Source organism: Lactuca sativa, chromosome 3, assembly GCF_002870075.4.
Source record: "Lactuca sativa cultivar Salinas chromosome 3, Lsat_Salinas_v11, whole genome shotgun sequence".
Taxonomy (NCBI): Eukaryota; Viridiplantae; Streptophyta; class Magnoliopsida; order Asterales; family Asteraceae; genus Lactuca; species Lactuca sativa.
The window spans coordinates 300296623-300368711 of NC_056625.2; positions in this window are offsets into that span (position 1 = coordinate 300296623).

Consider the following 72089-nt stretch of genomic DNA (forward strand, 5'->3'; position numbering starts at 1 on the left):
TTGAAACTTTTACAATGATTCAGAATTACACTTAATCTTGTAAGAATAACCATATTTACTAAAATTTTATTAAATCATGACGAATGGTCTTATCATTCTTTGGGTTGGACTTGACCAGTGCACAAAAATGTGTACTAGATCCCCTAGTCCTTCACTTGACTCACATCTATATGTGAACAAGGAATTAGTCTTGACTTCCCAAAGATGAAGGTTCTCATTCATCATACAATGCAATTCGCATGATTCCAAGTTTCTGTCCAATTGAAACTTGGGTGATGAGAATCTTTCCTTATTTGGTAAATTTCTGACACTACCACAAATAACATAACTAAGAATCACATCCACTTCCAATATTGCTAAAAATACAAACATCAACTTTCACAAATGCCATTGCAAAGAAATATAAAATAAAACAAATCAAAGTTTTTTTTCTTTATTTATAAAAGTTTAGAAAAACTAGTCCTTACAATGCAATTACAAATGAAAACTATGTTACTAATATTCCTAAGCAATCTATCATAACTCCTAAGTAACAGCTCAAAATCTGATCATCGAACCATGCGATCGAAATCCATCTCTCCGCGATCAGACTCAGCTCACTCTTCCTTTAAGCTTCCTTTCTCTTCTTCGATCCTACAAAACATCAAAATGCAATCTTATTACATCATGTATTAAGAATCTACAAATAGGAACTTAATAGAGTTAGATAGTGGACTTACCTGAAGCAAAGTCATACACCTTGACTTTTCCATCCCTGCGATCTTTCAGGTAAATATGGCAGCTTCGTATCCAATGCCCCTGCTCTTGGCAATAGAAACAAACATAATCTTTTGGAATGGTACATGGGAGAATCTAAAATTTAGCCTTTCTCTTTACCATCCGGTCAAACGGTTTGACCTCGGCCGTTCCCTTTCCATTGGGAAGAGAAAAATTTTCTGGACTTCTAATGTTGTCATTGTCAATGTCCATGGCAGTTTGGGATGCAGATCTTCCATTCAAATTTGCTTTACCAGTGTGCCAAATCATTGCCGACTCAATAGCAATTAGAAAATATGTAAGTTCGATAAGGGTCACATCGCGGTTTGTCATATAGTAATCTTTAATGAAATCACTATATTACTCAGGAAGCGATTGAAGAACCAAGTCAACAGCCAACTTCCTTGAGACATCGACACCCAACATTCCCAACTTATCAATATGCAACTTCATCTCCAAGACGTGAGCACATATAGATTTTCCATCTTTGTGTTTGCTTGCCAATAGGGCTTGAGTGACCTTGAGCTTTTCAAGTCGACGAACACGTGGATCAGGGAGAATAATTGGAGGAGGTGTAGGATGTGAAAATTGATTTCCATTTCCATGATCTAATCGTGGAACATCATCTTCACGTGGAAAGCTTTTTCCAAAAGATTCGGGAAGACCATAGTTGTTAGAATTAGACATCTACAAAAGCGAGAAATTCAAGTTAGTTGATTCAATCCTTAATATAACGCCCAAATGAAATATTAAGGCTAGGACCCAACACAATATTTTACAATTCGGAAGAGGGATGTCGTAATCCAATTGCAAAATATTTGAAGCTAGGTAAATGATTATTTACCAATTTCCACCATGAAAAACAAAAATGAATGTTAGGTTTTAAATGAATTGGAATTCCTAGATCTTTTGAGATTCATAGAACTTTTCAATGGCATGTTTAATCTCGATTATGTCGTTCAAGTTTGTGACTAGGATACCGAGGATCACAAACTAGGTGTGAATAACCACGCAAATTAGCTTGGTTGTAACATCCGGATTCCCAGGTATTTATTTTATTGTATTTATATTGAATTTTAGAGAGGGACTCGACGAGTGGGCGCTGAGACTCGTCGAGTAGGATCGCGCATGTTCTGGTCTGGTTTAATGAAGGAATCGGCGAGTCCATATGTGGACTCGGCGAGTCCATGCTGTTTAACAAAACCCTAATTTCTCAGGTCTGGGACCTATTTAAGGACCCTTATAGCCACCATTTGCGGCTACCAGATCCTTGAGAGAAACCCTAAGAGTGCTTGAGCGTTTGTGAGAGAGAAGAAGCCCTTATTTGACCTTTGTGGGTTGGTTTTGTAAGAAGAAGTTGATTCCAGCTTAGAGGAGGCCAAGGAGGTTGCATATTTGTGGATTTCAAGCAGAGGGCATCATCCTTGAGGTAGCATATCGATCCTTTTTCTGTTTTGTTAAAGAATCCATGGATCTAGGGTTTTCTATACCCTTTATTGGGTTGATTTGTTGGGAATATGGTCCCTTATCATGTTTAGATATCAGATCTGGATCCATGGTGGTCCAGAGAACTCATTCCATCTTGCTTTATGAGGAGTTATGGAAGAAATGGACTTAGGATGCTATATTTGGGGCTAAATCATCAAGTAGTGTCATTCGGACGTTGCAAGAGTATCAAGTTCGAACCTTTGCGTGTTTATTGAGCTTAGGAAGGTTAGATCTATGGATTAGAGGAATAGATCTGACCTCAGAAGGTCATTTGAGAGTGAGCATGGAATGAACTCGCCGAGTCCATGAGCAGAGTCGACGAGTCGAGTCGGGGTTTCCCCGCGATTCGTGACAGGTGTAACTCGTCAAGTGGAAGAAAGACTCGACGAGCCAAGAGAGTCTAAAAGGATTCAGAGGACCCGCTTGGACTCGCCGAGTCACCTTTGTGCACTCGACAAGTCAGGTCAAAGTTGACCGTTGAGTTTCATTGACTTTAGGGTTCTGGTCAAGACTGATTCAGGAGAGTTCAAGGAAGGGTAGAATGGCCTTCTACCCAGTCTGTAGAGATGAGATCATGGGAGAGTATTGATTGGGAATGTTATTTGAATAATAGGAGGAGGCTAGGTCGGGACGTTGAGCACGAGAGTTTATCCGACTTCATTGAGGTGAGTCTTCTCACTATACTGTACCTGGAAGGGTACCTATATGTGACTGGAAGGTCTTGTATGATATGATGTATGTGCTATATACGGTTATGTGATATGTATGTGCTATGTATTTTATATATGATAAGGACCGGAAGGTTAAGATGATATTTATGAATGTGCTATGTATGTTACGTATGGTAAGGACCGGAAGGTCAAGATGATATGGACCGAAAGGTCAAGAGGGTACGGAACAGAAGGTCGATGTGGGTAGGACCGGAAGGTCTACCGGGACTTGGGATGGAAGTCCTCTGAGACACATGGATTGGAATATTCCTACAAAGTTATGGCCTGGAAAGGCGTATGTGGGGTATGTGGTATTTTGGGGAACTCACTAAGCATTTATGCTTACAGTTTTTATGTTATGTGTTTCAGGTACGAGTGAGGATCGCGGGAAGGCACCGGCATGATCCGTACACACTTATAGAGTTTATGATATTGAGATCTTGGGACATGTTTTGTTATGTTACAGTGGACACATTATGTTTTTATGATTATCGTGTGAATGAAAGTATGTTTAAAAATGAAAAATTGTTTTGAAAAATTATGTCGTTACAAGTTGGTATCAGAGCCATGGTTTGAGGGATTCGGGTGCATCTTTGGATGAATCTGAACTCAAACTGAGGATTTGAGAAAGTTTTTCATAAGATAAACAATTTTTCTACGAAAGTAAAAGATTTTGAGAAAAGCAGAAGGAAGCAGTGTGTACGATCAGCCAGTGCCCGAACGGTGATTTCCCAAAATACCCTTACATTATGTGTTATGAGATATGATATGATATGCATGCTAGAGTTGGCTAGGTATTCATATTAGGACTAGAGTGGCCTGATTTAGTGATGCCTTAACCTAGGAAGGATTTTGCTGCTATGTGATGCTTGAGAGTGAGTAGGTAGCAGTGAGGAGCTGATAAGAGATCTACCGAAGGGTAGCCTATGCCAGTGAGATGTAGAGTACTTGTGATCTGGGATCCAAGGAGGAGGACTTAGGGTGAATACTGATGCGGTGTGGACGGTAGTATAGGGCCCGTACTACTGAAGACACCGGAGCAGTGCGCACTCTAAGTAAGAATCCTTTGGGTACTAAGGAATAAGTAGTGCTCGAGCGAGTCTCTGATATTTTTATGACATATTACAGAGACATCATGGTTGGGACACGCCACAGACCTGAGTCGATCGGCGTGAGTGACGAGGAGCTTTGTCAGATGATCCACGATGAGGTGGTGGCGGCGATCAGGGTCGAGATTCCGGAGATGTTTGGGTCTATCAAGACCACACTGACTGAGACTTTCGATGAGCGGTACGCTATGGTGACTGAGGTTGTTGCTGCTATAGCTACTGCAGCTGTGGCTGCTGCCAGAACTCAGGGAGGTGACTCGTCGTTGTTTTGGGAGTTTAGCAACACGAAGCCACCCGAGTTTGATGGGACGCAGGATCCAATCACAGCGATGAGATGGATTGCTGATATTGAGGGATGCTTCTACACGTGCTCATGTCCGGAGCATCTGAGGGTACGGTTCGCGCTGAACCCGCTTCGCTTGGGAGCGACAGACTGGTGGAAGTTCGTGACAGCGAGCTTCACGGTTGCAGAGATTTCAGAGGTGACCTGGGAGTGGTTCACCACCATGTTCAGAGACGAGTATGTTCCCCCGGTGGAGAGGGAACGGTTGGTTCAAGAGTTCTTGACCCTCAAGCAGGGTATTAATTCGGTTATTGTGGTTACCAGGAAGTTTCATGAGAGGGTGATGTTCTGCCCTGAGCAGGTGTCTTCTGAGCAGGCACGCATGAGCCAGTATATGGGCGTTTTGAGGAGGGACATTCGGGAGTTCGTGTCAAACTCGACTCACCAGAAATTTGCTGAGCTCCAGGAAAATGCCCGGAAGAGAGAGATTGAGTTAGAGACTCAGGCCAGGGAGGACGCCGAGTCTCAGAGGATAGATCGGCGGCCGGCACAGTCTCAGCCGGCAGCCAAGCGGGCCAAGTTCGCTGATACAAGATCTGGAGGCCAGAAGGGCCGCACTTGCGGAAAGTGCGGCAAGGGACATGATGGGGTCTGTCGATCGGGTGCTTGCTACAAATGTGGCAAGGAGGGGCATATCGCCAAGGATTGCCCCAAGGTATTTATGGTTTGCTTTCATTGAAACCAGACTGGCCATCGGAAGGCCGAGTGCACGCAGTTACATCAGGGATCAGTACTATAACGTCCCAAAATTCAAGACTAAAAATTTCTTTTAACAAATCATTACTTAAAGCAAAATCATCAATTCAAAACATAATCAGAGTATTAATTTCCAAAACACATGTTCGTTATCAGAGTAAACATTCCCAGGCTGTCTAATCTATGGTGTGTGCCATGCGATCACCCCGAGCTTTTCCCTCCGCTACCGGAAGTACCTGAAACCAAAACTGAAAACCGTAAGAACGAAGCTTAGTGAGTTCCCCACCCTACCACATACCATGCGTAACCACATACTACACATACTGGGTCACGCTCGCTATCCTGGGCCTCGCCCCCTACCTCGGGCCTCCCCCGCTACCTCGGGCCTCGCCCGATACAACGGCCCCACCGCTCCAGGCCCCGCCTGGCTTCGAGCCCCGCTCGGATACATATCTGTTTCACTTAGGCCTCTCATGTCACAGGGCCTTGCCCGCTAACATATAATAGCACATAATCATACTGCAAAACATAAGCTAAACATATACAATGGATCATGCCCTAAGGCCTCGCCTATCCTGGGCCTCGCCCTTGTCTTGCTACTGATGAGACATGGAACCCCGTCCATGCTCCTACTGATAGTGAGATACGGGCCCAACCCACACTCACTCCTTCCCTAACTTGGGCCTCGCCCCTGTTCTGCTACTAATGAGATGTGGAACACCATCCACACTCTGCTATTGGTGAGATACGGGACCTCACCCACACTCACCTCCCTACCAAGCACATACATGTATCACACCGACAACAAGTATAAACTATCATATAAACCAATCCTTGGGCACCCGTCCGCTATCATTGGACCTCGTCCTGAATATCATACTAGCATACTGTACCTAGGGCTAACCCCCGATTCTTCTACTCATAACTACATGGGCTGGCATTGTGGCCTTAGACCCATTCACACAAAGGGAAACTCACCTGCACTGGCTAAACTTGCTGATGATCTCACTAGGTGCTGCCTGGCAACTCTCTAAACTCCTGCTCCACTCGCTCCCTGAGCTACCAATATCAATGCAACACTGAGTCTAACCGACCCCCGAAAGACAACCAAGTCAACTCTGGACACAGTCAAAATCCTAGTCAAAGTCAACCTTCCAGGTCAACCCTACTCGCCGAGTCACCCTGCTGACTCGCCGAGTTCATATGTTTAGAGTCCTACCATTCGCGACTCGACTCGCCGAGTCTACCCGTTTCCGAGTCCTGACCTATCCAACTCACCGAGTCCCCACTCGACTCACTGATTCGAGTCCAAGACAATCTTCATCAGACTCGTCGAGTTGTTCTTCCAACTCGCCAAGTTCCTGCCCAACTTCATCTGACTCGATGAGCTGTTCATCCCACTCGTCGAGTTCCTCCAAATCTTCATGCTACTCGCCGAGTCCACTCAAAGGACTCGCCGAGTCCATTCAGATCTCCATACATGCAGAGGACTTTTGAGTCATGCATGGACTCCAAACTGTAGATCTACCCTTCCCAAGCCTATTCCTCACGTAAAGTTGCAAACTTTACGTGTAGAGAAGGGGATCTAGGCAAAATACACCATAAACTAGGGTTTAAGGCAAAGAGGCTCCATAATCAACTCAAGGGCGGATACTTTATGCTTCTCAAGACCATAATAAGCTTAGATCCGAAGTAGCAACTTCAGATCTGGCTTCTAACTCAAATGGATGCCATTATGGCTAAAAAGCCCCAAAACTCACACATAGATCTAGGTGCAAAAGAGTCCAAGAACTAGTTTGTTACCTCCAAATGCTCCGAAATATCTTCCCGATCCCAGATCTATAGTCCCTTCTTGCACCTCCAATATCATTTTTCCTTCTCCAAGCTTTAATGCACTCTTCAACGCAACAATTGGCTCAATCAATGGTTATGGCGGCTAGGGTTTGGTGTTCTGGGTTAGAGAGGCAGTAAAGGAACCCTAGGGAAGAGAACGAGGCGCTTAAATAGGCTCCAAGTCCCGAATTTAGGGTTTTCCTTGCACAGACCAGACTCGCCGAGTCGGTCACTTACTCCTCGACCCGGATCCTGCTCGGACTCACCGAGTTCCTCCTTGGACTCGCCGAGTCGTCCTTAAAATTAAGGTTTCCTTTCCTTTCTTGGCCTTCCAGATTTTGGGTGTTACAAGTACAGGGATCTGCACCTGCTGCTAGGGTTACCGAGGTTCGGCCGGTGAAGGCCGAGGCACCGAAGGCTCGCGGGAGAGCTTTCCAGTTGACAGCGGAGGAGGTCCGTGTAGCGCCCGATGTTGTGGCTGGTATGTATCCCTTATTTATTTATGTTGAGTTGAGATATTGTGCTTATATGATGATATACATAGGTACTTTTCTTGTGAGTTCTGTACCTACCTTAGTGTTATTTGACTCGGGTGCGAGTCGATCGTTTGTGTCGATAGCGTTTAGTCGGCACATCAGTAGCAGACGAGAGGCGTTGAGTCGACCTCTGCAAGTTTCCATAGCTGATGAGCGATTATTGTATGCTATGGAGGTGATACGAGTATGTGTACTCGAGATCTTCGGTGTTGAGTTCCCGATAGATCTGGTCCCAATAGCGATAGGAGACGTGTGTGTCATAGTGGGCATGGAATTGTTGAGCCGATTTGGGGTTGTGATAGACTGCGAGCGACAGTTGGTGACAATACGAGACCCCAGTGGGGGAGTACTTACGGTGTACGGCAAGGGTACCCGATGTGGCTCAGCATTCTGTTCGGCTGCCAGAGCGAGACAGAGTTTATATCAGGGCTGCAGCGGGTTTGTAGCCTACGTGATGGACGCACGAGAGGCCGCTGGGAGGCCAAGTTCAGTGGATGACGTTGCGATAGTGCGTGAGTTCATAGATGTTTTTCCCGAGGAGTTCCCGGGTGTGCCTCCCGAGAGGCAGGTAGAGTTCCGCATTGATTTGGTTCCGGGAGCAGCGCCTATCGCCTTGCGCCACCAGAGATGCAGGAGTTATCCTCGCAGCTTCAGGAGTTGCTGGGGAAAGGGTTTATTCAACCGAGTAGCTCACCTTGGGGAGCGTCGATCCTTTTTGTTAAGAAAAAGGATGGTTCACACCGGATGTGTATTGATTACCGGGAGTTGAACAAGTTGACGGTCAAGAACCGTTATCCATTACCGAGGATTGACGATTTGTTCGATCAGTTGCAAAGAGCGTCATGGTTCTCCAAGATCGATCTAAGGTCTGGATATCATCAGATGAGAGTGCGTGATGAAGATATCTAGAAGACGGCGTTCAGGACTCGTTATGTGCATTACGAGTTCGTGGTGATGCCTTTCGGGCTCACCAATGCACCAGCAGAGTTCATGGATCTCATGAACAGGGTGTGTAGACCGATGTTGGATCGTTCGGTGATCGTGTTCATCGATGATATACTGGTGTATTCGAGATCTAGAGAGCAGCACGAGGAGCATCTGAGAGAGATTCTCGGGGTATTGAGGACGGAGAGGCTTTACGCCAAATTCTCCAAGTGTGATTTCTAGTTACGAGAGGTCCAGTTCCTAGGACACCTCATGAGACGAGATATCCCACCCATGATCTGGAGTTGGGGGCAGTGGTGTTCGCCCTCAAGATCTGGCGTCACTATTTGTATAGGGTTCGGTGTACCTCATACACAGACCATAAGAGTTTGAAGTATCTAATGGATCAGCCCAACCTGAATATGCAACAGAGGAGATGGTTGGATGTGGTAAAGGATTACAATTGTGATATCCTGTACCACCCAGGCAAAGCTAATGTTGTAGCTGATGCGCTGAGCCGAAGGGCGGAGGGTGCCCCGATTCCAAGCACTTTTATGAGATTGACAGTGATAACTCCGATGTTGGACACCATTCAGGAGGCCCAGGCTGAGGCCGTGAGACTGGAGAACCGCAAGAGGGAGCGGGTGATTGGACACGTACCTGGGTTTGTTACCAATAGTAGAGGGCTGATAAACTTTCAAGGTCGGATCTAGGTGCCGTATACAGGCGGGGCATGTACCAATTTGATAGAGGAGGCACATAGATCGAGGTTCTCGATCCATCCCGGGGCCACTAAGATGTATTTGGACCTAAAGAAGATTATTGGTGGCCCTGTATGAAGAGGGATGCCATGTGGTTTGTCGAGAGGTGCTTGACCTGTCGCAAGGTTAAGGCCGAGCACCAGCGTCCGCATGGCAAGTTGCAGCCGCTCGAGGTTCCCCAGTGTAAGTGGGAACAAATTTCCATGGATTTCATCACCAAATTGCCGAGGACCGCAAGGGGTGTCGATGCAATTTGGGTGATCGTCGACCGGCTGACGAAGAGTGCGCATTTTCTTCCTATCAGTGAGAACTCTTCTGCCAAGAGGTTGGCATAGTTGTATGTGAGGGAGGTGGTATCGCATCATGGATTACCGATCTCGATTGTGTCAGATCGAGATGTACGTTTCACTTCCAGATTCTGGAGAAGTTCCACGAGGAGTTGGGTACGAGGTTGCATTTCAGTACCGCCTACCACCCCCAGTCAGACGGACAGAGTGAGCTGATGATTCAGACGCTCAAGGACATGCTTCGAGCATGTGTGTTGGACTTCAGAGGAATTTGGGACACTTATCTGCCGTTGGCTGAGTTTTCGTACAACAACAGCCACCATTCTAGTATTGGCATGCCTCCCTTCGAGTTGTTGTACGGGAGGAGGTATCGGACTCCCATTTGCTGGGGAGAGGTAGGGCAACGTGTGATGGGTAGCACTGAGATAGTAGTTCAAACGGCATAGCAGATACAACAGGTTAGACAGAGGTTACTGACAGCTTAGAGTCGTCAGAAGAGTTATGCGGATCGGAGACGATTCGAGCTGGAGTTCCAGGTTGGGGACTTCATACTCCTGAAAGTATCTCCTTGGAAAGGAGTGATCCGATTCAGGAAGAGGGGCAAGTTGGGGCCCTGGTACATCGGTCCTTTCAGGGTGACCGCGAGGGTGGGCAAGGTAGCATATCGGTTTGAACTACCTGCGGAGTTGAGCCAGATTCATGATACCTTCCACGTGTCGCAGTTGAGGAAATGTATAGCCGACGAGTTGGCGGTGGTACCTTTGGAGGATAATCAGATGGATGCGAGTCTGAATTATGCGGAGAGGACAATCACGATCCATGATTGGAAGATCAAGGTTCTAAGGAACTAGGAGGTGTCACTGGTGCAGGTTTAGTGGCAACATCGGAAAGGATCCGAGCTAAACTGGGAGCCGGAGTTGGAGATGCGGGAGCAGCATCCAGAATTGTTTGCCGAGCAGGACTTCGAGGGCAAAGTCTGATTCTAGTGGGGAAGAATTGTAACATCCGGATTTCCAGGTATCTTATTTTATTGTATTTATATTGAATTTTGGAGAGGGACTCAGCGAGTGGGCGCTAAGACTCGCCAAGTGGGATCGCGCATGTTCTGGGCTAGTTTAATGAAGGACTCGGCGAGTACATACGTGAACTCGGCGAGTCCATGCTGTTTAATGAAACCCTAATTTCTCGGGTCTGGGACCTATTTAAGGATCATTATAGCCACCATTTGCGGCTACCAGACCCTTGAGAGAAACCCTAAGAGTGCTTGAGCGTTTTTGAGAGAGAATAAGCCATTATTTGACCTTTGTGGGTTGGTTTTGCAAGAAGAAGTTGATTCCAGCTTAGAGGAGGCCAAGGAGGTTGCATATTTGTGGATTTCAAGTAGAGGGCATCATCCTTGAGGTAGCATATCGATCCTTTTTCTGTTTTGTTAAAGAATCCATGGATCTAGGGTTTTCTGTACCCTTTATTGGGTTGATTTGTTGGGAATATGGTCCCTTATCATGTTTAGATATCAGATATGGATCCATGGTGGTCCAGAGAACTCATTCCATCTTGCTTTATGAGGAGTTATGGAAGAGATGGACTTAGGATGTTGTATTTGGGGCTAAATCATCAAGTAGTGTCATTTGGACGTTGCATGAGTATCAAGTTCGAACCTTTGCGTGTTTATTGACCTTGGGAAGGTTAGATCTATGCATTAGAGGAATAGATCTAACCTCAGAAGGTCATTTGAGTGTGAGCATGGAATGAACTCGCCGAGTCCATGAGCGGACTCGACAAATCGAGTCGGGGTTGACCGTGATTCGTGACAGGCGTAACTCGTCGAGTGGAAGAAAGACTCGACGAGCCAAGAGAGTCTGGAAGGATTCAGAGGACCCGCTTGGACTCGCCGAGTCACCTTTTTGCACTTGACGAGTTGGGTCAAAGTTGACCGTTGACTTTCATTGACTTTAGGGTTCTAGTCAAGACTGATTCAGGAGGGTTCAGGGAAGGGTAGAATGGCCTTCTACCCAGTCTGTAGAGATGAGATCATGGGAGAGTATTGATCAGGAATGTTATTTAAATAATAGGAGGAGGCTAGGTCGGGACGTTGAGCACGAGAGTTTATCCGACTTCATTGAGGTGAGTCTTCTCAATATACAGTACCTGGAAGGGTACCTAGGTGTGACTGGAAGGCTTGTATGATATGATGTATGTGCTATATGAGGTTATGTGATATGTATGTGCTATGTATGTTATGTATGATAAGGACCGGAAGGTTAAGATGATATTTATGAATGTGCTATGTATGTTACGTATAGTAAGGACTGGAAGGTCAAGATGATATGGACCGGAAGGTCAAGAGGGTACGAACTGAAAGGTCGATATGGGTAGGACCGGAAGGTCTACCGGGACTTGGGACGGAAGTCCCCCGAGACACATGGATCGGAAGATCCTACAGAGTTATGGCCTGGAAAGGCGTATGTGGGGTATGTGGTATTTTGGGGAACTCATTAAGCATTCATGCTTACAGTTGTTATGTTATGTGTTTCAGGTACGAGTGAGGATCACGGGAAGGCGCCGACATGATTCGTACACACTTATAGAGTTTATGATATTGAGATCTTGGGACATGTTTTGTGATGTTACAGTGGACACATTATGTTTTTATGATTATTGTGTGAATGAAAGTATGTTTAAAAATGAAAATTTGTTTTGAAAAATTACGTCGTTACATTGGTACTCTCGAAGAAGTTTATCACCTAATCAATGTTCCGATTAACCACACACGCTCCATTGGTCTATGATAATCTACGAGCTACCCATTGTCATCCTTCATTAGTACCATATTAGTGTGTCACACGCTCCACTAACGACCAACAGGGTGCACTGCGTAATTTCATGGATTAGCACCAAATTCACATTTTTCCTAAAGTAACTAAGATTTTGGAAACTTTTAAAAACTTTCTAGATCAAATTTAAAATAATGTAATCAATCAAATAATTTGTCATTATCTAAATTTGACCTAATTCAATTTATGGCAAGATAATTCACATCAAATAATACAAATAATTATCTTTATCATATAAGCTAATAATTATCTTATAGTTTGACAATTATCTTCTAATTGGATTAAGATAGGCATTACCATAACAGATCAAATGAATTTTTATTAGAAAAGCAATTTATGGTAATCATCCAAATCCAATCATAGCCAAAATCTCGAAAATTTTCTTTAGAACCCATTCCATCTCGTGGAAGGCTATTCCACGTCATGGAACCAAATAGAATAAAAAAAACAAAAATATTCAGCTTTGAAAAATTAAGCATAACATCAAATACAATAGAAAAATGACCTAGGCTTTAATACCACGGTTGGGTTTTTAGCATAACAACATTCCTATGGTGTACGTGCAACCCTAAATGCTTTGGATCTAGGCATTCTCTAATTGTATATGCAATAACAATCATCCAAAGCTATAACCCTATGGACTAGCATACAAAATTCGAAATTGACATGTAAACTAGGGTTAGAAGCTTACCTTTCTTGTTCTATAGCAATAACAAGTGTAATTCTTCTTGATCTCGAATTTGAAAGCCTAGTGCCACAAGTGTTGCACCTCTAATGGAGTCACAAACACTATTGTGAAGGAAGACTTAGGAGAGAGGATGAAATCGGACCTCTAGGGTTTCTTGATGCATATATCCAATTTTCACAAGGCAAGGGGTCTATTTATACGTATGGCTGCTAGGGTTTTAGGGGGAAACCCTAATATGACTGCTTAAGCCTTAAGCCGCCCATGGTCACCTTCTAGAATACTCCGTGGACGAATTCTTTATGGGCTTCCCATAGAATTCCTCTAACCTTTATTCCAAGGTGATCCATCAGCCCAATTATAACTAACAGTGATTTTCAATATCAGTCCCCTTAACTTAATCAGTCTGTTTTGATCACCAAATTAATTCTAAATTAATTTCTGATTAATACTAATTAAATAATATGATTTCCAAATAATATATTAAACTTATAATATATTAATAAAACCATTTTTAGTACCAATTTATTATTCATATAATAAATCCTACTCTGTTTCCTCTTGTCATCCTATCAAGTTGCATGAGTGAAGGCAACCCAAAAGGATCATGCTCATAATCAAATCAAGTACATACCAAAATAGTTATGGGCTTAGACACCTTATCCAACACCAGCCTCGCCTTATTTCTGACATAGTTTTTATTTTTTTGCATATAGCTTTCAAACGGATACATCCACCTCATATATATTTGGCCTCTACAAAATGCTTCATCGGGTAAATGCAAAAGTAAATGAACAATAATATCAAAAAAAGTTGGAGGATAGATCAATTCTAACTTGAACAAGATGGTAATAATGATAGCCTTCACTTTCCTCATATCCTTAATCTTTAGTGTTTTGGAGCAAAGTTGCTTCAAAAATATACAAAGCTCTACTATTGGCGTGTAATTATTTTTGGTCAAAAACACTATAAATCCAATTGCTATCAATTGTTTAATAAGTATGTGATAGTCATGATCTTTGAGGCCAATAATGTTTGTATTTTCATCTGCCACTTTTTTGCCAATGTTTGATCTAAATCCTTCCGACAATTTAACACCTTTTATAAATTGACAAAATAGTTTTCGATCAAGGAGCATGAATGAGTACTTTGCACGGGGTTTATAAAACTTGTTACCCTTCTCTCACAGCCATTGCGGTCTTTAAATTTTAAGTATCTTTTCCAAGTCGTCTCGTGCATTTGATGTTTCTTTAGACTTTTTTTTCAATAGAAAAGTACCCAAGAAACTCTCGTCAAGATTGTTCTTGACATGAATAACATCTATGTTGTGGTTCAATTGTAGAGAAGACCAATACCCGAGTTTGAAGAATATGCTTCATTTAGACCAGTTCAGCTTGAACCTCGCCTGTTGTATCATATTACCGCTGAATGAAAGATATTTTCCCAGTAAACGACTCAGTAGACAATCATGTTGACCTTGTATGTCTTCTTCACTAGAATTTTTTGGAGCGGATCTTGTCTCGTGTCGTCCGTTAAAGTCAAAAATCTTTATCCATAAATGTTTTTCATCTAGCAAGTGGTGATGCCCGACATATTGAAGTTCGTTTGAATCGAGTAATATGAATGAAATCAAGAATTGAATATGAAAATCACAAAGATGTAAATAGAATTTGTTTGGCTCTAGATTATGTCTTAAAGAATACAAAGAATACAACGAGAGTAAAGTGCTATGACTTACGAGAGTTCACAAAGGTTACCCTCAATCTCTATACCTACCCCAATTTATAGGGAGTAACAGACAAATACAAAAAAAACATAAGGACTAGAAATGTAAGCTTCAACCTTCTAACTATGCCTTATGTAATACATACATTTTAATTACAACATACAACTTCGAAACTAACCAGGCCTGATGGTACTTCGACACCTCACTACATAATTCGAACTCTACAATCTCCCCTTTAGTGAGAAGTGTCGAATCTATGTCATCATCAATTTTACGGCCTGGTGAAGTACTCTGTGAATCTCAATATACCATATGATAGTCTTTTGAATTTCACATTTTTTTAAGCAAAATTCTTCTTGCAATTTCCAAGACGAGCCATGAGACTTTTACACTAAGAGTTTGTATACCTCTCCACATCACACACTTGGAATAGAAATTTCGTCATCTTATTGTTTTTTTCTTCCAAAGAAAGACTACTCCCAAAGGCTTGTGAACTATCTCCCTATCATCATAATCTTCAAGGCCTCCTTGTCATATTAGCATCGACTATGGAACCTTCGAAGTTCTGTTTACTGCCATAGCAAGCTCGATCTCAGTCACTGCTAAGCAATCAAAATAATTGTCTATGAAAACCTTGATATGTGTGAATCCAATCAGAAAATCATCCTTGTTGCTATCTAGTAGTTTCAACACATCGATAGAGATAAGAAAATTTGTAACAGTGATTAAATCGTCGAGATTCATCAGAGGGAAATCCGCCACTGAAAAATTACAAGCAACGTTGTTTGCCCTGACCGCATGATATAGAAAATTCAATAGCAAACCCTCGAATAAGTTTTCTCTATAAATGTTCAACACTTTAACAATCTTCACAGGATACCAAACTTCTTCTTCAGGTTTTCCCAGAACTACATGAAACCTTAACTTCAATCTCTTGTACTCATCTTTATCTTCGAATTTATCAATCAACTGATACTGAGAAGAGATGGACATCATGTGGTTAATCGGAAAATCAAGCTGATTGAAATAAGTATTTTTGACCTCCTAGCTTCTCTTCGGAATCTTTCTGAAATCATTCATCTTCCCTGAAGAAACTACTTGCTTGATCGTCTCATAGAACTAGTGTTTTCTTGGATCACCTTTGTTTAGCCCAAGTGGATCGGTTTACCTTTTTCTCAAAATGCTATTAATTTTCCTTTTATCTATCCATCTCATTTTCTATGTTTTTTCTTCTTTTCCTACTCATAAATCACCTTATCAATAGTTTTCCCTTTTATCACCTTCATCGAATTTGGAAGGTAGAGTCTTTGAACTAGACTTCAAACCGCCAGCATATTCTCCAATAACAATACCTAAGGTTATTGGTCTCAAAGTAGTTGTTGTAGAAGTGGTTGATAGAGAAACAGGAAGTGAAGTCGAGATTTGAGTTGAAATCACCTTCCCAACCACTTTTCTTTGATCCAGATCCTTCGAAGACCCAACCCCTTATCTCCTCCTTGCACCACTTGTTTTACAGATGGGGAAATTCTTGGCATCAGCGTAACCAGCTTAAGTAAAGGAGCAAGTTCAGCCTTGAGATTCGATTCAAGAGAGGAAATCATCTTCGATATCGAATCTGGAGAGACAACAGTTTGTGTAGACAGATCAAGTTTCGACAAGGACTCTTTTAAGCTCCCCAAGAAGTCTTCTAGCTTGTCAAACACTTTCGAATATGTTTCTGTCTTGGCTTATAATTTGGTTGAGAACAAAGAATTATACCCCACAAGCTTCTTAATTGTCTCAGCGAGAACATCAACTTTTCTATGAAGGATCGAACAGTTTAGTTCGATCTTCTCCACCTCCTTTGACATCTTGAACTTAAGATCCTCCATTTTGAGCTTAATAGACTCATCCACGCTTTTAACTTCTTCAATAAATAAAACATGACGTTCTTTGGCAACGTCTCGGATTTTGGTCACCTCATACTAAAAATTCTCAACATGAAGCTTTAAACGTTATTCATGCTTTTTCTCTATCTGCCGTGGCCATATTTAAACGATGCTCTTGTCATTTAAGCATCACATCCACCTCCAGCCAAGACACCGAACTTTACCCCCCTAAATTTGCAACAAGGAATTCAGCTTATCATTAAGAATTTTAAATTGTTTCCCGAACATAAGCATATGATCTAGAATGTTATCTTCTTCTAGATCAAACTGAATTTCTACAAATGAGACCATCACATTATCATCATCTTGATCATCTTCTGGGACTGACTTGTCCCCTTAGTGGATTGGAAATAAAAAGTGATGTAATTAGTTGATGGATGATGTTTGAGAAAGTGAGTGAAATGGTAGATGAAGGTAATGAAGATGGAATAGGTGAAGAGAATGGTGGTAAATAAGTTGAAGTGTCGATGAGGGTAGTCTTGATGGTTGAGGATAAAACAAGGGTAGTAGGAACAGAAGTAGTTTCTGTTGGGTTTTGAGCATTCTAACACTTCCTAAGTGTACATGCAACCCTAAATACCTTGGATCTATGTTTTCTCTATTATACATGCAAATAAGAACTTCCAAGGTATTATCCTAATCTAGCATACAAAACAATGACTATAGCAAGATAGAATACATACCTCTTTGATGTAGAAAGTCTTCATGAAGCTTGAGTGCCTAGTGCCCCAAGTGTGACACCTCAAATGGAATCACAATCATCAAAACACTTGGAATGATTTGAGAGAATTCTACACTCTTCAAAATCGGCTAGCCCTTTCTTCACTATCTCTAGTGGCCGATTTTTCCTCAATAATAAGATGCTTATATAGTTACACAATTAGGGTAAACTCTTAATTGTCATGGCTTTCCATTTCCTTGGATCCATGGGTACAAATACACCATGGAGCATCCATGGACCATCCTATGGGTTTTAGCCCAACTTGATTATCCATGGAGCATTAGCCCACTATACAAGTATGGATGATTTACACAATCAACCCATATATTTAATTAGTCTTCTTTTGATCACTTAATTAATCCTAGATTAATTCTTGATCAATACTAATTAAATAATCTTATTATTCTTATTATTAATATACTAGAACTTATAATATATTAATAACCATAAGTGTCTTATTTCTCTCATTCAAGTGCATGATGGTATGCAACCCAAATGGACCATGCCGGGTCGGGTCAAGTCTTACCAAATATAGTTATGGACTTAGACATTAATCCAACAGTCTCCCACTTGGATAAGTCTAAAACTATTATTGCGTATGACTTCAGGAACCAACCGGCAATCGTAGCTCTCAAAAGCTTCTGTCGAACTCTGACCTTGTCGATGAACTCTGACCTTTGTCAGTGACTTGTCCAATAGATAAGGGATCATATATTCCTCCATTCTAGATATCATATGGACTGAGACATGGATTATAATCATTCTCTCTGTCCATTTGTTGTTTCCCGATTTCCGATTTATGACAACTGACTAATTGAACAAATCAAATCAATCCTGGCCCGGCCGAGCACTTCCATTTGTCATCATCAAATCATCGAGGGGCCCACAGATATCGCTTTTATCCCGAAGGTAAAAGGAACGGATAAACTTCGACTCATATGGCTTGTTCTACTACTTGTTGAATCATACACAAAGGCACGTTTTATAGCAGCGAGTTACCGTATGCATTTTCATGCAATCAATGTACTATCAACTCATAGTAACAACTCATATCTCTAGGTTTGAAGAATATAAGATATTATCGTCTCATGATCACTCGTGATAAAATCCATGAAGTGATTCCAATGAGCGCGGGTTGAATCCAATACTCAGAACTTATGAGCACTCATGATTGTTGTAGCCTTGTCCAACACCTTAGACCTCTACAACCCATCATGACAGTCTTAATTCATATCTACTTCCAACATATGACCGACTGTGGATGGTTTGAATAACTTAGTCATTCCGGAAGAATAACCCAGTTTATTCGGGAAGTCAAAACATGCAAAGTGAAACACAATAATAATTGAATCCAATATGGTATCAACTCTTTGAACATAAATAAAACACCTTTTATTTATCACCATATGATTACACATTATTCATTGTATACTGTTTCAGCTATCAACTTTATTCTTGAATTTAAAACAATAGTTGTCCCATGCTCCAAGCATGTACACTATGTTTTCTTAAACACTAGTCATGCCACACACCAAGTATGCATACTATGTTTGTCTATGATCTTTACTTTGTGAACTAGATCAATTGAACATAACTTCAATGATTCTCTTTTCACACTCCCAAATCCTTACTGCAAATGCAAGAATTCCAAATTCATGCCATTTACTGAAATCTGTTAGATTCTAAACTTATATGCATTGATCCTCTTGTAACGATTATGCACAAAGTCAGAAAGACTTGCCAAAAATCATTACAGAGTATTCCAAAGGAGATCAACTCCTTGGAAACATCCTTCTTGCATTAAGTTTCCTAATCTTAAACAGATTGAAAATTCTAACTTTGAAACATTTCCAGATTCCATTTTGACTATCACTTCTGAACAAGAGTTGCCTCCTTACAGACTATGTCAATATGGTTCTTCCAGAATTATCACTATACTTCCAATTGTCCTTGAGCAACCAATCTTTGGTAAACCTTAGATTGTCCTCGACAATTGTTTAATCCTTTTAGTCATATCCAGTTCTAAACCTTTTCCCTTCTTAATGCCCCAGGCATTTGGAAAATTTTAGAACGGATGAATATAGCACATGTAATCGATCCTATATCCGAAGCATATGGGACACGATTCATGATGTCTCACATAAAGACTAAACCAGTCTTTTGCTATAACATTTCCATTTCTATTTGCCAAGTTCTCATATTTCAGATTATGAAAAGGGATGCCGTAATCATAATCGAATTTAAGAACGCAAATAATGGACTCATATACAGAATTTCCTTATGTTGAGCCATTCCAACATGAAATTCATATATATATCCTTGACTAAATGATTAAAACCTCAGATCTAAACCTTATAGATTTGATATGAAGTATAATTTCCTCTCCCTTAATTATAGCAAAACAACTTTTCCCCAATTGAAATTTTTTGTTTTCTATAATTAACATTGCTAACTTGCAATACTTATCATAATTATCATGCTCCCACTAACATGATGATTATTAGCATAACACTTATGCTCCCACTAGCTTTGACATGTACCCAGAAATCAGCTGGACTTCTAGAAATCAATACTTCATTGACTTTCTTAACAAAGTTCAGATTTCTGATACTAGATTGTTTTGATAAGACTTTATCAAAATCATACACCTTCCCTTAGATAGCACACTTGTGGGTCTAAACAATTATGAAGAGGTATGCCGTAATCATAATGGCTAGACCTTTTTTGCCACTTCTCACAAGTCCATATTAGTGTGCCGGTTAACCACACGCGCTCCACTAACGACTTTGAGAATGCAAATATCACAATTGCTATCTAGCTAAAATCTACTTAGTGAAAGTGTTTCCTCACCATCATTTTCATGAATCAGAGAGAAACCTTATGACACTTAGATTTAATGGTGTATGAGTTCCTACCCATATGAACTGTCAAAATCATAATCATAAGACAAAGATAATGACAAATCCAAAACCATATGGATTGAACTCAATCTTAACTTCTTGCCACCTGGCAGCTCAAGGGCCTACCATTGCTTCCAAGTTGTTGTGCAACAAATTGAGAACTCTAAGAACTCATATGCAAAGCCAACTTTAACTGGAATGGGCACAGATATGTCAACACGATAGGTTATAAACCTCAAGTCGTGTGCTAGTGAAGAACTTCAGGTTTTACTCTTGATTAGTTCTTAAGACTCCCACTGTCCTCTTGACATATAAGACTCCCTTGTCAAACATCCAAGAGATAGTGTGGATTCTAATCAAGAAAAACACTTCACACAATTGGCCTAAGTTGGTCTTTGTTTTATCCAAAACATCACAACTTACCAATTTCAAATGTACAAGAGTAGAAAACTTTTACTCTTACATTTGACAAGTGTTTTAACCTTCTTTTGAGACATGTCACTCAAGTTACAATCTTGGAGTATGACTCTAATACTTGTATTGGAACGAAGTATGACTCATCTTCTTGATTTAACCACTTCAACAATTCAAGTTCCTCTTCTTAGTCATAAGAATGCACTAAGATTTCCTTAGAGAACTAATTGTGATATGGTTTCTTAATCATTAAGATGATCACAAAACTGATACTAAAGTACTCTCCCATCTTTTCAGATTTGAGAAACTTTTATCCTTCTGCCTAATTTGATTCTTCTTATCGATCTTTTGTGGTGGACTTAATCAGTGCACAAGAATGTGTACTCGATCCCTTAGTCCTTTACTTGACTCACACATCCATGTGAACAAGTAATTAGTCTTAATTTTTCCAAAACTTGAAAGTTCTCATTCATCATGCTATACAACTTGCATGATTCCAAGTTCCGGTCCACTTGAAACTTGGGTGATGAGAATCTTTCCTTATTTGGTAAATTTAGACATTACCACAAATGAAAGAATCAATTTCATGTTTCCACTCTTGCTGTTAATGGAATCTTATAAGCAACAATTTTCTTTCCAAATGCCATTGTAAGGATATTTTAAAATAAATAAAATCAAAAATTTTCTTTTTATTTTAAAACTTTGCGGAAAAACTTATCCTTACAATCCATATGAAAACTTGTTGTTATCTATTCCTAAGCAATATCTCATAACTCCTGAGAAGTAGCTCACGAATCCGATTTTTCAAACTATGCGATAGAAATCCATCTACGCGATCAGATTCAGCATATTCTTTCTTTAAGTTTCTTCACTTTTCTTTGATTCTTAAACATCACCATGTGACCCAGTCACATCATGTATCAAGAATCTCAGAATAGAAACTTAACAGAGTTAGATAGTGGACTTTACCTGAAGTAGAGTCAAACTTATTGACTTTAACATCCTTAGGTAAATTTGGCAGCTTCGCAACCAATGCCCCTTCCTTTGGCAATATAAACATATGGACCCTTTGATAATGGTACACGGGACTATCACAGACTTAGCTTTTCTCTTTACCATTTGGTCAACCGAGTTGACTATGGCCGATCCCTATCCACTGGGAAGAGAATGCTTTACTGGATAACCAATGTCATCATTATCAATGTCCATAAAGTTTTAGGAAGTTGATCTTAGCAAATAGATAAGATCATTAAGGGTCTTGTCATAGTCTGTTTCATAGGTGTCCCAAAGGAACTCACTATGTGACTTAGAAAGTGATTGAACCACCAACTTTCTCAAGACTTTGACACCCAACTCTCCCGGCTTGTCAATATGTGACTACATCTCCAAGATGTGATCACACCTAGACCTTGCCTTGCCAATAGGGCTTGAGTGACCTTAAACTTTTCAAGAACTTGTGGGTTAGGGAGAATAATTGGAGGAGGAGAAAGAAGTATGATATCCATGGGACATCATCTTCATTAGGAAACCTTGTTTCAAGAGATTTGGGAAGATCATAGGTGTCTAAACCAGACATCTTTTGGGAGATATTCAAGATAGTTGATTTAAAGTCCTTAATATGACACCCAATATGAAATATTAAGGCTAGGACCCAACAAACTATTTTATAACTTAGAAGAGGTATGCCGTAATCCAAGCTATAAAATATTTGAAGGTAGGTGAATGACGATTCACCAATTTCCACCAAGATAAACGAAATGAATTATTAGGTTTTAATTGGTTTTGAAACTCCTAGATCTTTGAGATTCATTGAACTTTTCAAAGGCATGTTTCAATCTCGAGTGTGCCCTTCAGGTTTTGTGACTGGGATGCCGAGGATCACAAAACAAGGTGTGAAGTAACCATGCAAATCACTTGGTACCCTTAATAAATTACCCCTCAATCGATGTGCCGGTTAACCACACACGCTCCATCGATACTATGATAAATATTAAGTCACCCTTTACCTACCTTGTTAAGTCCAAGTTAGTGTGCCGGTTAACCACACACGCTCCACTAACGACTTAGACAAAGTGTAAAGTGTAATTTCATGGGTTAGCACCTTATTCACATTTTTCCTAAGTAACTAAGATTGGGTATTATTAAGAGTTTAGTTACTTAGTATTATCATTAATACTTTTAATGAATGAGAATTATAGTCTTGTCAAACCCGTTCGGCTAACGACCCTCCACCGGTCAAGCAAGCGGTGGGTGAGAGTGGACACCCATTAAGTTGCCATTTTATAGGCAACAACCTTATACCCACCTTATAGACCGGCTTCGTGAATGAGGCGTACTAGCGGTAAGACTGACTTTACTCTTATACATATATATATTATTAACTTATAATATTATAAAGTATAAGGGTTGAATTTTAACTTTTAAAATTCTAAGGGCTAACTTGGAATTAAAGTATTCATAAGTGAAAACTTTACAAATTCCAAAACTTGAGGGCAAGTTTTGAAACTATTCAAAACTAATTAATTCCATAACTTATGTGTTTAAAGTAGTTTTAATCCAAAAACTCTTCAAGTTCCATAATTTGAGGACAAGTTATGGAAGACTTTAAACTAATAAAAGAATTAACTTTTCTTTATTTTATAACTTATGGAATTAATTAAGGTTACACTTTTTTTTATTTTATTTTATTTATTTATTTATTTTTTTTTATTAAATGAAGAGACTCTTGGTCCTCCATAACTTGAGGACAAGTTATGGAGTCATAAAACCATTTAATTAGAACTAGACTCTTCATTTTTGTAACCTTTGCCAATTTTTATGAGTTTTAAGATTCATAAATGTGACTTATAAGTTACATAAACACATTTTATGAACTTCTTTTAGATTAATTTGGATTAAAACCAACTATCACATAATTTTATTCATTAATCTAAATTCACTCATAAAATAAGGTAACACAAAAAAACTTTTGGTGATCCATAACTTATTCTTAAGTTATGGAATCCTTTAAAACATTAACACCAAATTTTTTGTAACTCCATAAAACTTTGAATCAATTTTTTTAAAAACCTTTTCATATCCATAACTTATGGAGGTTTCAAAAAATAAAACTCTTTAGATCAAACTTTTAAAACTAATAAAATAATCATATTATTTTATCTTTTATTAAATTTGACCTAATTCAACTCATAAAGCAAATTATTCAAATTTTACAAATAATTAGTTTTCCACAAGAACAAGTAATTATCTTAAAATTTGACAAACTTCATGTTTTTTTTCTTTTTTTTTCAACTTTGAAAATAAAATATTTGCATCAATATAACAGAAAACAACCCGTGGCTCTGATACCACTGTTGGGTTTTGAGCATTCTAACACTTCCTAAGTGTACATGCAACCCTAAATACCTTGGATCTATGTTTTCTCTATTATACATGCAAATAAGAACTTCCAAGGTATTATCCTAATCTAGCATACAAAACAATGACTATAGCAAGATAGAATACATACCTCTTTGATGTAGAAAGTCTTCATGAAGCTTGAGTGCCTAGTGCCCCAAGTGTGACACCTCAAATGGAATCACAATCATCAAAACACTTGGAATGATTTGAGAGAATTCTACACTCTTCAAAATCGGCTAGCCCTTTCTTCACTATCTCTAGTGGCCGATTTTTCCTCAATAATAAGATGCTTATATAGTTACACAATTAGGGTAAACTCTTAATTGTCATGGCTTTCCATTTCCTTGGATCCATGGGTACAAATACACCATGGAGCATCCATGGACCATCCTATGGGTTTTAGCCCAACTTGATTATCCATGGAGCATTAGCCCACTATACAAGTATGGATGATTTACACAATCAACCCATATATTTAATTAGTCTTCTTTTGATCACTTAATTAATCCTAGATTAATTCTTGATCAATACTAATTAAATAATCTTATTATTCTTATTATTAATATACTAGAACTTATAATATATTAATAACCATAAGTGTCTTATTTCTCTCATTCAAGTGCATGATGGTATGCAACCCAAATGGACCATGCCGGGTCGGGTCAAGTCTTACCAAATATAGTTATGGACTTAGACATTAATCCAACAGTTTCAACAGAAGATGTACCTTCAGCTTCGCTTTGCTTCACCCCTTCACCCATTGTGACATTCTTGTCCATATTAGATATGTTCATAGTGATGCCTGAAGTTAAAACCTCATTTTTAACAAACTTAGTCATCCAAACTTCGGGTGGTATGACAATTGCGTTCTCATGGATGGTAGGAATTGGAGATTCACCCAAATTAGTGGTTGTATCCGTAATAGATACGTGTATAGAGCCACCAAGACCTCCGGTCTCCTCGAAGGTCGACTTAACTGGTGAATCTTGTTTGTGGTGTCCCGAAGCCCAAACCAGTATCATGACAAAGTCGAGATCTGTCATTTCCACTTTCAAAATCTGTTTCCACAACAACTTCATCAAGAGGATCAACCAACTGCTTCTTCTTCTTCTAAATTTTCTTAACCACCTCATGAGCTTTTCTTTTCTTCAAGGCTGGTGAGATTAGAACTAGAACATCATGAAGTTTTACACCTCGACGGTTAAGCTGAAGTTTTCAAATTTTCCTTATATTCGTAACATAACCCTCTTTTGGTGAAGAAAGAGGTTCATCAAAAATTTCTTGAATAACTAGTGGTTCATGGGAGTGTCGAGGACGATGATCTGGTTTCTTGGTTCTCTTTATAATACCCATCTTCGTCTGAATAACCTCCTTCGAAACTTCTTTTTCAACTTTGCTCAGGAATTGGTTTCGTAACCTCCTTCTCGCTTTGTACTGGAACTGACTTAGGTTGTTCATACTTCTTATGTTTGTTTGAAACTTTAACAAACTTCGATGGGCCTTCTGCTTCTATTGGCAACAAAATCCCAACTTGAACATCTTGTCGTCAAATATTGAACAAGAACAGGAGGAGCAGGATCGACCTTTTGTAACATGGCATATGGGATTCTAGCCACTGTGGGAAACAAAATAGGATCATCTGAAACAACCTTAGGAGGCCGATAGTTAGAAAATTTTGCATTGGCAACATCGAATGGTACCAAAATTCCTTCCTTGTCATATAGTTCCCTGAGAATTAAACTCCAATACCTCGCACATGAAAATCCGTTCATAATATTTGTATGAGAAATACTTGTGCTGAACTCCTCCCACAATTGAGTCACATAATCAACATTAAGATCGTAGTGGAGACCTGCAATCATAGAATAGACCTCCAACTTCGCTTTATCGAGTCCAAAACTTCGACCAGTTAAACATCGAAGTAAAATCCCAAAAAAAATCATAGCTACAAGGTAATGCAGTCTTTCCAAAATGACTAGTTCCTGTGAGTGGGGGTTGATGACCCATCTCATTGAACATATGAACAACTTGTTCAATGGTAACTTCGTAAAACGGACCTATATTTGGGAGTTTAAGGATTTGAGTGTATTGCTTCTCGGTAAGTTTGTAGAGTTTATCATTCGTGAGTTGAATCGTCTCCACCTTAGATGTTTTGTTAAACACAGCTGTTGAAACAGCCAAGATAACCACGTCATCGAAACAAAGAATGAAAAATACATCACTGTAGAAAGAATAGAATGATTGAGAGCAACAATCATCATCTTCAATTGTTTTGGATACTTCGAAACGTTTGGTTGAACATGAAAATTAGAACTTTTAATCTTCAATAATGGTTGAGAGGATGCTTCTTCAGTAGTGTTGGATAGATCTGTGAGAACAAGAATTCAATGCACAAGGACAAGGTTTGAGAATTCAAACCTTGAGTTAATCCTTAAGATCAACGTTTGCTCTTAATTTTGTAGTTCCGGTCAAATCTGGTTACACCAGTTAAGACTTGAATGAGATATTCAACAAACTACACAAGTAATAAATGAAGAGAACTTAGAGTATAATCAATGCGAAATACATTTAAGAAACAAGAAGAATGTTATGAAAGATATTGACTTGAGAGAAAAGTGAAAATGAGACAAAGAGAATATTTTCTATCTTTGGAGTAACAACGTTTATTTTTCATGTCATTCAATCACTACTTTTGTATAACAAGGTGGAACATAGTACAAATCGAGATACATTCCTAGGACTGGTTAATAATCAGTCTTTGATAAACTTGTTGGATATAGTGTCTAAGCCCATAACTATATTTGGTATATACTTGACCCGACCCGGCATGGTCCATTTGGGTTGCACTTCACCCGAACAATTTATGGATAATATTTGAGAATAGTACAAGTTATGATTTATTAATATATTATAAGTTCTAATATATTAATATAAGATCATATTATTTAATTAGTAGTGATCTATAATTAATCTAGGATTAATTTAGTGATCAAAGATATTACTAATTAAATATGGGCTTCTATATTTATATAGTGTGGGCTTATGCTTATTTGGAATGGGCTAGGCTTGGATGGAGAAGTCCATGGATACTCCATGGAGCTTTAACCCATGGATCTCATGGAAATGAAGAGACATGGGTATTAGGGTTTACATGGATGTAACCCTAATCCACCACACTATATAAAGGAGGCTTTGGCTCTTGAAATCACACTAGTTGACACATGTTGAGGTGAGGGCCGATTTCAAAAGAAGTGTGACTATTCTCTCAAAGTTCCAAGTTTGTGGTGATTTGTGACTTTCATTTGAGGCATCCACATTATTGGTGCTAGGCTCTAAAACTCCAAGGAATCAACTACAACTACAAGGTAAGTGTTTCTACTAGCTTTATTTGATTCAAGTTCCCCATGCCATGCTAGTTAGGATATAAGCCTTGGAAAAATAATTATTTTCATGTATCTTAGACAAACATAGATCCAAGGTTTATTAGGGTTGCATGTACACTTAGGAAGTGTTAGAATGCTCAAAACCCATCAGTGGTATCAGAGCCTAGGCTTGTTTGTTTGATACTTGTTGCAATATGCTTGAAAAAGTCGAAATCTTGCTGTCTGACTGATGGACTCGCCGAGTCCATGGGGGGGCTCGCCGAGTCCATGGGGGGACTCGCCGAGTCCACTTGTATCTTCAACCTACTCGCCGAGTAGGTTCATGCACTCGACGAGTAGGGTCGACAGAGTGCAGTTTTTCGACTTTAGTTGCTGGAAATGGATTAGAAACATTACTCTAAACTGTTTTGGTACTTGAAAACTTGTTTTAGAAGGTGTAATGTCTTTTCTAACTCATTTACAACAACTAGTTATCAAAATTACAAAGATTAAGTGTGATTTTGATATATGAAAGTGTTCATGTTCATGATCTTGTTCTTATGATGTTTAGATGATCATAGGAATTATTTGTAACCTATGTGGTAGTTTAATTCTTGATCATAATGTGTTTTAATGGAGTCCATAACTTATCCTCAAGTTATGGAAAACCAAAAGTCTCTTGGATTAAAAAACCATTAAAAGAACACAAGAGTTAGAAAAATGAAAAGTCCTCATTTTATTACTCTATTAAACTCATAAGTTACAAGAAATGAAAGGTTTTGAAAGTTTACAAAACTTGCCCTCAAGTTTTGGAACAAGTAAAGTTAAGTTAAAACTTTAGTTCCAACCCTTAGAATTTTAAAAAGTTAAAATTCAACCCTTATACTTATATTATTATGATTTAGTAATTATATATATATATATATATATATATATATATATATATATATATATATATATATATATATATATATATATATATATGTATAAGAACAAAGTCGTCTTACCGCTAGTACGCCTCATTCACGAAGCCGGTCTATAAGGTGGGTATAAGGTTGTTGCCTATAAAATGGTGACTTAATGGGTGTCCACTCTCACCCATCGCTTGCTTGACTGGTGGAGGGTCGTTAGCCAAACGGGTAAGACAAGGACTTATAAATTCTCATTCAAAGTATGATGAATATTATAAAGTAACTAAATGTTTTATTAAATTCCCAATCTTAGTTACTTTAGGAAAAATGTGAATAAGGTGCTAATCCATGAAATTACACTTTACACTTTGTTTAAGTCGTTGGTGGAGCGTGTGTGGTTAACCGGCACACTAACTTGGACTTAACAAGGTAGGTAAAGGGTGACTTAAAGGTTTATTATAGTATCGATGGAGCGTGTCTGGTTTACCGGCACATCGATTGAGTGATAAACTTTAAAGGGTACCAAGTGATTTGCATGGTTCCTTCACACCTCGTTTTGTGATCCTCGGCATCCCAGTCACAAAACCTGGAGGGCACACTCTAGATTGAAACATGCCTTTGAAAAGTTCATTGAATCTCAAAGAATCTAGGAATTTCTAAGAACCAATCAAAACCTAATACTTAAATATTTCGGTTTTCGTGGTAGAAATTGGTGAATCGTCATTCACCTACCTTTCAAATATGGTATAGCTTAGATTACGGCATACCTCTTCTAAGTTATATTATATTGTGATTGGATCCTAGCCTTAATATTACATTTGGGTGTTTTATTAAGGACTCTCTTATATCTAAACTAATCTTGTTCTCTTCTTTTTAGATGTCTTCAAACAATGCTGCTTCTGGCTCTAATCCTAATGGCTCCTTTACCCTTATGAACTTGTGTGGGAAAGTCACCTTTGATGGATCCAACTTCAATGAGTGGATCAGAAACATCAGGATGATTACCCGCTACGAGGACAAAGAATATGTCCTTGACAAGGAGCTTAAGGAGATTGATGAGACCACTGCAACTCCTCAGGAGATCGCTGAATTTTGGGCACATGAAAGGGATGCTACGAAAGTGGCTTGCATCATGATGGCCTCGATGACAGCGGAACTCCAAAAGTCTTATGAGGATTCTACCCTTATGAAATGCACCAAGATTTGATGGAAAGATACCATCAAAGTGCAAGACAAGAGAGGTATGAAATCATCTGCTCCATGATAACAACCATGATGAAGGACGGGGAATCCATCACGAGCCACATGCAGAAAATGCAAAGGTATGTGGATCGTTTGCTGAAGCTTAATGTGAACTTCCCTGAGGATCTTGCAATAGATATCATTTTTCACTCCTTACCATCGTGCTATGATCAATTCCGCATGACATATCACATGAATAAGGAAGAGGTCACACTCAACAAACTTCAGGGACTTCTCAAGACCGCAGAATCAGGTCTTAAGGGGAAGTCGGTTGCTATCACTCCTACTCCAAACTCAACTCCGGTTTTGGCAATTGGGAAAAATCGATGGAGGAAGAGAAAGAGATCCTCGAAGGGTACCAAGGCTCGGACCCTTGATGGCTCTTCTTCAAGTGGAACCAAGAAAGGTTTCGTCACTCCTTCTTTTGACCCAAAAGAGGCTGAATGCTTCTATTGTCATGAAAAATCTCATTGGAAGCGGAACTGCCCAAAGTACCAGCAGGATGTGAAGGATGGGAAAGTCAAACCCAACCATGCAGGTACTTACATTATCATTTCTAATAACTCACCCCATTCTAAGTCTTGGGTCCTTGATACCGGTTGTGGTATTCATATTTGTTGTGACTTGCAGGGACTAAGAAGAAGTGAGAATGTGGAGCAAGGAAGAATAAACTTGATCATGGGGAATAGGAAAGCTTTACCTGTTACCAAGATTGGAGTTTATACTTTATCGCTAAGTAGTGGGTTTAATTTAGATTTGAATAAGTGTTGTTATTCACCAGGAATGGCAAGAAATATTATTTCCTTTCATGCTTTGTACAAACAAGGGTTTACCTTTTCATTTAATAATGAAGTTGGTTCTATAGATGTTTTCTATAATAATGTTTTTTACTTTAAAGCATTACCTTGTGATGGTGTGTATGAAGCTGTATCTGTTGTAGATAACTTGGGAAATAATGTTTTGTGTATTGATTCTACTAATAATAATAACTTGGATAAAGCATCATTATGGCATTGTCGTCTTGGACATATAAGCAAGAAACGCATAGGCCAACTCCAAAAGGATGGAGTCTTGGAGTCGTTTGACCTAAAGTCAGATGATAGTTGCGAATCATGCTTACTTGGAAAAATGACAAAGTCACCTTTCACAGGCTCGTGTGAGAGGGGTGAAGGTTTGTTGGACCTTATACACACGGATGTGTGTGGACCATTCAAACATGCCACAAGGGATGCTAATCGTTATTATTTGACTTTTACTGATGATTACAGTAGATATGGATATGTCTACTTAATCAAGCATAAGTCAGAGACTTTCGAGAGGTTTAAGGAATTTAAACAGGAAGTTGAGAATCAATTGGGCAGGAAGATTAAGATGCTTCGATCCGATCGAGGAGGTGAGTATCTTAGTTCAGAGTTACTCGACTATCTTAGGGAATGTGGGATTGTCTCACAATTGACACCTCCCAGGACACCACAGTTGAATGGTGTGGCTGAGAGGCGTAATCGAACCTTGTTGGATATGGTTCGTTCCATGATGAGTCGAGCTACGCTACCAATCTCATTATGGGGGTATGCCTTAGAGACTGCCGCCCATATTCTTAATCTTGTCCCTACAAAGAAAGTTGCCAAAACTCCTCACGAGATATGGACTGGCAAAGTACCTAAGCTAGACCACATCAAGATTTGGGGTTGTGAGGTTTTCTTGAGACGCGAGACTCATGATAAGCTCGAACCTCGAAGCGAGAGGTGTATTCTCATCGGCTACCCACAACAATCCTTTGGTTACCTCTTCTACAGACCTAGTGACAATGTGGTCTTTGTAGCAAGAAGAGGAGTCTTTCGAGAGAGAGAATTTATAAGCCAAGGAGACAGTGGGAGGCAAATTGATCTTGAAGAAATTCAAGAATCAAGTGGTGAAGGAACTTCAAACACTAGCCCTCAACTTGAGGAGGAAACTCCTGTTGAGCCAGTTGATGAGCCTGTACCTCTGAGGCGTTCCACGAGAGTTAGGAATGCACCTGAGCATTACTATGGTTTCCATATTACTGCGGAAGGTGAGACACTTATTAGTGATGAGACACTAGTAGGTCTGGATGAACCTAACAGCTACACGGAAGCCATGGCAGGCCCTGAGGCTACTAAATGGAAAGAGGCCATGGATAGCGAGATACAATCCATGTATGACAATCAAGTTTTGAACTTGGTTGAGAATGTACCTGGTCATAAGACTGTAGGGTGCAAATGGGTCTTCAAGAAGAAGACCGACATGGATGGTAAAGTACACACTTATAAGGCGAGACTGGTTGCAAAGGGCTTCTCTCAAATTCCTGGAGTGGACTATGATGAGACCTTTTCTCCAGTAGCCAAGATTAAGTCTATTCGGGTTCTGTTAGCCATAGCTGCATTTCATGACTATGAAATATGGAAAATGGATGTCAAAACCGCTTTCCTTAATGGAAAGTTGGCCGAAGATGTTTACATGAGTCAGCCAGAGGGTTTTGTCAGCAACGAGTACCCTAATAGAGTGTGTAAACTCGAGAAATCCATTTATGGATTGAAACAGGCACCTCGCAGGTGGAATCTTTGCTTTGATGAGAAAGTCAAGGAATTTGGCTTTTCGAGGAGTGAAGATGAATCTTGCGTCTATATCAAGGCTAGTGGGAGCATAGTCAACTTTTTGGTACTGTATGTGGATGACATACTACTCATAGGAAATGACATCCCAACCCTGCAGGAAGTAAAGTCCTGGCTTGGGAAGTGTTTCGCTATGAAGGACCTTGGTGAAGCTGCCTATATCCTAAGGATAAAGATTTTGAGAAACAAGAGTAAAAGACTAATTGGACTTAGTCAAAGTACCTACTTGGACAAAGTGTTGAAAAGATTCAATATGTATAACTCCAAGAAAGGTGAGTTACCCATTCAGTGTAACGCTAGATTGAGTAAGACACAAAGCCCTAGTACTGAGGCTGAGATAGCAGAAATGAGTCGATTTCCTTATGCTTCAGCTGTAGGATCGATCATGTATGCTATGACGTGTACTCGACCTGATGTAGCCTTTGCTTTGAGCATGGTTAGCAGGTATCAGGCGAACCCTGGAAAGGAACACTGGACTGCGGTAAAGAATATCCTCAAGTACCTGCGAAGGACTAAGGACTGGGTCCTTACCTTCGGTGGGAGTGATGACTTGAGAGTTGTAGGGTATAGTGATGCTAGTTTCCAGACTGATAGGGATAATTTCCGCTCTCAGTCAGGCTGGGTCTTTACCCTAAACGGAGGAGCAATTTCTTGGAAGAGTTCCAAGCAGGAGACAGTGGCTGATTCCACCTGTGAATCAGAGTATATAGCAGCAAGCGAGGCAGCAAAGGAGGCAATATGGCTAAAGAACTTCATCGGAGACCTTGGAGTTGTACCAACTATAAAAGAGCCAATAGAGATTTTCTGTGACAGCAATAGTGCGGTTGCCTTAGCCAAGGAACCAAGGGATCACGGGAGATCCAGACACATCGACAGAAAATACCATTTTATCAGACATCGAATTGAAGAAGGACTCCTCATGGCGAAGAGGGTATCATCGGATGAGAACCCGGCAGATCCCCTCACGAAGGGACTGAGTAGGGTTAAGCATCTCCAGCATGCTCGGAGCATAGGGCTGAAGGATGATATAAGTTTTAGTAGTTAGATAACCCAGAAATTTGTAAAGTGTAATTGACATTTGATGATGAATAAAAGGTGTTTTATTTATGAGTAAAGTGTTGCTATCTCTTGTCGATCTTTTACTATATTTCTTTTGCATGTTTTGACTTCCAGAATAATTATGTTTGGTATATCATATTATTCAAACCTCCACAGTCGGTCATATGTCGGAAGTAGGTATGAATCAAGACTGTCATGATTGGTTGCAGAGGTCTAAGGTGTTGGACATGGCTACAACAATCATGAGTGCTCATAAGTTCTGAGCATTGGACTCAACCCACGCTTACTGGAATCAATTCATGGAATTTTATCCCGAGTGATTGTGAGAGGGTAATATCATATAAGTCTTCAAACCTAGAGATATGATTTGTTACTTACGAGTTGGTTATGCATTGATTGTACATAAACGCATTGGTAACTCGATGTTATAAAACGTGCTTTTGTGTGTAATTCAATGAGTGGTAGAACAAACATATGAGTCGAAGTTTATCTGTTCCTTCTTGGATTAGAAGCTGATATCTGGGCCCCTCGATGATTTTGTTTTGACCTATGTACCGGGCCCGGTCAGAACTAAATTGATGTGCTCAGTTGAGTTCTATGTCAAACAAATTGGAAATCGGGAAACAAGTGCTGGACAATAAGCAAGACAATGTTCCATGTGTTTGTCCGGCTGATATCTAGAACAGAGGATTATATGATCACTTATCTAAATGGCGCGTTCTAGTTCAACAGAGTTGAAAGAGCTACGATTGCGGATCGGTTCCTGAAGTTATACTTGCAAATATAGTTACTAGACTTATCCAAGTGGGAGACTGTTGGATATAGTGTCTAAGCCCATAACTATATTTGGTATATACTTGACCCGACCCGGCATGGTCCATTTGGGTTGCACTTCACCCGAACAATTTATGGATAATATTTGAGAATAGTACAAGTTATGATTTATTAATATATTATAACTTCTAATATATTAATATAAGATCATATTATTTAATTAGTAGTGATCTATAATTAATCTAGGATTAATTTAGTGATCAAAGATATTACTAATTAAATATGGGCTTCTATATTTATATAGTGTGGGCTTATGCTTATTTGGAATGGGCTAGGCTTGGATGGAGAAGTCCATGGATACTCCATGGAGCTTTAACCCATGGATCTCATGGAAATGAAGAGACATGGGTATTAGGGTTTACATGGATGTAACCCTAATCCACCACACTATATAAAGGAGGCTTTGGCTCTTGAAATCACACTAGTTGACACATGTTGAGGTGAGGGCCGATTTCAAGAGAAGTGTGACTATTCTCTCAAAGTTCCAAGTTTGTGGTGATTTGTGACTTTCATTTGAGGCATCCACATTATTGGTGCTAGGCTCTAAAACTCCAAGGAATCAACTACAACTACAAGGTAAGTGTTTCTACTAGCTTTATTTGATTCAAGTTCCCCATGCCATGCTAGTTAGGATATAAGCCATGGAAAAATAATTATTTGCATGTATCTTAGAAAAACATAGATCCAAGGTTTATTAGGGTTGCATGTACACTTAGGAAGTGTTAGAATGCTCAAAACCCATCAAAACTGATATCTAAAAGATACACTTAAGTAAGTCTTATGAAATGTTACATTAATAATAAGACAAAATACATTAAACGCTTGAACACCCTATTGATCTCGGAATTGCCCTTCATCTTGGAATGATCTACATCTTGGAATTTCTTCTCATCTCGGACCTTCAACTGACTTCAAAATTTGATAACTCAGGATGTGTAGAGGTTCACTTTCATGGTTCAACAATATCCCCCTAAGTGAACTTAGCAATCATGCCGACTTACTTGGATTCTTCATTGATGAACACATAAGCTCTGTATAGCCAGTTTCGTACATCCAGATACCATTGGAGCTAGCTAATGAATTTGTTCTTTACATGCTCTAGAGCATCGGACTTGGCTGCACTGGTGAAGAACTTTTGAAGAACCCTGGAGGGTATGAGGTTATTGTCTAGGAATCTGAAGTAATCCTTTGTTTTAGTCTTCTTTTGCAAGTAAACATAACCTAGAACCAGTTCATCAATTGGTCCTTCGGCCAGAAGTTCTGCTTCAAGCAAACTTGTAGTCATTCTTGGCCAAAACTTTATAGTTCCTAAAATATGTGCAAGCTTGTAATCGCATCTGCAAAACTCAGCAACAAAATCCTTGAGATCATTCATTGCAGCACTTTAGGCTGCAATGCTTATTTGATCGGTCTGGAGAGTTTGGAAGTGAGCAGAGATGGTCAGAATGTCATTTGGATTGATGGGAGAGAGGTCTGCGTCCGTGATGATGATATGCTTCGTTTTGTTTCGGTAGATGTTATACCTGTGCATAACATAATTCAAATCAAATCTACTCTGCACTTTTCGTCCGAACCTAGAGATTTTTGTGATTCTCTTCCGAGACCACACTTCCTTTTGAGGTCATGCATTAACGGAATAGAATGTATTTAGTCATTCTATCCTGACAATCAATTGAGTATCATCATTTGGGTGGAGAGGAGCAAACTTAATATATAATTTTCCATAGGAAGAAATTTGACGATCAATTTGATCTGCATCTTGCGCTGGCAGATCGTAGTACATGAATGGTACTATGTCGAGATCATGAATTATCCCATCTCAACAGAGTGGGGGTAGGCCTAGCATTGGATTCAAATTATTTTTGAGGGCTTGGATCCGAATGCTTTCTTCCATGGTTTATCAAGTTCGTCTTGAGACCATCCTTTGGATTTTTTGATGGTTGGTTCAAGATTTATTGGTTCCGAGACAGGCTTCTTTCCTTTGTCTTGTGGTTGATTCAAGTCAGAGATGACTTGTCAAATGTTCTCCTTGATGGTGAACTTAGGAGGAGGAGGAATTAAGGGCTCTTCCGGAATGTCGTCTCGTTTCCAAAGAGGAGAACCTTCATCAATTGGAACTACTCTCGGAGAGGGAATGACATGCATCATGGATTGGGTAGCTAAGAATGCATCAATTGTGAGCTTTGTTTTTACCCTTTCCAATTCACGGCTTCTTTCAAGAACATCTCCCAAGGATGATGCCCAGGTAATTGTAGACCATATCCTTCTTTCTTCTTCTGAGAGAGTTTTCGCCGGAAATTTTCTTGGAGCTTGAATTCCCACCACTACGTTGGAGATATACTCTACATCTTCATCACCTTCTGAAGGAATACTTATAAACAGAACTTGAACTTCATCATCTGATTCATCTTGAATACTAAACTCCAAAGAAGGTTTCAAAGAGATGGTATCACCCTTTTTGCTTGGTCCTTCTCCCCATCTTGTATCGGATGACCCAACTTCCGAGGTAAGTGTGGCATCTTCTTTAACTTTCAAGAGCCGTTCAAACGCCTTTTGGAAATTCATGTTGGTTTGCTTCTTCAAGCATCATAGGCTTCGGCTATTGGCACTTGAGCTTTCAGGTGATTAAATAGGGAGGAAAGAATAGAGAGCATCTCATCAAACTTATCGTTTGGAACATCAACGAAATTCCAACATGCTCGAAGAAGTTTGGTTAAGACATGTTACATGATGAGATTCATTTCGTCCTTCTTTATTTCCTTCTACAGCCTCTGAATTTGTTTCTCATGCCTAACATGTGTTTGCTTGATCAGTTCATTTGTGGCACTGATCATATCGTCATGAATTTTCAGCATGGTCGAGGTGATATCAATGTGGTGATCAAGACTAGAGCTATACTTATGTTCCACCTCTTCCAAGGTATGCTTGAATCTCAAAGAAATGAGTTGGTCTAGTTGTTCTGCCTGTTTAGCATCCGAGGGTCTAACTCGCTTTACTGCGGACAAGGAGTGGAGCATAGCATCAAGCTTGGTGTCGAGGCTGGAGACTTTGGCATCGATTTTGCAATCAATTTGTGCAACTTACTTGTCTAGGGACTCCACCTTTGAAATCGTATAAGAGATGTTGTCTCGAAGTTCCAACATGGAAAATGGATCCCATAGTTTTCAGCTGATGATCCAGTGTCCAAGGTGGAACTCTCAGACTTAGCTTTATCACCTTTTTTTGTTGACAGGAGGTTCCGAGGGAGTAGGATTATTTTTTATTGTTTCCTGTGGATGATTTGATTTAGTGGCACCGCAAAGTGTGTTGTGGACTTGGTCATCGATGTGGAGTTCTTCATCAATAGGATCTGAATAGGATGACGAAAGTCCGAAATCAAATATGGGTCTTGATGATGATGGTTTTTGCACAATGTGATATGATGAGATGAAAAAATGAGATGTAACTGATGCAATGACATCATCGAATATGAAATCGGATGAGTGTTCATCATCGAAGTCAGAATGGGGGGCATCATGGTGAGCTGTGTAACGTCCGCAAATCCGGGCTAGTCAAATTAGAGGCAATAGGGGTCGAAAACGAATTTTCGACAAAAGATTATTTAGAATAAATAATCTTAACCAAGTTGTAGAGTATGTTACGAGGTTTTCGTACATATAAAGAACGCCGAAATCCGAGTTTTAACGAAGAAGTTATGACCCGTTGAAGTTTCGCGACGGAACCGGCACGATACCGGGAAGCGTAAATAGTGAATTTACGATAGAGCGAGATTTAGCCTTATCAATCTAAACGAAAGTCGTAGAATATGTTAAACTAAGAACATCGATAAAAAGAACGCCCAAATCTGACTTCGTATGAGGAAGTTATGATTTTTCTAAGATTTAGCATAGCAGTGCACAGCCCGAAATCTGAATTTTAGATCGGTCGATTTTTAGCCGACGGGATCTAAATGAAAGTTGTAGTACTCATAAATACCAACGCGTGGATATAAAGAACGTTGATAATAGAGCTCGTATGCGAAAGTTATGGACGAAGCTTAGTCCCTACTTTTCGAGCGCGGCAAATTCGATACAGTTTTGTAAATACGAGATAGAATGAGAATTAGCCAACGAGGTCTAAATGAGAGTTGAAGATCTCATTAATAGGAACTCAACGGTAAAAAGACAGACAAAAACGGAACTCGTATGCGAAAGTTATGGACGAAGCTTAGTCCCTACTTTTCGAGCGCGGCGAATTTGATACAGTTTTTTGTAAATCCGAGATAGAATGAGAATTAGCCAACGAGGTCTAAATGAAAGTTGAAGATCTCATTAATAGGAACTCAATAGTAAAAAGACAGACAAAAATGGAGCTCGTATGCAAAAGTTACGGACGAAGCTTGGAGACTACTTTACTATACACTTCCTATAAATACAAGGGTGAACTCCTCATATTTTCTTCATACCATAAGCCTTTCTTTCTCTCTCTAACTTCTCTCTAACCTCCCTAAACCCCTCCCAAGTCTAGGCAACCTCCCTATCACGAGAAGAAAGCCCCGGAGCGCCCGACGGCTCCGAGAAGAAAAGCTTTCGGCTCGGAAACGCTGCTCCAGCGAAGCCCGGTTTTTAATAAAAACCCGCTGTAAGTGAGCTACGCCTATAGTATATTTAATATAGATTTTATTTAATTATAGTAACATTGTTAGGACCTTAAAATAATTATTTGGGCTATTATTATGAGTTATATTGAGTGTTATTTAACGCTTATATAATAGTAATAATAGCTAGACTATTAAATTAGTCTCGTCAAGCGTTAGACTAAACTCTAGTGGTAATGATACTAGGTTTCGTCAAGGGATAATTGTTTTAAGAGTAACGAAGTGTTTTCCGAGTGCCGACTCACCACCTTTCAGGTGAGTGCATAGTTACTTTCATCTTACACATAGATATGAAGTATTTTATATAAACTACGTGCTATGTGTGCACATTATCTGAATACTTGCTGTCGATGCTGGTTGAACGTTTTATACATGTTTTAAAGGACTTAAACTGTATACGTATTTTATATATACGAAAATGTTGGGTATGAGATGGGTAGATGAATGATGAGAGATAGAAGATGACGTGAGTATACATTGGCAGCTACAGACTTAGTGCCTATGGGACAAACACCGGTAGCTATGGACTTAGTACCTTTTAGACGTTGGTAGCTATGGATTTAGTACCTGTTGGGAATTGGTAGCTATGGAATTAGTACCTATTAGTTAGACGCTGGTAGCTAAGGACTTAGTACCTGTAGGAATTGGTAGCTATGGACTTAGTACCTGTTGAACATTGGTAGCTATGGACTTAGTACCTATTAGATAAAGACTGGTAGCTATGGATTTAGTACCCGATGAATAGACTATAGCAGCTATGGAATTAGTGCTTTATGAACGAACATTGGCAGCTATGGATTTAGTGCCAGTCCCATAACCCTGGAAGTAAGGGACTTCGGAATAAACGAATGCAGGATAGATGACTCTTAGGTTAAATCCTTAAAGAGTAAAGAAGATAATGGGGATGGGTAATTGGGTTGATTGTTTGATTGAACATAATAATTATATTATTGTGGGTTGAAAACCCTATGTACTCACCAGGTTTCCCAACCTGACCCACTCAGTTTATGTATATCACAGGTGACGAAGTGAAGTGACATTACACTGAGAGATTTAAAAGAGATGTAGATCACTAGTGTAAATCATTGTAAGTTCTGTTTATGCTTATGTTTCGGTATTAACGATGACATCCCAAACATTTTAAAATGAAATAAATACGTTTCTTCAAAAATGTTTTAATAACGTATTTACCATGTTTTTCTGGGAACAAATTCCGCAACCTTTTTATAAAATGAAGTACTCTGATTTTTATAAAGCATAAACAAAATCGGTCTTTTCTGGCCGTGATTTTGGGGATGTCACAAGCTGACTTCGAAGGCACCTCCAAGAATATGGTGTCTTTATGAGTTTCTCCTAACGTAAACTCCTTATCTGTGACTTCGTCTCAGGGAGAAATAAAAGGAAGATTGCTCTGAATAACTCGATTCCTCATAGAGATGAGATTAGCTTCTACTTGTGAACGAGTAAACTCTGAATGCCTTGAGTGAGCCCTGATGACAAAATCTAATCAATCCGGACCATCAGTACATGGTCGTCCTATACCTGAGCTAGGTATCAAACGAGTTGTGGCCTTAGAAGTTGGAGGGACAACCCCAGCTTTTGAAAGCTCAGGATCCGAGACAGGAATCTCGGATCGTGCATGTGTAGAAAGAGAAAGGATATCCGAGATGACTCATGAGTGTGTTTTAGGTGGTGCAAGGAACTATTGTAAACACTGGCATCACCTTGTTTGGAAGGTGAGGGTGGATTATGTGGAGACTCCCTATGTGTGTGCTAGTGGTTATGAAGTTCTGAAGGGTACTTCAGAAGAGTGACCTGGGGGGTGAGTGGATGCCCAGAGTCAATCGGAATGTCCTTGATAGTTACTTTAGAAAGAAAACATCGAATTTGTCTCTCTTTTTGGTTTTTGACTTAAGAGGAGAAACCTTTCGTTTAGCTACCTTCTTTTTCTTTCTACCAGCCGAGACTGGTTTGGCCACATTCGAGGTGGGATCAACAAAGACTGGAATGGACTGTGTCGGGTCAAACACAGTCGAGTTCTTTAGATGATGTTTCAAATAAGAGGACTCGGATGGCAAACTGGCCAACATATGTCGTGGTAGTCTACGTGTGGGTCCAAAAGAAGCTTGGTTCGGAAGTCTATAAGTTTTTATAGCTTTAAAAGATAAGAATACCTCTTTTTGTTTTGTGGCGATTAGAATGGGCTCTTGTCTTTCTCAATACAATTGTTTGTCACACCCCAAAACCAAGAACGGCAGAAACGTTCTGGGGTGTAGGACGTCATGTGTAATATCAACAACAATGTAAAGTAGTAAACAAGCAACAACATTATCCATTGCATTAATAATATAATTATTATACAAATGTGTTCTGTCAAATTTTGATAAACACTAAAGCATAAATCAAAATGAAAGATAAGTCTTGAACAAGCTCCATCTTCCTTTCTCCTTGCATCGGTACCTGTCTATGATGACCTGAGGATACAAGTAATTTTGAAAGCGAGTATCAGCTTTGAAGCTGGTGAGATCATAAGTATTTAGTTTCTTAAATTGTATATAAGTATTTGTATGTAAGAATTTGTAAGTATATGTATTGTAAGTATTTGAAAGTGTATATGAACTGTAAGTGTTTGAAAAACCCTAGAATCCCTATGATTCCTTCTAGTATATGAAGGTGTCTTCTACCAAGACCTAACTGTTCTGTATGTGTTTCTCTTGTAAGAGTATGTATTTTCCAAAGTATAACTATCATTATCCAAAAATATAGTTTGTACATTAATGTTTAAGTGAGGTTATCACTAAAAATATGTAATGGGAAAATTAATGTAGTACTAAAACGTAGCTCTAAATGGACTACTACCGTACTAACTACCTTAAACCGGATTTTAGGCTAAGGCATTATGTGATAAATTGTACCATACTATCGACTGGTAACAACGACATACGAATGGTCGTAATAAGTAATGACGTTTGGCACCCGCAGATCTGCAGATCCCACTGTAGCTAGCAGTAAGGTGTAGGATAGTCAATCCAGTATAGATCTATACACAAAATCATACTATAGACTGGTTACAACGACATAAGAATGGTCAAAAATAATGTATGACGTTTGGCACCCGCACATCTGCAGGTCCCGCTGTAGCTAGCAGCAAGGTGTAGGATAGTAAATCCATTATTGATTTATGCTTTAGTGTTTATCAAAATTTGACACAACACATTTGTATAATAATTATATTATTAATGCAATGGATGATGTTGTTGCTTGTTTACTACTTTACATTGTTGTTGATATTATACATGACGTCCTCCGCCCCAGAACGTTTCCGCTGTTCTTGGTTTTGGGGTGTGACATTGTTGAATTGTCAGAGCCCAGAACCTCGAGCTTGAGATTTATTGAGGCTTCCTCATGATTGCAAACTTCCAAAATTCTTACCACAAGACCCCGGTCAAATCGACACATTTGATCTCCCAGAGTAGATGTTGTACACCACATGAAGCCAGTCTTTGCCCATCGTATCAGTTCCTCCATGCTTGTCAGAGAGTCCTTGAAGAATTAGATGCATAAGGACCATCCAAAGGCAAGGGATACCCAATTGTTGGTTTTTGAGCATAACATCATTCCTATGGTGTACATGCAATCGTAATTACTTGGATCTAGGTTTTTCAAATTTGAACATACAACATTGAATACCAAAGCAATAAACCCTAATCTATCATGCTTATTTCGAAATTGACATAATAAACAAGTTAGAATGATTACCTCAATTGTTATGTAGTAATAACAAAAACTCCTTCACATTTGAAAGTTTAGTGCCCTAATTGTTGCACCTCTAATGGAGTCACAAACACTCTTGCAAGAAGATGACTTAGGAGAGGGGGGAAATCAGCTAGGGATCTCTTGAAAGACTTAGTAGCCGAAAACCCTTAGTAGAGGGTTCCTTATATAGTTGTGGCTGCTAGGGTTTTCAGGTGGAAACCCTAATACCTAATTAGGCAACAAGCAGCCCATGAACTCCTTTTCTTAGAGCCGATGGACGAATTCTATAAGGCTTCCTTATAGAAATTCGTCCACTCCACTCGATGAAGTCCATCAGCTTATTTATGCAACTATCAATGATTTTCATAACAGTCCCTTAATTATTTAATCGGTCTCTTTTGACCACTAAATTAATTCCAAATTAATTTCTGATCAATACTAATTAAATAAATATGATTTCCAAATAATATATTAATCTTGTAATATATTAATAAAACTATTTTGAGTGAAGGCAACCCAATCCAACACCGATGTTACTAAAGAACGTCCTATCAAGTTGCATGAGTGAAGGAAACCCAAAAGGACCATGCTCATAATCAAATCAAGTACATACCAAAAGTAGTTATGGGCTTAGACACCTAATCCAACACCAATGTCACTGAAGAACGTCTAAAACTCTTCAGATGTGGGTTCTTGAACGATAAAACATGTGGGTTTTCTGGTATCCCAATAGCTTTGAGAAATGTTTGCTTTGATACAGGCACAATACGATCACCTATGATCTTAGTTTCGAGTACATAATTTTTTATATTGATCCTTTCAAAGGCAGTATGAAGGATCCTGAGTGGAATTTAGGGATTTGGGGTTTTGTGAGAGGAATGGTGATAGGATGACAAGAGATCAACTCAATCATAACCCTGGTGGATTCATCATAGTCCATAGGATCAAGGGAGAAAACTTGTGTGCTTTCTCGTAGGAAGGGCTCTGTTGAGGAAGACGATGCAGAGCCTTTGGAAGACTTCTTCTTTGGAACAGATTTTGCGAGTTCAGGAGCAATTTTGGAGGACGCCATTGTTGCAGGTTTGAGAGCTTGAAGAACAAGTTTGAAAAGAATATTAGAAAGAAGAAGAAGAGAGCATAAAAAAGAAACTGATGGGTTTAGAAATCCTTATATAGGCTGGAGAATTGGGTCGGGTTGAAAAAGAGGTGTAGTGATGATACCTGATTTGCAAATGGGTCTGTTTTGCCAAAATTGGCATGCATTTAACCTGAAATGACTAAAGGTACAATTGCAATACGTCTGAAATGGAAAACCGTCGTTTTAGTTGAAAGGATGTGCACTTTATCGAAACGTGTGCAAAAAGCGCAATAATTTAGGATTAAAGGATAATCATTAAAAAATAACCATTTGAGTTATTACAGAAAACGTTTCGAAAAAACTTAATGAAAAACCTTTTGAACTTCTTTTGAAACTTTGGATCTGGAACAAAGAAGCTCCCAAAGAGACTGTCATGAGATACTTCTAAGGTGAAATGAAAACACTTGTACATGATATAGAGTTCAAGATTGCACCAACTCGGACTAAATATCAGAGGTAAAATGTATGAAGATCTTAGACGGCATGTTTTAAATAGATTTTGAGATTCAGATACAAGAAGAGTCGGAACTCGGAAAGGGGTAAGATATGAAGGCTCATTTCCATTTCGGACTTGAATTCCGAGGTGAACTTCGAAACATCCTTTTGAGATAGATTATGAGGTAGGATCAAAGCAAAGTACGAATGTGACTATATTTTTCATATGAACTTCAAGAGATAGAGTGAGTTGTACAACTTAAACTAGAAGAAGAGGTTACAAAAAAAGACACGTAAAATGATCCTATATATTTCAAGAGGAAATGATTCCGAGATTAAAAAAATATATTTTGACTTCGGAATTAACTTACTTTCAAATGTTTCCTTCAGTGAGTTCAAGCCTCTTGGAAGAATTGAGGATAAGGCAACATCATACCCATTTTGTTCAGAAAACCATTAAATTTGGTTTTGTCTAATGCCTTAGTAAAGACATCAAAAATTTCAACGTCAGACGGAACAAAAATAAGATTAATGTTTCCTTTTAAAACATGATCTTTAATGAAATGGTATCGAATATCAATGTGCTTCATCATGGATTCTTGAATTGGATTGTGAGAAATAACAATGGCACTTCGATAACCATAGTCCAGAAGTTGTGATTTCATCCAAAAACTTGTGAAGTGCAACTAGCAGCAGCAATGTATTCCGCTTCGGTTGTTGAAAGAGCAATGCAGTTTTGTTTCTTAGATGACCAGCTAACCAATCTTCCACCCAACAATTTGTTGCGTTTTGAGCATTCTAACACTCCTAAGTGTACATGCAACCCTAAATACCTTGGATCTATGTTTTCTCTATTATACATGCAAATAAGAACTTCCAAGGTATTATCCTAATCTAGCATACAAATCAATGAGTGTAACCAGATAGAATACATACCTTTTGTTGTAGCTTGATGTCTTCAAGATTTAAGAGCTTAGCCCCAATAGTGTGGAAGCCTCAAGTGGAATCACAATCACCAAAACACTTAGAATAGCTTGAGAGAATTCTACAACTCATGAAATCGGCTAGCCCTTTCTTTTCACACACTAGTGGCCGATTTGGTCAAGAATACGATGCTTATATAGTTAGGGTTACACCATGTAAACCCTAATTGACATGGCCTTTCATTTCCATGATCCATGGGTACAAATACACCATGGAGCATCCATGGACCATCCTATGGGTTTTAGCCCAACTTGATTATCCATGGAGCATTAGCCCACTATACAAGTATGGATGATTTACACAATCAACCCATATATTTAACTAGTCTTCTTTTGATCACTTAATTAATCCTAGATTAATTCTTGATCAATACTAATTAAATAATCTTATTATTCTTATTATTAATATACTAGAACTTATAATATATTAATAACCATAAGTGTCTTATTTCTCTCATTATAGTCTATCCAAGTGCATGATGGTATGCAACCCAAATGGACCATGCCGGGTCAGGTCAAGTCTTACCAATTATAGTTATGGACTTAGACATTAATCCAACAGTCTCCCACTTGGATAAGTCTAAAACTATTATTGCGTATGACTTCAGGAACCAACTGGCAATCGTAGCTCTCAAAAGCTTCTGTCGAACTCTGACCTTGTAGATGAACTCTGACCTTTGTCAATGATTTGTCCATTAGATAAGGAATCATATATTCCTCCATTCTAGATATCATATGGACTGAGACATGGATTATAATCATTCTCTCTGTCCAGTTGTTGTTTCCCGATTTTCGATTTATGACGACTGACTAATTGAACAAATCAAATCAGTCCTGGCCCGGCCGAGCACTGAAATTTGTCATCATCAAATCATCGAGGGGCCCATAGATATCGCTTTTATCCCGAAGGTAAAAGGAACGGATAAACTTCGACTCATATGGCTTGTTCTACTACTTGTTGAATCATACACAAAGGCACGTTTTATAACACCGAGTTACCGTATGCGTTTACGTGCAATCAATGTACTATCAACTCATAGTAACAACTCATATCTCTAGGTTTGAAGAATATAAGATATTATCGTCTCATGATCACTCGTGATAAAATCCATGAAGTGATTCCAATGAGCGCGGGTTGAATCCAATACTCAGAACTTATGAGCACTCATGATTGTTGTAGCCTTGTCCAACACCTTAGACCTCTACAACCCATCATGACAGTCTTAATTCATATCTACTTCCAACATATGACCGACTGTGGATGGTTTGAATAACTTAGTCATTCCGGAAGAATAACCCAGTTTATTCGGGAAGTCAAAACATGCAAAATGAAACACAATAATAATTGAATCCAATATGGTATCAACCCTATGAACATAAATAAAACACCTTTTATTTATCACCATATGATTACACATTATTCATTGTATACTGTTTCAGTTATCAACTTTATTCTTGAATTTAAAACAATAGTTGTCCCATGCTCCAAGCATGTACACTATGTTTTCTTAAACACTAGTCATGCCATACACCAAGTATGCATACTATGTTTGTCTGTGATCTTTACTTTGTGAACTAGATCAATTGAAGATTACTTCAATGATTCTCTTTTCACACTCCCAAATCCTTACCGCAATTGCAAGAATTCCAAATTCATGCCATTTACTAAAATTTGTTAGATTCTAAACTTATATGTATTGGTCCTCTTGTAATGATTATGCACAAAGTCATAAAGACTTGACAACAAACATTACAGAGCATTCCAAAGGAGATCAGTTCCTTGGAAACATCCTTCTTGCATTAAGTTTCCTTAATCCTACACAGGTTGAAAAATCTTAACTTTGAAACATTTCCAGATTCCATTCTGACTTATCACTTCTAAACAAGAGTTGCCTCCTTACAAATTATGTCAATATGGTCCTTCCAGAATTATCACTATACTTCCAACTGTCCTTGAGCAACCAATCTTTGGTAAACCTTAGATTGTCCTCGACAATTGTTTAATTCTTTTAGTTATATCCAGTTCTAAACCTTTTCCCTTCTTAATGCCCTAGGCATTTGGAAAAATTTAGAAAGGATGAATATAGCACATGTAATCGATCCTATATCCGAAGCATATGGGAATCGATTAATGATGTCTCACATAAAGACTAAACCAATCTTTTGCTATAATATGTCCATTTCAATTTGCCAAGTTCTCATAATTCAGATTATGAAAAGGGATGCCGTAATCATAATCGAATTTTAGAACGCAAATAATGGATCCATATACAGAATTTCCTTATGTTGAGCCATTCCAACATGAAATTCATATATATCCTTGACTAAATGATTGAAACCTCATGATCTAAGCTTCTAGATTTGAGATGAAGTATAATTTCCTCTCCCTTAATTATAGCGAAACAACTTTTTCCCAATTGAAACTTTTGTTTTCTATAATTAACATTGCTAACTTGCAATACTTATCATAATGATCATGCTCCCACTAACATGATGATTATTAGCATAACACTTATGCTCCCACTAGCTTTGACATGTACTCAGAAATCAGTTGGACTTCTAGAAATGAATACTTCATTGACTTTCTTACCAAAGTTCAGATTTCTGATACTAGATTGTTTTGATAAAACTTTATCAAAAATCATACACCTTCCCTTAGATAGCACACTTGTGTGTCTAAACAGTTATGAAGAGGTATGCCGTAATCATAATGGTTAGACCTTTTTGCCACTTCTCACAAGTCCATATTAGTGTGCCGGTTAACCACACGCGCTCCACTAACGACTTTGAGAATGCAAATATCACAATTGCTATCTAGATAAAATCTACTTAGTGAAAGTGTTTCCTCACCATCATTTTCATGAATCGGAGAGAAACCTTATGACAGTCAGATTTAATGGTGTATGAGTTCCTACCCATATGAATTTGTCAAAACCATAATCATAAGACAAAGATAATGACAAATCCAAAACCATATGGATTGAACTCAATCTTAACTTCTTGCCACCTGGCAGCTCAAGGGCCTGCCATTGCTTCCAAGTTGTTGTGCAACAAATTGAGAACTCTAAGAACTCATATGCAAAGCCAACTTTAACTGGAATGGGCACAGAATATGTCAACACGATAGGTTATAAACCTCAAGTCGTGTGCTAGTGAAGAACTTCAGGTTCTATTCTTGATTAGTTCTTGAGACTTTCAAGACCTTTAAGACTCCCACTGTCCTCTTGACCTATAAGACTCCCTTGTCAAATACCCAAGAGATAGTGTGGATTCTAATCAAGACAAACACTTCACACATTTGGCCTAAGTTGATCTTTGTTTTATCCAAAACATCACAACTTACCAATTTCAAATGTACAAGAGTAGAAAACTTTTACTCTTACATTTGACAAGTGTTTTAAACCTTCTTTAAGACATGTCACTCAAGTTACAATCTTGGAGTATGACTCTAAGACTTGTATTGGAACGAAGTATGACTCATCTTCTTGATTTAACCACTTCAACAATTCAAGTTCCTCTTCTTAGTCATAAGAATGCACTAAGATTTTCCTTAGAGAAATAATTTTGATATGGTTTCTTAATCATTAAGATGATCACAAACCTGATACTAAAGTACTCTCCCATTTTTTCAGATTTGAGAAACTTTTATCCTTCTGCCTAATTTGATTCTTCTTATTCGCTCTGCCATACATTGGAACCTTTTCCAATGTCTCAGAGTTACACTTAAGCTTGTAAGTATAATCATATTTACTGAGCTTTAGTAAACTATGACGAATAGTTTTATCAATCTTTTTGTGGTGGACTTGACCAGTGCACAAGAATGTGTACTCGATCCCTTAGTCCATTACTTGACTCACACATCCATGTGAACGAGTAATTAGTCTTAATTTTTTCCAATACATGAAAGTTCTCATTCATCATGCTATACAACTTGCATGATTCCAAGTTCCGGTCCAATTGAAACTTGGGTGATGAGAATCTTTCCTTATTTGGTAAATTTAGACATTACCACAAATGAAAGAATCAATTTCATATTTCCACTCTTGCTCTTAATGGAATCATGTAAGCAACAATTTTTCCTCAAATGCCATTGTAAGGATATTTTAAAATAAATAAAATCAAAAATTTCCTTTTATTTTAAAACTTTGCGGAAAAACTTATCCTTACAATCCATATGAAAACTTGTTGTTATCTATTCCTAAGCAATATCTCATAACTCCTAAGAAGTAGCTCAAGAATCCGATTTTTCAAACTATGCGATAGAAATCCATCTATGCGATCAGATTCAGCATATTCTTTCTTTAAGTTTCTTCACTTTTCTTTGATTCTTAAAACATCACCATGTGACCCAGTCACATCATGTATCAAGAATCTCAGAATAGAAACTTAACAGAGTTAGACAGTGGACTTTACCTGAAGTAGAGTCAAACTTATTGACTTTAACATCCTTAGGTAAATTTGGCAGCTTTGCAACCAATGCCCCTTCCTTTGGCAATATAAACATATGGACCCTTTGATAATGGTACACGGGACTATCACAGACTTAGCTTTCTCTTTACCATTTGGTCAACCGAGTTGACTATGGCCGATCCCTTTCCATTGGGAAGAGAATGCTTTTCTGGATTTCCTATGTCACTATTGTCAATGTCCATCAAGTTTTAAGGAAGTTGATCTTAACAAATAGATAAGATCATTAAGGGTCTTGTCATAGTCTGTTTCATAGGTGTCCCAAAGGAACTCACTATGTGACTTAGAAAGTGATTGAACCACCAACTTTCTCAAGACTTTGACACCCAACTCTCCCGGCTTGTCAATATGTGACTACATCTCCAAGATGTGATCACACCTAGATCTTGCCTTGCCAATAGGGCTTGAGTGACCTTAAATTTTTCAAGAATTTGTGGGTTGGGGAGAATAATTGGAGGAGGTGAAAGAAGTATGATTTCCAAAGGACATCATCTTCATTTAGGAAACCTTGTTTCAAGAGATTTGGGAAGATCATAGGTGTCTATTACAGACATCTTTTGGGAGATATTCAAGATAGTTGATTTAAAGTCCTTAATATGACACCCAATATGAAATATTAAGGCTAGGACCCAACAAACTATTTTATAACTTAGAAGAGGTATGCCGTAATCCAAACTATAAAATATTTGAAAGAAGTATGATTTCCAAGATGTGATCACACCTAGAATTTGTGGGTTGGGGAGAATAATTGGAGGAGGTGAAAGAAGTATGATTTCCAAAGGACATCATCTTCATTTAGGAAACCTTGTTTCAAGAGATTTGGGAAGATCATAGGTGTCTATTACAGACATCTTTTGGGAGATATTCAAGATAGTTGATTTAAAGTCCTTAATATGACACCCAATATGAAATATTAAGGCTAGGACCCAACAAACTATTTTATAACTTAGAAGAGGTATGCCGTAATCCAAACTATAAAATATTTGAAGGTAGGTGAATGACGATTCACCAATTTCCACCAAGATAAACGAAATGTATTATTAGGTTTTAATTGGTTTTGAAACTCCTAGATCTTTGAGATTCATTGAACTGTTCAAAGGCATGTTTCAATCTCGAGTGTGCCCTTCAGGTTTTGTGACTGGGATGCCGAGGATCACAAAACAAGGTGTGAAGTAACCATGCAAATTACTTGGTACCCTTAAGTGTTTACCCCTCAATAGATGTGTCGGTTAACCACACACGCTCCATCGATACTATGATAAACATTAAGTCACCCTTTACCTACCTTGTTAAGTCCAAGTTAGTGTGCCGGTTAACCACAAACGCTCCACTAACGACTTAGACAAAGTGTAAAGTGTAATTTCATGGGTTAGCACCTTATTCACATTTTTCCTAAGTAACTAAGATTGGGTATTATTAAGAGTTTAGTTACTTAGTATTATCATTAATACTTTTAATGAAGGGAGAATTCTAGTCCTGTCAAACCCGTTCGGCTAACGACCCTCCACCAGTCAAGCAAGCGGTGGGTGAGAGTGGACACCCATTAAGTTGCCATTTTATAGGCAACAACCTTATACCCACCTTATAGACCGGCTTCGTGAATGAGGCGTACTAGTGGTAAGACTGACTTTACTCTTATACATACATATATATATATATATATATATATATATATATATATATATATATATATATATATATATATATATATATATTATTAACTTATAATTTTATAAAGTATAAGGGTTGAATTTAAACTTTTAAAATTCTAAGGGCTAACTTGGAATTAAAGTATTCATAAGTGAAAACTTTTCAAATTCCAAAACTTGAGGGCAAGTTTTGAAACTATTCAAAACTAATTAATTCCATAACTTATGTGTTTAAAGTAGTTTTAATCCAAAAACTCTTCAAGTTCCATAACTTGAGGACAAGTTATGGAAGACTTTAAACTAATAAAAGAACTAACTTTTCCTTTATTTTATAACTTATGGATTTAATTATGGTTACATATTTTCCTTTAATGAAGTGACTCTTGAACTTCCATAACTTGAGGACAAGTTATGGAGTCATAAAAAAAATTATTCAATGACACAAGACTCTTCATTTTGTAACCATTGCCAACTATTATGAGTTTTATGAGTCTTTAATGTGACTCTTCATGTAACTTGAGGACAAGTTACACAAACACATTTTATACTCAACTCTTAGATTAAAATGGATTGAAAACAACTATTCTAGTTAACTTTTCTATTAATCTAAGCAACTCATAAGTACAAGATAATTCAAATCAAACTTTTTCATGTAATTAGTCTAAACCTTAAACTAATACAAAACCTGAATCTATTGACAATTATCTTTGAAAATGGATTAGCATGAACATTACCACATCAAAAAACAAGTTTATAAGTTCAAAAACAACTTAGGGTAATGTTCCTAGTCCATTTCTAGCCAAAAAAAACTCGAAAATATGCTGTCTGGGGGTCCAACTCGTCGAGTGCATGAACCAACTCGGCGAGTTGGATCGATTTGATCACTTTTTAGGCATGGACTCGCCGAGTCCTCTGATGGACTCGCCGAGTCTGATGATCAGACAGCAACAAATTCGTTTTTTCAGCTTCTATTGCAGGTATAACAAGAAAACAAACCTAGGCTCTGATACCACTGTTGGGTTTTGAGCATTGTAACACTCCTAAGTGTACATGCAACCCTAAATACCTTGGATCTATGTTTTCTCTATTATACATGCAAATAAGAACTTCCAAGGTATTATCCTAATCTAGCATACAAATCAATGAGTGTAACAAGATAGAATACAAACCTTTTGTTTTAGCTTGATGTCTTCAAGCTTTAAGAGCTTAGCCCCAATAGTGTGGAAGCCTCAAGTGGAATCACAATCACCAAAACACTTAGAATAGCTTGAGAGAATTCTACAACTCATGAAATCGGCTAGCCCTTTCTTTTCACACACTAGTGGCCGATTTGGTCAAGAATAAGATGCTTATATAGTTAGGGTTACACCATGTAAACCCTAATTGACATGGCCTTTCATTTCCATGATCCATGGGTACAAATACACCATGGAGCATCCATGGACCATCCTATGGGTTTTAGCCCAACTTGATTATCCATGGAGCATTAGCTCACTATACAAGTATGGATGATTTACACAATCAACCCATATATTTAATTAGTCTTCTTTTGATCACTTAATTAATCCTAGATTAATTCTTGATCAATACTAATTAAATAATCTTATTATTCTTATTATTAATATACTAGAACTTATAATATATTAATAACCATAAGTGTCTTATTTCTCTCATTATAGTCTATCCAAGTGCATGATGGTATGCAACCCAAATGGACCATGCCGGGTCGAGTCAAGTCTTACCAATTATAGTTATGGACTTAGACATTAATCCAACACAATTCACAAAAACAGAGGTGCTTTTTCTGTCCAATTGAATATCACCATAGTTTGAATCGGAGTAGGCTTGTAGGAGGAAACTCTCATTTGTTAGATGCCAGATTCCGATAATCTTTGTACCTTTGAGGTATCGAAATATTTGCTTAACTGCCAAAACATAAGACATCTTGGGATTGACATGAAATCTAGCACACAAACATGTAGAGAACATGATGTCCAGATGACTTGCTTTTAGGCAGAGTAGCGATACCATCATTCCTCTATACTTTTTCTCATCAACAGCAACACATGAAGGGTCCGAGAAGATCTTGTGTACGAAGCCCGTAGGAACCTATGCAGAGGTATAGGTGTCCATTGAATATTTCTTGAGAAGACCGGAAATGTATTTTTCTTGGTGAATAAAGATTCCTCTGTTGGTTTTCTTTACTTGGAGACCGAGGATGAAACTTCGTTCACGATTTATGCTCATTTGGAATCGACAGACCATAAGCTTGGTAAAATCAGCAACCATTGATGAATTTGTGGATCCAAAAATAATATCGTCAACGTTGATTTGGACTAGCATGAGATGTTTCCCATTTGATCTTTGGAAAAGGGTAGGATCGAGTATTCCTCTTTGAAAACCGGAACGCTTGAGAAAGTCGGTGAGAGTCTCGTACCAGGTACAAGGAGCTTGCTTGAGGCGATACACTGCTTTTCGGAGTTGGTAGAAATAGTTTGGAAAAGAAGGATTTACAAAACCGGGAGCCCATAGAAGATACCCTTCAGTATCCAGTTCACCATTTAGAAAAAAGCACCTTTTAACATCCGTTTGGTAAACTTTAAAGCCTTATGAGTTGCATAAATAAGAAAGATTCTGATGGCTTCAAGACGTGCAACAGGAGCAAAGGTCTCGTCATAATCAAGTCCTTCAATCTGAGTAAATCCATTGGCCACTAACCTAGCATTGTTTCGGATGATAACTCCAGTGTCGTCTATCTTGTTTCAAAAAACCCATCTTGTACCTATAATAGGGTGATCTTGAGGAGGAGGGACGAGATTCCATACTTCATTCTATCAAATTCTACTAACTCTTCTTGCATGGCTGTAATCCAGTCAGCATGTTCTAATGCTTCCTTGATGGATTTTGGTTCAACCATCGATATAAATGTCGAGAAGTGACATTTGTTTTGGATATTAGTAGCAGAGCAATTTTGTACACTAGCGTTGAGATTTCCTATAACTTGGTTTGAGGATGATCCTTAGTCCTGATATGTAGTCTCAGAAGCTCTTGTACAGCGGATGATCCGACATCAACAATGGGGTTATGTTGCTCCCTAAACATTATGAATTTCAGGATGTTGCTCCCCTTGAACTTCTGAACCAGAGATATCTACTTTGTCTTTGTTCAGAATAGGATCGAATTCGGTGAATTGATCTAGTGCATCTTCGAATCCATCAACATTTGATTTAAGAGAGGGAAAACCATTCTCCCCATCAACTTGAGCAGGTTGAATTGATTCATAATCAAATGGAGGAAAGGTGGGGGTCGGACTAGAAACATGTTGTAGAGTTTGAGTTGCAGTTGAGTATGGTCTTGATCGAGATTTTGAATCAATGGCTATTTCTGATGGTCCAAACAGGATTTCAAAGTCAACTTCATGAATGATTTGAGGATTCGGACATCTTGACGATGGAGCATCAACCTCCATGATGTGAGTTGTAATGTGGGTTGGGCTAGAATTCCGAACAAAGTTGTCATCAAAGGTGACATCAAAGGTTTCTTCAAGAACATGAGCCCGATGATTCAGAACTCGGTAATCTTTTGATTTTGCTGAGTATCCTAAAAAGATTGCTTCATCGGCGTTAGGTTGAAACTTCGTTAGTTGATCACGGTTGTTTTTGATAAAACACCGGCAGCCATAAACATGGAAAAATGAGACAATCGGATTACGACCATTCATTGCTTCATGCGGTGTCATGTTGAGGTATCGATTGATGATGCTTGAATTCTAAGTGAAGCAGATGGTGGACACAACTTCAGTCCAAAGATAAAGTTGAAGATTTGCAAAGTTGAGCATCGATCGAGCAGCTTCAACGAGAGTTCTGTTTCTTCTTTCAACCACATCGTTTTGCTGAGGAGTGTAGGGAGCTGAGAAATTGTGGTCAACGCCTTTGTTGGAGAGGAATTTCTCAATGGAGACATTAGTAAATTCTGATCCATTATCACTTCGGATACGTCTTACTGGTAGTTTCATGAAAACTTCAATTCCTTTGATGAAGTTGATAAGTTCTGAGGCTGTCTCAAATTTCAGCATGAGGAAGAAGACCCAAGTGAACCTCGTAAAATCATCCATAATCACAAGAATGTACTTTTTGTGATGTAGACTTTCTATAGTGGAAGGTCCACAAAGATCAATGTGAAGGAGTTCTAGTGGTTCCGAAAAATTGATTTTTCAATGATAATAGGATGACCTTTCTTGGATTGCTTCCGACATTCACACGCAGCACACAAATGATCATTTTCAAACTTTAGGAGTGGCAAACCTCTGACCATTTCACCGGAAAAAAGATCATTCATATATCGGAAGTTTAAGTTAGCAAGCCTTTGATCCCATAGCCAACTTACGTCAGGAATGGCTTTTGAGAGTAAACAAAGTTGAGGTTTCCCAATGATCATGTTGATGTCTAGAGGATACATATTCTTGTTGCGATTCGATTTCATGAGACATTCTTTCATGTCTTCTGTTATGAAGTAGCCATGTTTTTTCAGAACTCAAATCGTCGGTTGGAATCAGTGATTTGAGCCACACTTATTAAATAATGCATCAGGTCAGCTACATATGCCACATTTGAGATGGAGAAAATGCCATTGGTGAGGATGCCATAACCACAGATCTAAGAGTTGGAGTTGTTCCCATATGTCACATAGCCAGCATTTGGTGAGAGTTTGAGATCACGCAGAAAATCTTTCTGCCCCGTCATGTGCATGGACCAAGCACTATCAATATACCACATAAGTTAGATTTTGTAACTCCTTCAAGGGACAAGCAATTGGTTTCGCAAACTCGCTTCCGAGACCAAGTGCTTTGGACCAAGGATGATGAAAATTATGATTCATCCGTTCAGTGGCTTCAAGAATATCTACAACATGATGTAAGGCATCAATTTTGGCATTCATATGTTTGTTATCAGAAATTAAAACATTCCTTTTAGAATAAGTGATTTCATATTTGTCTTTAAGAATGATACATTCATCTTGTGACATTACAAGTTCACACTCTAACGAATCTATTTTAAGCTTCCTATCCTCGAAACGTAACTTAAGATGACTCAATTCACTTTCCATCTTCTCACTTGCTTCTATGGCAGACTCATAGGCTTTATAGATGATGTTCATATTGTTGGATTAGTGTCTAAGTCCATAACTATTTTGGTATGTACTTGACCCGATGGTGCATGGTCCTTTTGGGTTGCCTTCACCAAAGCAACTTGATAGGATGAATTATGGAGAGAGAAAGGATTAATTATGATTTATTAATATATTATGAGAATAATATATTAAAGGGTAAATCATATTGTTTAATTAATATTAGTCAAGAATTAATAAGAATTAATTTTGTGGCTAAAAGACATTAATTAAATAAAGGGGACTAGAACTGTCAATTGTGTGATAGTTGAATATTGGGCTAATAGACTCCATAGAGGATGGAGTGGACGAATTCTATGTAGAAACCCATTAGAAATCGTCCAAGGCCTCTAAGGAGGGAGTTCATGGGTTGCTTAGGGCCTATGCAGTCAAATTAGGGTTTCCTTATTTGATAACCCTAATAGCCTCACTATTTAAGGATCCCTAGAGCACCAAAAACGTGGTGAAGAGTTTGCTTAGGGTTTCTACACGTTTTTGGGTGCCTCCTCTCTTATCATTCTTCATCCTCTTGCTCTTGGTGTTTGTGAGCCATTAGAGGAGTGACACTTGTGACTCTAAGCCTTCTAAAGCCATTACAAAGGAGGATTTGAGATTGTTATTGCCACATAACAATCAAGGTAAGATCTAAACCCCAATCTTAGGTTAATATGATTAATTGTATGCTAGATCTAGGGTTTACAGTTTTGGATATTCAATTGCATGTTCATTAGACAAACTAGATCCAAAAGCTATTAGGGTTTGCATGTACACCATAGGACTGATGCTTTGCTCATAACCCATCAGTGGTATCAGAGCCATGGCTGTTTGTTTGATGTATTTGATGCTATTGTGAATTATCCTTGCTTAAAGATCGAAATTTAGGGTTACTGGGGGCTGAACTCGTCGAGTCCATGGTAAACTCGCCGAGTCCATGCCTGACTCGACGAGTCGGCTGGTTAGAAAGAGGGGAAATCGGGATTTTGTGCTCTTTTGGCTGTGGGATAGTTACCAAAACGTTTTTTATTGATATAAATCAGATTTTTATGATATTGGGTGATTATCTTTGCCAAAATTAAAGATAAATTCATATTAGTTAGATAATTATTTCCTTATATGATTAGGTTTAATTATTTGAATTATTTGGTGAATTATTTTGTAAGAATTTGGACTATGTCAAATTAGATAACCACCAATTAATTATTAATTGCCTTATTTGAATTTTGTGATCTAGAATATTCTTGAAAAAGTTTGGAAAAGTTTCAAATTAATCCCTTTAGGTTTTATAGTTTAAATTTGAACATAAAAGTTTTGTTTTTGAAATTTAAATATGTTAAATCCTAATGTTTTGAAATGTTTCAAAACTTGCCCCCAAGTTTTGGAATTCAAAAGTTGATAAAAAGTTTAATTTAGGAATGTTAAATTCTAAAACCCTAGTATTGTTTTGAAAAGTTCAAATCACACCCTTATGGTTTTATTAATTAATTAAGGTATATAATTAAAAGAGATTTAATAAACCCATAAAGTTTTGGTTTACATTTAATTAAATTAAAAGTATAATTTATTAAATTAGGCCACCTATTATTTTAAAAGTGTAAAATACACCATATACTATATATAACATTAAAAGTCTAGTATTATATATGTATGAGTAAATAGTCAGTCTTACCGTTAGTAGGCCTCATTCATGAAGTTGGTCTATAAGTGGTGTTTAAGGAAATTGTCCATAAAACGGCGATTAAATGGGTATCCACTCTTACCCACCGCACTCTTGACTAGTGGAGGGTCGTTAGCCGAACGGGTAGGATAGGACAGAAACCTTCCATTATTAGTATAATGAAGCACAAAAGTAACTAAATGCTTTTACAAAATTCCCAATCTTAGTTACATTAGGCAAAAGTGAATTGATGCAATTCCATGAAATTACACTTTGTGCCCTTGCGAAGACGTTAGTGGAGCGTGTGTGGTTAACCGACACACTAAATGGTTCTAAGCAAAGGTAGCAAAGGGTGACTCATTGTTTGTCATAGTTCGGTGGAGTGTGTGTGGTTAACTGGCACATCGAATAGGTGACTGTAACATTTGGGGGCACCATGTAAGTTTGCATGGTTATTCACACCCTGTTTTGTGATCCTCGGCATCCCAGTCACAAATTGAGGGGCATATCGAGATTTAAACATGCCATTGAAAATTTCAATGAATCTCAAAAGATCTAGGAATTTTCAATAGATTTAAAACTTAAATTTCTTTTTCGTTTTAATGGTGGAAATTGGTAAATCATCATTTACCTACCTTCAAATATTCTGCAACTAGATTACGGCATCCCTCTTCTAGGTTGTAGAGTATTGTGTTGGATCCTAGACTTGATTTTTAATTTGGGTGTCACATCGAGGATCCTAATCAAGTTAACTTGAATTTTCTCCCGTTTTGTATATGTCAAAGTGTGACAACTATGGTCTTCCCAAATCTCATGGAAAAAGCTTTCCACATGAAGATGATATTCCATGATTCAATCGGAGAACAAGAGATCATGCTTCACTTCCTCCACCTCCTCCAATTATTCTCCCTAACCCACAAGTTCGAAGGCTTGAAAAGTTCAAGCTCACTCAAGCCCTTTTGGCAAGTAAACATGGGAAACCTATGTGTATACACGTCTTAGAGATGAAGTCACACATTGATAGGTTAAGAATGTTAGGTATCGAGATTTCAAGTAAGTTGGCTGTTGACTGGGTTCTTCAGTTGCTTCCTGAATCATATAGTGAATTCGTTAGAGAGTACTATATGATGGATCATGACGTGACCCTCATTGATTTGACCTATTTGCTTATAGCTACTGAATCAGCAATGATTTGGTGAGCTGGTCGAGCAAATTTTTCTGGTGAATCAAACTCCCAAACTTCAATGGACATTGAAAATGGTGACATTGGGGATCCAGAAAAGGTAGATTCTGAGATAGTTCCTTGTGCCATTCCAAAAGAGTCCATTTGCTTCTATCGCCAAGAGAAGGGGCATTGGAGACGAAGCTGCCCTATTTACCTAAGAGATCTAAGAGATGGGAGAGTCAAAACGTATGGCTCTACTTTAGGTAAAATCCATTAGCTAACTCTTTCAAGTTCCTATTCTAGATTCTTAATACATGATGTGATAAGATTACATTTGATGTTTTGTAGGACCGAAGAAAAGAAAGGAAGCTTATGGGAAGAAGTGACCTGAATCTAATTGGGAAGAAATGGATTTCGATCGCATTACTATAAGATTAGATTTTTTGAGCTACTACTTGGAGTTAGAATAGATTGCTAAGAAATGTGTATTAACATAGTTTTTCAATTGAATTGCATTGTAAGGACAAATTTTTCCGCAATAAAATAAATTTTGATTTTATATTATTTATCCTTGCAATGGCGTGTATGAAAAATTGATGTTTGTAAGTTTCTATTATTAGCAATAATGGATTTGATTCTCAATTATGTTATTTGTGGAAAGGTCAAGAATTTACCAAATAGGGAAAGTTTCTCATCGCCCAAGTTTCAATTGGACAGAAACTTGGAATCATACAACTTGGTTGCATGATGAATGAGAAATTTCATTTTTGGAAATTAGACTAGTTTGTTCACAAAGTGTCAAGTGAAGGACTAGGAGATCGAGTACACAAGGTTGTGTGTTGATCAAGTCCACCACAAGAGTGACAAAGATATTCGTCATGGTTTACTAAAGGTTTAGTAAATATGATTATACTTATAAGATTAAGTATAATTCCGAGTTGATTGAAATAGTTTAAATCAATAGCAGAACAAATAAGAAGAATCAAGTAGGCAGAAAGATAAATGTTTCTCTATTCTAAGAAGAAGGGAGAGTACTTTTTATTATGTTTTATGATAGGTTTTAATGATTAAGAACCATATCTCAATTGATCCTCTAAATGAGTCTTAGTGCAATAGTATGTTTGAGAAGAGGAATCAAGAATTGAAGAAATGGTTAAATCAAGAAGTCAATCATACTTCGTTCCAATATTAAGTCTTCGAGTTAAGATTGTGAACTAAGTGAGAAGTCTTAAGAAGATTTATAACATTCATCAAATGTGAAATTTAAAAAAAAAAAAAAAAAGGTTTTCTTATCCTTGCATATTTAAAATTGGAAAGTTGTGATGTCTTGGATAAGACAAAGACCAACTAGGACCAATTTTGTGAAGTGTTTTGTCTTGATAAAAGCTACACTAACTCTTGAATATTTGTTTGTCGAGAAATGTTTATTGACAAAAGAATCTTATATGTCAAGTAGTCAGTGAGAGTCTCAATGATCTTGAAAGGTTTCAAGAACAAATCAAGAATAAACCTTATCAATCATCACTAGCACACGACTTGAGTTTTATGACCTATCATGTTGACATTATTTTGTTTATGTGCCATTCCAATTGAGTTAATTATGCATGTGAGTTCTATGAGTTCTCATTTGAACGCATAAAAGGCAAGCACCTTGATCAATGAAAAAGTACATTGATAGGAAATGGTGAGCTGCTTAACTACTTGGAAGACATGGTGGGCACTCGTGTTACTATAAGGCAAGAAATCAAGATTGAGAAAGTTCGGTCCATATGAGTTTGGATTTGTCGCAAACTTTGGTTTTGGCAAATTCGCATGGACAGGAACTCATACACCATAACATCTAAGTGTCATAATATTCCCTCCTTCATGAAAATGACTATGAGGAAATGCTTTTAAGAAGATAGTGATTGTGAAAATTGTATTCTTGAATTCGATTATGGTAACGGTATTCCTTTCCATAATTCGAATTGTGAGATTTGGCAATTAGTCTGAATTGTTTAGATACACATATGAGCTATCTAAGGCAAATGTGTATAAGTTTAAGAAGCTTAGATAAAGGATTATCAAAGCATTAGGTATTAGAAATATGAACTTCAGAAATTCAATAAGTATTGTTTTCTGGAAGTTCAGTTGTTTTCTAAAACATGTCAAAGCTAGTGGGAGCATAAGTGTTATGCTTATATGATAATAATCATCATGATAGTGGGAGCATAAATGTTGTGCTTGTATGATTATTAAGGCAAGTATTGCAAGTTAACAATATTAATTATGGAAAACAAGAGTTATACTTTGCAAAGTCGTAAGGGTTGAAAAGTTGTTTTGCTATAATTAAGGGAGAGAATATTGTACTTCGTTTCAAAATCCAAAGCTTAGATTGAGAAATTTTAATAAATTTAGTCAAAGGATACATAGTGTGTTCTTAAATTTCGATTATGATTACGGTATCCCTCTTCATAGTTCGAATTGTAAGAATGTGACACATAAAATTTTATGGCAGAAGATTGATAAAGTATCAGATCTTTATGTAAGACATTATGCATCGTGTCCCATACGCTTTGGGTAAAGGATCGATTGTAAATGCTATAATATTTGACCATTCTAAAATTTTCCAAATGTCTAGCGCACTAAGAGGGAAAAAGGACAAGAATCAGTTTTGACTAAGATAATTAAACAACTATCAAAGGACGATCCAAAGCTCGCTGAGGATTGGTCGCTTGTGAGTAGTTGGAAGTATGATATTGGATGGATCATATCGAAATTATTATGAATAGATAAGATTTTATTAAGAATGAGTTCTCGTATGGCAAATATGGAAATGTTTCCATATTGGGAGTTGGATATTGAGAATCTATGTCTAGATTAGAAATTTTTATGCAAGAAGGATGTTCAAAGGAATGTACTTTGAGTGAGAGACATCATATCTATAGAATTGGCTCTGATAGAGATTGGCCAAGTCTTGATGATTTTGAGCTATGACTTTACAAAAGAATCATTGCATAAAATGTTAGAATCTAGCATAAATAACAAGAATTTGATATTCTTATACTTATGATAAGGATTGGAAGTTGTGAAATGAGTATGATTGGAAATGTGCTCATTTGATATATTTCACAAAGTAAGGACCATAGGTAAACATTGTGTGCATGCTGAGAGCATGGGAAAAGTGTAGTAATAATTCAAGTAAGAAGTTGATTACCCGAAACAACAAATAATGAGTAGTCAATATGGTGATTAAATAAAATGTTTTATTTATACCCAGAGTTTGGGGCCATATGGGATTAGTACTATTCTTGTGTTTCACTTTGCATGTTTTGCCCTCCTGAATAATTAAATTGGTTCAGAACAATCAAATTATTCGAACGGACAACAGTCGTTCATATGTTGGAAGTAGGTATGAATGAATACTGTCGTGAATTGGTGTGTGCATTGTCTAAAGTGTATTAGACATAAGCAAATGTTTGTTGCAACTTTCATGAGTGCTTATGAATATGATTTGAGCATTGGATTAAACCCACGCTCACTTGGATCACTTCATGGATTTTATCACGAGTGATTGGTGAGACGATAATAGCTTATATTTTTGAAACCGAGATGTGTGAGTTGTATCTTGCGAGTCGGTAACACATTGATAATATGTAAACGCACCAGTAACTTGGTGTCATAAAACATATTGTTTGTGTGATTCGGTGAGTGAGTGCAAGCAAGCATTGAATCAAAGTTTATCCGTTCCTTTTATCCAAAGTGGGATGAAAGCGATATTTGTGGGCCCCTCGATGATTTAGTGATGGAACCTAAGCGCTTGGCCAAGCCGGGACTAATTTGATGTGTTCAAATGTAGTCTGTTGTAAGTCGTCATAAATCGGAAATCGAGAAACAATATAGAGAGAATGATTGAAATTCATGTCTCAGTCTATACGATATCTAGAATGGAGGAATATATGATCCCTTATCTAAAGGACATGCTTCTGATAAGATCAGAGTTGAAAGCGGCTTTTGAAAGCTACGATTGTAGATCAGGATCTAAAGTCATATGCAGAATAGTTATTAGACTTATCCAAGTGGGAGACTGTTGGATAAGTGTCTAAGTCCATAACTGTTTTGGTATGTACTTGACCCGATGGTGCATGGTCCTTTTGGGTTGCCTTCACCAAAGCAACTTGATAGGATGAATTATGGAGAGAGAAAGGATTAATTATGATTTATTAATATATTATGAGAATAATATATTAAAGGGTAAATCATATTGTTTAATTAATATTAGTCAAAAATTAATAAGAATTAATTTTGTGGCTAAAAGACATTAATTAAATAAAGGGGACTAGAACTGTCATTTGTGTGATAGTTGAATATTGGGCTAATGGACTCCATAGAGGATGGAATGGACAAATTCTATGGGGAAACCCATTAAAAATCGTCCAAGGCCTCTAAGGAGGGAGTCCATGGGTTGCTTAGGGCCTAAGCAGTCAAATTAGGGTTTCCTTGTTTAATAACCCTAATAGCCTCACTATTTAAGGATCCCTAGAGCACCAAAAACGTGGTGAAGAGTTTCCTTAGGGTTTCTACACGTTTTTGGGTGCCTCCTCTCTTATCATTCTTTATCCTCTTGCTCTTGGTGTTTGTGAGCCACTAGAGGAGTGACACTTGTGACTCTAAGCCTTCTAAAGCCATTACAAAGGAGGATTTGAGATTGTTATTGCCACATAAAAATCAAGGTAAGATCTAAACCCCAATCTTAGGTTAATATGATTAATTGTATGCTAGATCTAGGGTTTATAGCTTTGGATATTCAATTGCATGTTCATTAGACAAACTAGATCCAAAAGCTATTAGGGTTTGCATGTACACCATAGGACTGATGTTTTGCTCATAACCCATCACATATCTGGTTCGATCTGGTTAGATGTGGTTCACAAAGAGATAAATCAAAATTATTATTTGTAATCATAGATTTTATATGTTGAACAATGCTTCGACCTAGTGGATCATTTGTTGCCATGTAGCAGAAATTCGGCTCAGCATCTTCATCATCTCCTTCTGATCCATATGACCAGTAGCCTTCATCGCATTTGATTGTATGTCTAGCCATAAAACACATGTTTCTTCCAGAACTCACATCATATTCATCTCCAGATGACCAATATCCTTCCACGTCTCTTGACACAGTGGTGACGAAGGCTTTTTCACTTGCATCCATTTCTTGGGCTCGGCGGGCATAGTAAGCAGAGTCCTTGATCTTTGGTTTCTATGTGACTTCAGCCATACAATCCTTGGCAAAATGATTTCCATCACCACATTTGTGAGAAACGACCTTTGGCTTGTCTGACTTTGGAATCTCACGGGATTCCAAGGAGTGATTTGGTGTCGAGATGTTTGGCTTGTAGGTATGTGGATTTTCTAAGGGTTTGGGAAATGGTTGGGGATTACTTTGATGAGGATCTTGGAAACGGTTTTGGTATGGTTTATGAGTGGGTTTCCATGGTTGCTTATATTTCATGGATAGTAAGGCAAACTCTTGTTGAAAGCGGAGTTCAGAGTCCATCGCTTCAGGATTGAGGTCTCCATCAAATTGATAGTTGGAATTAGCAAGAACAAGTAAAGTTTGTGGAGAGGGTTGAACAGATGGAATGGATGGAATAACAGTTTTGAAAGGTTCCGAAACAAAAGAGTTTGACACTTGAGAATCAAAATAACTAAAAGGGCTAGAGGACCTCCTAAGAGTTTTCTAAATGTTTGAGCAACATTTGATTCATGTCCTTGAAGCTCTTTAAACAGTTGCTAAAGCTTCTGGTTCTTTAGTTACCCATTACTCTGAAGACACAATTTTACATTTCCCCATCCTTTACCAAGACTATTGATGAACATAAGGTTGTATTCCAGGAGAGTTCGGACAATCCCATTAGTTGTCATGTTGTTGATGACGATTCAGTATCTGTTGGATGTCGAGGCAACTGATTCACCTGGAGTTATGTTGAAAGTATCGCACTAGTTTACGACCGAAGTCAACCGCTTATCCTTCATATTTTCTGATCCCTCGAACTGATCTTGGAGATTGTCCCAAATCTCTTTAGCAGATCTGCACAACTTAATGTGTTCAAAGAGAGAAGCAGGAACACCAAACACCATCTCGCTGAATGCAACTTGGTCCGCATGCAGTCTTTCTATGTCGGCAGTAGTGAGAGGTTACTGACGTTGTTCATCTTGGCCCAAGAGAGTTTCAGCAGCATCCTTACGGTTTGTTTGACCGGAACATGTGGACCTTCTTTCACGGATCTCCATATTTTTTCACCTTTTTATTTACCAAGTAAGAACCTTTCCATTCTGACTTTCTGGTGATCATACTCTTCAACAACTAGCAGTGGGGCACGAGAAGGGCAACCCATGCTATTTTCTATTTGCATTAAATACATTTGTTGAGAATTAGGAGCAGTCATAGAAGTTAAGATATTAGAGCAAAAGTGGTATATAGAAGAACTTTTATCCTAAACACAGAAATGAATGAAATACCAAGGTAATTTCAAATCATCTATAATATGTTCTTATGGATTCAAAGGACAACCACTCAAGCTCTGATACCAATTATGAGAACAAGAATTCAATGCGCAAGGACAAGGTTTGAGAATTCAACCCTTCAATTGATCTTTAAGATCAACATCTACTCTTAATTTTGTAGTTCTATTCAAATCTGGTAATACCAGTTAAGACTTGAATGATATATTCAACAAAGTACACAAGTAATAAATGAAGAGAACTTAGAGTATAATCAATGCAAATACATTTAAGAAACAAGAACAAGTTATGAAAGATCTTGACTTAAGAGAAAAGTGAAAATGAGATAAAAAGAATATTTTCTATCTTTGGAGTAACAACGTGTATTTTTCTTGTCCTGCGACTGGTTAATAATCAGTCTTTAACAAACTGATATCTAAAAGATATACTAAAGTAAGTCCTATGAAATGTTACATCAATAATCAGAAAAAATACATTAAATGCTCGAACAGCCTGTTGATCTCGGAATTGCCCTTCATGTCGGAATAATTTGCATCTCGGAATTTCTTCTCATCTCAAACCTTCAACTGAATTCAAAACTTGATAGCTCAGGATTGCTAGAGGTTCACTTTCCTGGTTCAACTGGATCAACGTGACCAGTTTTTGCCGCCATGATTAGGGTTTTGTGAGCTTTGTAGAGAGATGAATAGTGTGAGAGAAAAATTGGGGAAAATTGAAGCAGTTTGCGTAAAGTCTTCAATTTAGACGCCCGATAACCTTTTATACTCAACGCAAAAATTTGAATTTAAATCACCCAACAATAAAAATCCGCCACATGTTTCCTTGAAAAATGGATCGGTTTCTGGAAAAGTTTGAAAAGTGAAGATCACTTGTAACAACTCAAATTTTTCAAACAAATTTTTCATTTTTAAAACATAATATTTTCCATTAAAAACAAGGCATAAATAGTTTAATTATTCGGTCAATACAATTATTCAAACTCCCAAGATCCTAAAACAATCTTCAGTGTGTATCGATCATGCCGGCGCCTTCCCACGGTCCTCGCTAGTACCTGAAATACATACATACACAACAACTGTAAGCATAAATGCTTAGTGAGTTCCCCAATATACACTTACACACATACGCCTTTCCAGTGCCCTGACCTCCTGGTCCTCATTACAACGCCTTCCGGCCCATAACATAATCGCCTTCCGGCCCATAACATATTGCCTTCCGGCCCACATATCATACATAGCACATATAACAATTTACTTACCACATATAGCATACATATCACATAACATATTCGACCTTCCGGTCACACAGTCAAACCCTTCCGGGTACAGTATAGTGAGAAGACTCACCTCGTAAGTGCTGAAAGCTAGCAACTCCTGAAATCACTCGCGCACAAACCAACGAGCTACAACCCTCCTATAACATTACATAACTCATTAACACTCATATCAGCTAAGTGTGACTATCCCTAAGAAGTCAGACTTAGGTCAACTCTGGTCAACGGTCAACGGTCAACTCGACTGGACTCGGCGAGTACCATGGCGACTCGGCGAGTCTAGTCGTCCTCACAGATACCTGAATATTCCCTTTCTACTCGTCGAGTATACCTCTCGACTCAACGAGGTCCTCGTGGAAGAATCGCGGGGCCACCCCGACTCCACTCGCCGAGTCTGATGAACAACTCGGCGAGTCCCAGCACATCTTCAAGCTACTCGCCGAGTCTGAAGAACAACTCGGCGAGTCCATGCCATGCAGACGAGTAACTGCTTCCTGGGATAGGTTTCGTCCCGAAGTACACATGCATGGGACCTTCTGGACCTCTAAAGGTCCTAATACAAGACTATAATCGTGGGTAACAAGGCATTTCTTCATCAAATCACTAAATGGGTTCTATAAACCCTAATTTCATAAATACATCAAAGTAACAGATTTGGTCCGAGTTATTACCTGGAAACGCACTCTCTGTGTCCCCCAAATCTCAGAACTCAATCCTCCTTGATATTCCTTTAGCCGAATCCCTCTTCTTCTTGCTTAACCAATTCTTCCAAGTTCCAAAGCTTTCTCCCTTGCTCTAGGCGTCCACAGCGATTAGGGTTTCTCTCAATTGACCAAAAGACTGAAAATGACGGCCTAAGAGGCGTTAAATACGATCCAAACTGAACGGTTAGGGTTTCTGCTGAACAGCGTCGACTCGCCGAGTCCATATCTGGACTCGTCGAGTCCAGTCGCGGACCCGCGACCAAGTCCGCGATCCTACTCGGCGAGTCTAGGCTCCAACTCGCCGAGTCCCCTCTTAAATCACCCCAAAAACATAATTTTAATAATACCTGAGATTCCGGGCTGTTACAATTCTCCCCCACTTGGATTAGACTTCGCCCTCGAAGTCTCATTCTGCAAATAGTTCCGGATGCTGCTCCCGCATTTCGCGCTCCGGTTCCCAAGTCATTTCTGATCCCTTACGGTGTTGCCATTGAACCAACACCAGAGGTACTTCCTTGTTCCTCAGAACCTTGATCTTCCGATCCCTGATAGCCACTGGTCTCTCCGCGTAATTCAGGCTCGCATCCACCTGAATATCCTCCAATGGAACCACTGCCGACTCATCGGCTATGCACTTCCTCAACTGCGATACATGAAAAGTGTCATGGATCTGACCCAACTCCGCTGGCAACTCCAACCGATAGGCTACCCGGCCTACCCTTGCAACCACACGAAATGGCCCAATATACCGGGGCCCCAATTTGCCCCTCTTCCTGAATCGAATCACTCCTTTCCAAGGAGAGACCTTCAGGAGAACGAAGTCGCCGACTTGAAATTCAAGCTTGGATCGGCGCCTGTCTGCATAACTCTTCTGTCGGCTCTGGGCGGTCAATAATCTTTGTCTCACTTGTTGAATCTGCTCTGTCGTCTGGAGTATGATCTCCGTGCTGCCCATCACTCTCTGTCCCACCTCTCCCCAGCAAATGGGAGTCCGACACCTCCTACCATACAACAGCTCGAAAGGCGGCATACCAATGCTCGAATGATGGCTGTTGTTGTAGGAAAACTCCGCCAATGGTAAATACGCATCCCAACTACCCCCGAAGTCTAACACACACGCTCGGAGCATGTCCTCCAATGTCTGAATTGTCCGCTCGCTCTGACCGTCTGACTGGGGATGGTATGCGGTACTAAAATGCAATTTAGTACCCAGCTCCTCATGGAATTTCTTCCAGAATCTGGAAGTAAAGCGCACATCACGGTCTGACACAATCGAGATCGGCACCCCGTGCCGAGACACCACCTCTCTAACGTATATCTCTGCCAATTTCTCCGCCGAAGAACTCTCACTGATGGCAAGGAAGTGTGCACTCTTTGTCAACCTATCCACGATCACCCAAATTGCGTCAACTCCCCTAGCAGTCCTCGGCAATTTGGTGATAAAATCCATAGTAATCTGTTCCCACTTCCACTCGGGGATTTCCAATGGCTGTAACTTGCCATGCGGTCTCTGGTGCTCAGCCTTAACCCTACGGCAGGTCAAGCACCTCTCAACGAACCATGCCACGTCCCTCTTTATACAGGGCCACCAATATTCCTTCCTTAGATCCAAATACATCTTTGTAGCACCGGGATGGATCGAAAATTTCGATTTATGAGCCTCTTCCATCAACGTAATACGCGTACCGCCCACGAACGGCACCCAAATCCGACCCCGAAACGTCATAAGGCCTCGACCATCCTTGACAAACTCTGAGATTAACCCCACAACCCGCTCTTTCTTCTGCATTTCTGGTCGCACAGCCTCAGCCTGTGCCCTACGAATATCGTCCAATACAGGAGTCATCACGGTCAGTCTCAAGCACACATCTCGCAATGGAGTGCTCTCCGCCCTGCGGCTCAATGCATCGGCTACCACATTAGCCTTGCCTGGGTGGTATAGGATCTCACAATCATAATCCTTGACCACATCCAACCACCTCCTCTGTCGCATATTTAGGTTGGGTTGATCCATCAAATACTTCAAACTCTTATGGTCCGTGTATATCGTACATCGAACCCCATACAAGTAGTGGCGCCAAATCTTGAGAGCGAACACTACTGACCCCAGCTCTAAATCATGCGTGGGATATCTCGCCTCATGAGGCTTCAGCTGCCTCGATGCATAAGCTATCACATGACCCCGCTGCATCAACACTGCACCCAATCCCAAAATCGATGCGTCGCAATATACCACGAAATCTTCCATCCCTTCTGGGAGAGCTAATACCGGGGCTTCGCACAATCTCTGGCGAAGTGTCTCAAAGGAGGTCTGCTGCTCGGGCCCCCATGAGAACGTAACACCCTTCCGGGTCAATCTGGTGAGTGGCACTGCGATCTTGGAGAAATCCTTGATGAATCTCCGATAATACCCTGCCAACCCAAGGAAACTTCTAATCTCAGAGGGTGACTTCGGCACCTCCCAACTCATCACCGCCTCAACCTTGGCCGGATCGACCAATATCCCTTTCTGATTAACCACATGTCCTAGAAACTGGACCTCCCGCAACCAGAAGTCACATTTGGAGAACTTTGCATAAAGCTTCTCCGACCTCAATACCTCAAGGACCTCCCTCAAATGCTCCTCATGCTGCTCTCTCGATCTCGAATACACCAGAATGTCGTCGATAAATACGATCACTGACCGATCCAACATCGGCCTGCATACCCTGTTCATGAGATCCATGAACACAGCCGGGGCATTGGTGAGTCCAAAAGGCATCACCACAAACTCATAATGCCCATATCGCGTCCTAAACGCTGTCTTCTGGACATCTTCATCCCGTACTCTCACCTGATGGTAACCCGACCTCAGATCGATCTTGGAAAACCAAGATGCTCCCTGCAACTGATCAAATAAATCATCGATCCTCGGCAACGGGTAACGGTTCTTGACCGTTAGCTTGTTCAACTCCCGGTAATCGATGCACATCCGGTGTGAACCATCCTTCTTCTTGACGAACAAAATAGGTGCTCCCCATGGCGAACTGCTCGGCCGAATGAATCCCTTTCCCAGCAACTCCTGGAGTTGCGAAGACAACTCTTGCATCTCTGGAGGTGCAAGACGATAGGGCACTTTAGCAATAGGCGCTGCCCCCGGCACCAGATCAATACTAAACTCTACTTGCCTCACCGGCGGTACTCCCGGCAACTCCTCGGGAAAGACATCTGAAAATTCGCGCACCACCGGAACTTCCTCAACTGACTTCGGTTTCTCGGAAACCTCCCGCGTATCCATCACATACGCCACAAAACCTTTACAGCCCTGCCGTAGACACTGCCTCGCCCTAGCGGCCGAACAAAAAGCTGATCCCGAACGGGTACCCTCGCCGTACACCGAAAGAACTCCCCCTCTAGGGTCTCGTATAGTCACCAACTGACGCTCACAGTCGATGACAGCGCCGAACCGGCTCAGCCAGTCCATGCCCACGATGACACAGACATCCCCCATCGCGATAGGAATCAGATCAATTGGGAATCCAATTCCAAAAATCTCTAGTACACATCCCCGAAGAACCTCCGTAGCACAAATCACCTTCTCGTCAGCTATAGAAACTCTCAAAGGTCGACTCAACGACTCACGACTAACACCGATATGCTGACTAAAGGCCAAGGACACAAAGGACCTACTCGCACCCGAGTCAAATAACACTAAGGCAGGCACAGAGTTCACAAGGAAAGTACCTACGCGCATAATAACATAAGCATAACATATCGACATTAAAATAAATACATGAATTACAACATACCTGCCACAACATCGGGCGCAGCGCGGACCTCCTCCGCAGTCAGCTGAAAGGCTCTCCCACGAGCCCTCGGGGCCTCGACCTTCACCGGTCGAGTCTCAGTAGTCCTGGCAACAGGTGCAGATCCCTGACGAAGCTGAGGGCACTCGGCCTTCCGATGGCCGGTCTGGTTGCAATGAAAGCAAACCATAAATCCCTTGGGACACTCCCTAGCAATGTGTCCCTCCTTGCCACACTTGTAGCAAGCACCGGCTCGACACGCCCCATCATGACCCTTACCGCACTTTACGCAAGTGCGGTTCTTCGAACCTCCCGTCCTCGAATCGGCGGACTTGATCCGCTTAGCTGCCGGCTGAGACTGAGCCGGTCGCCGGTCTGCCTGCTGAGACTCGGCCTCCTCCCTGGCCTGAGTCTCTAACTCGATCTCACGCTTCCTGGCATTCGCCTGAAGCTCAGTAAAAGTATGGTAAGTGGAGTTTTACACAAACTCCCGGATCTCCCTCCTCAGAACACCCAAGTACCGGCTCATCCGAGCCTGCTCGGGGCAAAACATCGCCCTCTCGTGGAACTTCCGCGTGATCGCCGCCACCGAATCAGTACCCTGCTTGAGGGCTAAGAACTCCTGAACCAATCGTTCCCGCTCCACCGGGGGAACGTACTCATCCCTGAACATGGTAGTG